The 72,089-nt window shown below is 40.5% G+C and overlaps 2 protein-coding genes across 5 annotated transcripts in view; both read right to left on the bottom strand.

The window, feature by feature from the left end:
• Window positions 1–10,069, bottom strand: part of LOC109996550 (choline transporter-like protein 5-A) — a 37,687-nt gene extending 27,618 nt beyond the window's left edge. Inside the window, exon 1 of one of the 2 annotated variants that reach the window (XM_065953727.1) lies at window positions 9,865–10,069. In XM_065953727.1, coding sequence (XP_065809799.1) covers window positions 9,865–9,952 — 88 coding nt within the window. In that variant the 5' untranslated portion in view covers window positions 9,953–10,069. The remainder of the gene's footprint in view (window positions 1–9,864) is intronic. The other variant, XM_065953728.1, reaches the window with a different exon arrangement.
• A 5,188-nt stretch (window positions 10,070–15,257) lies between these two features.
• On the bottom strand, window positions 15,258–49,281 carry LOC109996547 (epidermal retinol dehydrogenase 2). 3 transcript variants are annotated; one of them, XM_020650728.3, is made up of 7 exons: window positions 49,125–49,281; window positions 45,638–45,965; window positions 42,197–42,328; window positions 41,694–41,793; window positions 38,294–38,438; window positions 32,225–32,350; window positions 15,258–17,873 (listed from the first exon to the last, which is right to left on the bottom strand). In XM_020650728.3, the coding sequence occupies exons 2-7, from the start codon at window positions 45,956–45,958 to the stop codon at window positions 17,774–17,776; spliced, it is 924 nt and encodes a 307-aa protein (XP_020506384.1). In that variant the 5' UTR covers window positions 45,959–45,965; window positions 49,125–49,281; the 3' UTR covers window positions 15,258–17,773. The 3 variants fall into 3 exon arrangements, with proteins under 3 accessions (XP_020506384.1, XP_020506383.1, XP_065809798.1); XM_020650727.3 differs by lacking the exon at window positions 49,125–49,281 and adding an exon at window positions 48,971–49,118; XM_065953726.1 differs by lacking the exon at window positions 49,125–49,281 and adding an exon at window positions 47,930–47,948.
• Window positions 49,282–72,089: the final 22,808 nt, after the last annotated feature.

Below are 72,089 nucleotides of genomic sequence, written 5' to 3'. Positions count from 1 at the left end.
TGCATGTGTGTGTGTGTGTGTGTGTGGGGGGGGTCTCTTTTATAAGAAAAGAGGGTGATGAAACAGAAAGGAGAAGATGAGATGTAAATGTATTCAGATTGTGGAGCCAGAGAGGAAACAGGAAGGAGTGATGGACTGAGTAAATGGTAAATGGATTTGAGCTAGTATGAAACTGTTATAGTCTTTTGACTCCTTAAAGTGCTTTAACACTGCAGGTCATAGCTACATATTCACATGCTGATGGCAGAGGCTGCAATGTAAAGTCTAAATCAGACATGTTGCTGCAGCCCGACATGTTACTGAGCCACAGCTGCCCCTTCATATTCAGTTCCCAGCCAGTCCCTCTATGCAACCACAGATCAATATCCAGCTTGGAACAACCAAACTCATGCCCACAAAGTCTGCCCTGAACCTGGGTGTCATGATTGATGACCAGCTAACTTGTAAGGTTCAAGTAGCCTCGATCGCCTGGTCATGTCGATTTGCCCTGTACAACATCAGGAAGATCAGACCTTACCTGTCAGAACACGCTACACAGCTCCTAGTATAGGCTCTTGTGATATCACGCATCAATTATTGCAACTCTCTACTGGCAGGTCTTCCTACATGCACTATCAAACCTCTGCAAATTATACAAAATGCAGCAGCACGACTGGTCTTCAACCTTCCTAAAAGAGCACATGTCACTCCGCTGTTCATCTCCTTACACTGGCTCCCAGTTACTGCTCGCATCAAATTTAAAACTCTGCTGCTCGCTTTCAAAACAGCGACAAAAAAGTCTCCTCCTCACTTTAACTCTCTCATCCAGGTCTACACTCCCTCCTGCCCACTACGCTCTGCCAATGAAAGGCGTCTGATCCAACCTTCACAACAGGGTCCTAAGTCTCTGACTAGACTCTTCTCCTCTGTCGCCCCCCCGGTGGTGGAACGAACTTCCAAACTCCAATGATCTGCAGATCCCTCTTCACCTTAAGAAAAAGCAAAAGACCAGCTCTTTCATGAATACCACTAACTTAATGATGATTTTAGTCTACAGAGTCAGTTGACACAGCTGTTATCACAGAGATCACACTCTGAAGGTACTAGTGAATGTACTATGACAATGTACTTACTTAAAAAATGTCTTCACATGATTTACTTTGATCATGTATTCATAAATATATATATATTTTACCCCAGATGTTATATAATTGTTCATATTAAACTTTCACCTGTTTCTCTCATACATTAAACAAGTCCTCCACAGAATAATCAGACAGCAGACTGTGTGTGTGTGACATCTCTGAGGAGATCTTTGCCTTTCATTCAACTTCTTTGCATCACAGACAGACGCACACACACACAGACACACAGACACACACACACACACACACACACACACACACACACACACACACACACACACACACACACACACACACACACACACACACACACACACACAGCCTTAAACCCCATGTCAGATCAGTTATGTAACATAAACAGAAGCAGAAATCAGGAATTCAGACGTCTCTGCTGTCAAACACCAGAGGAGTTGAACCACTAGGCCTACACTTCATATGTATGTGTGTGTGTGTTTCTGTTTGTGTGTGTGTCAGTTCATCCTGACATCCGTTTCCAGTGAAACATCACACGACAGTAACCCTTTTCAGACTGCAATTCTGCTACGGCGCCATAACGAAGCCCCACTGCCACCATACAAGGAGAGCACACATTACACCTATTTTAAAATCTTTACACGGGCTGTCTGTGAGTTTTCGCTTTGATTTTTTAATTATTTTAATTGTCTATAAGACACTGCACAGCCTTGCACCGGACTACATCTCAGAGATGCTTTTAGTTACTGAAACAGGACGGCCCCTCCGATCCTCTGGCTTTTCTCTTTTGTTTGTTCAACAAAGTAAAATATAAGGGGGATCACTTCGTCCCACCATTGCAACTTTGCCTTGGAGGATGATGTCAACAAAAAACTGCCATTTTGTTTTTGCATTGCTCTAATTTAAGGAGGGAATAGATGAGGATTAAACAGGTAGAAACAGGTTTATCATGGAGTTCGTGGAGGGAAGTAGAGGAGTCTACAAGTCGATCACGGTGCTGTTTGACACACCGATTTATGAACGTGCCAAACAGATCTGTTGGCACATTCAATCCTTTAAAGTGAAGGCTGCAGTGGTGGCTGAACTGTTAAACCTTCACCAGAAGAAGCAGCTTCCATCTGAGCTTACTGTTGAAGACATGTCTGACCTGCTGCTGGAAGAGAGTAAAAAGTCCCTGAGGGTGCAGCTCTGGGAGTTTGAGATGGATGATTTTGGCGAAGAGGAGGTGAAGCCTCTTCTCAAGCTGGTGTGGGAGGTTAACACCAGCATGCAGAGGAGAGATGTCGGGTTTCGAGCAAAAAGACTGCTTGACTCTCCAGAGGACATTCCTCCCTCCTATAAACATCAGAAGATCCTCAGCCAGGCACACGAATACGCCAGGATCCTGGTGGAGCAGCAACAGGATCCCCCCCATCTCCAAACTGTTGAGCCCACAGGAGGTGGTGCTGGATTTGGTTCCAAGAGTCCTGCAGGGCCTCTGGGTGCCTAAAAAAACCACATCCAGCGACATGCCCTCCCAGAAGCTCTCTGAAATGGCTGTAAGCGTCACCAAAGCTGTTCTGGATGGAGTCTCCACCACCTTAATGTCTACCACGCACCATCAGGTCACCTATTCCCGATCAGAAAGAGAAGATATGGTCATCTGTATTGAGGGAAGGGTCAGGAAGATGTATCCTCCAGATACTCTGAGGAGGAAGTTGAACAGCTTTGAAGCAGAGGTGTTGAAAGGCATCACAAGTGTTGCAGTGGAACACATCTGTGTGCTATTTGAGCCTCAGACTCACTCTGACATACCTGCTGACGAACTTCCAGCCATCACTGCTGTCCAGGGGTCATTGAATAGAAGCCAGGCTACACAAAGCCCAGCTCTGCCTGTAACCCTGCTTTCTGTAGCTAATGTCACAGCTTCAGTCTTGGAGGGTAAGGTAATGGATGTGAAACCTCTCCAAGAACTAGACTCTGCAAACATTTCCCTTCCATCCTCTTTTTTGACTCCTTGGGATAAAACTGCTTTCCCTCTGAGCAATGCTGAACTTCCTGGCATCATCAGCATGGATGAACAATCACAACAGACAATGTCTTGTCCTGAACCAGAACCTGCAATGGTGCAACCTCAATCACTTCACGTTACCATGCCCCCTGAAGTATTTGTTAATGCTTCAGTCCTGGGTAGTGAGGTTGTTGATGAGCAGCCCAACCAAGAACCAGAACCAAATATTACTCTCTTCTCTGATTCTCTACCACTTCCTTCAGCCAAAGCAGATGAACCTTCTGCCTTCAGTCAGGCCTTTGAAGAAGAGCCTCGACTAGGCCAGGAATCAAACTCTGCTGAGACACTGTTGCCACTACCTCCCGATACCCTGACAGCTGAACCTCCAGTCATGATTTCAGTCCTGGGGTGTGAGGTTAATGATAAGCAGCCCAGCCAAGATCAAGAACCTGCTGTCGTGCAAGCTCCAGCGCTTATTGGAGATGATACTGATGAACTCTGCACAATTGCTGAGGCAAAACTACAAGATCCTTTACTAGGCAAGGATCCATACTGTGCTGCTGGGATGTGGTCGCAACTACCTCCTCCTGATACCCAACCAGATGAAACCCCAGTCAAGGTTTCAGTGCTGTGGGGTCAGGTTTGGAAAAAGCAGCCTATCCAAGAAGCCGCCAGTTTGCCTGCCCTGCCACCTATTGTAACCGATGCTGACGCTGACAAAACCTCTGCTGTCACCCAGACTACACAAGAAGAGCCTCCACCAGAGTCTGCTGAGGTACAAACTCAATCACGGCATATAACCCCACCAGATGAACCTCCAGTATATATGATGTCAGTCCTGGGGGGTGAGGTGATAAATAAGCAGCCCAGCAGAAGACCAGCTCTTACAATCTCTAATGATGTGGTGCAGGATGAGATCCCAGAGTCTGGAATTCAAAGCTGGTTCAGATGGTTTGGAAAAGCTTTCTACTGCTGCATCAAACCTGAAAAAGAAGACTGAGAATTCTTCTGTTTGACAGTTACTGTTGTTATATATCAATAAATGTCACAATAATCAATGTATCGTTCCATTGCAGTCAATTAGCATCAGCCGGTCTCATTTGAAGTTATCATGATGTTGCTTAGACAAAGTGTTAAGAGTAGATGATTATTATAGAACATTAATCGACAGCTAATGTCTAATGTCAGGTTTGGTAAAGTTACCTGTTATTTAATTTACAATAATTTTGTGTTATTTATATAATGTTTTGTAAAAAGAAATTGCATAATTTACATCTGATCCTTCACGTAAGACCACCTTTAAAAAAAACATGTGTCATACAAAATGCAGCTTTGTATAAGATGACACAGATACGCAGATATTTGGTCAGCAAATGTCAGGGACACACTTGCTGTAAATGAGGTTGAGCAGGTGGGAGAGCGTAGTTCATTTTGATATTTAAGGTGGCTTGATTGATTTACAAAGTCAACTCATGCAGTGAGCAACATGAAAGTAAACACTCCACCTTAAAATGTCTGGTAGCTGTCAAATAGCCGCCATAAACTGTAAGATAGTGGCACAGTGAATTTTCTCTAATCTATTCTAACAGTGGAGGTCAACACATGGGAACATGACTGCAACTTGAATGACTTTGTGGCTTATTTTAAGTCATTTTCTTCAGATACAACTCTCTTTCAGTCCTGGATTTCTCAATAATGGAGGTCGGCAGTCGATTATACGTCATGTCCACATTTGGTTTCTGTGCTTCTGTTAGTGTATGAGCAACTGCAATGTGCCCAAGCCCAAGGAAATCAAATGGATCTGTAATGTTGTGAAAGGTATAATAAACTTCAGGACACAAACATTAAATTCTAATGAATTTGAAATTTGAATAGTTTATCGACAACCACGGAAACAGCAGCCGGTGTTTTTTTGCCAATGGGAATGATCTCTGTATCATTCTCAGATTCAATCTCAGAGCCGGTGTCAGATGAAGTTTCGAGAGACCAGGAGACATCACTTTCTGTATCCGAACCTGCGCCTCCATCAGACTCTGCATCATCAAGGCTCTGGAGCCTCTGTGGCAGCAATCCTCCTCCTTCCTGACATTTAGTTCTATTCTGTTCTAAATCAGAATTTACTCTATTCTGCCTTTTCAATGTTGATTAATTCAAATGTATGTCTTCTATTCTTTCTATATGGTTTTAGGCGGGTAAGCTTTCTTTCCTCCTTGGCTCGAGCGTTATAAACAATAGTTGCTAGGCAACGGCAATGCGCACCTTCAAGAGCGGGGAAAAAGTAGCAAATACTGAAATGATACACTGGCTATAATGCATGCAGTCAATATGACCGCTATGGACTTTCAAGGTAAAAATACTCAAAACTCTTTTATGTTTTGTGTTTTTGATAAAATAACAATGCTAGAATAAAATATAGACACATTTAGAAAAAGTCATGGTCCTGTAGTTACATATGTTTTATTTTAAGTAAGTTATTACATTGCAAAATTAAAAAACAGTCAAAATGACTGCCTTGGTCGTTCTAGTGTTAAGGCGCACTGTAGCTAAGTCATCGTCACTCCCCGTAGTCACAGTGATGGAAAAGAACGACATCGCGGTGGCTTCAAATTTTTCATTTCACTTTTAAAACTTCCAGAAGGGTCAGATGACAAGTCCATATTGATATCCACCTCGTGGTATGTCACGATAGACTTCCTCCTCGCTGAGAACTGAAGCTATTACAGCCTGATTCACCGCTGCAGGCTGAAACTATCCACAGCAGCAATTCAAAATGGTTATAAATACTTTTAATTGAACAAAAAACAAGTACGAAATAAGGACTAGATTAAAAGTCTAAAATAATTAGACACTAAAGAAAACTTTTAAATTCACTCTCTATGCTTTGGTTAAATTCAGTAAATACTCTACTCTCTAAAAAGGTGTTGATCAAAACAGTTAGTGTACTGTCTCTAAAAGGACAGTGTGTGTGTGTGCGTGTGTGTGTGTGTGTGTGTGTGTGTGTGTGTGTGTGTGTGTGCGTGTGTGTGTGTGTGTGTGTGTGTGTGTGTGTGTGCCACGAGGTCAGCTGACGGCATTAGTGAGCAGTAATACGCTTTAATCTTAATCCTGCTGAGACGAGAATATCCTCAGTGTGCTCACACAAAGAACAGCACCTTCAGTCACACTGCTGTCTTCACAGTTTACACTTACAGTATAATCTACACCTTTATTCAGGTACAACGTTTACACCTGGAGGCTCCACCATGTCTCCATCTACAGCAGGAATCATGACATCACTCTAAACTGAACAATATTTTTTTTATTTTTTATTAATTACAACGAATGCAGGAGCTTTAAAAAAAATCAGCTTTTGTTGTTTCAGCTAAATAAAAAAAGTAGCGTAGCTCATGTTGGACACTAATGCCGAGGTCAGACAACCGATATGAGCTCGATTACAGCCTGATCCAGCAGCCGACCGAGAGTCAAGCATGTTTGATTTTCTGCCTTCTAGGATCTGTTCTGTTACGTCGGTGACGTTGATCAATAAGAGTTCTCTGCACACAGAAGTCAGGAGCGCAAACACAGAAAAAAAAAGAGTGATGTAGTTTGTCGTGCTCTGGCATCAACATTCCTGTCTGTATGATTTGTGGATGGACGACCACGGCAGAGTGAAAAAGGAAGAATGCTGATGAGAAATAGCCGATGAGCTTCAGCAACCTGGAGAGTAACTGCTGATAGCTTTAGCATCAATCTAATGGTTCCTTCATTCTAACATCAGCTGGCAGTTTATTAGGAACACCTAGCTAAAACAAATTATGTTTCATTCATCAGTCCTACAATCGTCATCACATCGGTCCTTAAGATTGGTCGGTTACCACCATCATGTGACTGCACACATTTCTGGCTCTGTGATCACCTTATCTGACATACTGACCATCTTTAACCCGAAAACAAGACTGTGTACTCTGACCTCGGCATAAGGCTGTCAAAATTGTATTAATTTGATTATTTTTGATGTCACGTCTTTTAAAACTATACAATCTCTGTTATACAATGCTCAACAGTATCAAAAAGTACCAAAACTTTTTATTAAACCTTCAGGTCTAAAGTCAAATTTTTAACCAATAGCGCGAGAGCTCTGTCTAAATTGCACAACAACACTGGCAAAGTTTCAGACGGAGTTAGTCTGCAATTTTTGGTAATTAAAAACAAAAAATTACAGGTAGCTATTTTTGTTGCTGTGGTATCAGGTATCTATAATATGAGATTTTTATTTGGATCAAATATAAGTTTCTATTCAGGTATGGTGGCCTTGTAAAAGGCTGTGCTTACGTTGACTCAGAGTGTTTATGACGCTTACTTTTCTGTTTTAATCTATGGTTTTAATACATACAAACATACGAGTCTGATTGGTTGCCTCGTTTCTATGGTGAACTATCAAGAGTTAACCGGATTTCACTCACCGATGGTCTGAGAATGCATGAAAACACTAAACCATGTATGCATGTGTGAGTACAATTTAAATTTTTTTAATACTTTTTTATTTTCATTTTTGGGAAATTCTGTGCCTTTAATGTAGAGATAGGACAGTGGATAGAGCCGGAAATCAGGGGCGCGCGCACTCACCACTGCGCCACCAGCGCCCTGAAACCACATCTTTTAAAACGATAAAATCTCTGTTACTTTGATCATCCATAGTAACAAAAAGTACCATAAAGAAAACATCTTTTCCATGAGACAGGTAGGAGAGGAATGAATCCATCAAACAGTGCAGCACACTCTCTTAACTGTTTAAAAACATTGACAACATTTCCGTCTTGAAACATTTCCAAAGTTTTTGTACAATTCAGACAGCGTGCAGGAGGATGTCTGCAATGTTTATGAAGTAAAAAAGATCAAGTATTGGGTGTCTGAGACTTCTAGTGTTTGGTACCATGCTATTACAACAGGTATTGATGTCATTGGATATCAAAGTTCTGGTGTCAAAATGGCAGTATCAAAATATTCTGGTGACGACAACCAGAGGGAACTGTAAAAAAACTTCAGAGGGAACTGTAAAAAAAACAAAAAACGTTTTTTACAACTTCAGATAAATTGTGTAATTATTGATCTTCATCATGAATGAATCTCTTGGATCTGACGCGGTCTGAACTCTCATCCTGACGTATTTCTTCTCCTTATTAACATCAGAGTGTAACCTAACAATCATGAAAATCACAGCTAAGAGGGAGAACCAGAACTTCAGTACGATTCTAGTAAATATCAAACGTTGTCAGTACCTGTTTGGTTACCATGGCAACAATCCTTGACACCTAGTATTGGGTAATTTCAAAAATTGCAGGCAAACTCCTGCACACTGTCTTGCACAAAAATGCTTTCTTGCCATTTTTGGTGGATTCCTTCTTCTCCTCCACACCTGACTCATAAAACAGATGTTTTTTTAAAAGCCTTGTTTCTCTTTGACATTATGTGAAACAAGGGGCACAACAACAAGAAACGAGAGAGTCAAAGTTACATCACAAAGTGAATGATGATTCTGTGGACGACAAGCTAAATGTTTGTAACAATACTACACCCTGTAACAATCGAACAAAACATAACACCGACATCACAACAATCAGAAACGACGACACATGCACACAATTGTACTGCTCAACACTTACATCAAACTGAGAATATCTAAAATACTAAAAATGTTCAGATAACTACTGCAGTGTTTCGTTTGTTTACTTAGTAAAATGTGATAAAAAAAAAAAAAACATCCTGTTCCTGTTACCAGTGACGTGTGTTTGATTACATTTATCAATGATAATCTCGCTCTGACTTCCATTCCCTTTATTTGAACATAAAGGAATATGAAGCAATTGAAGATGCACAGAAAATGACGTCACAATATTAAAAACAGCATAAACACTGGAGGAGCTTTGAAACTGCAGTTTTACCGTCTACATAAAAACTGGTGTCATTTTTGTAAAATCATATCATCCTTCCATCATCTTTATTCATTTGTGTCTTAAATTGAACTGCTTTAATTAATACTTAAACTGCCTTTGCACACATGCCTTTTGTTTCTTTGTTAGTCCTTTTTACTCTTGTTGATCTTTTGCATTTTGTCCGTGCTCTATAGTTCACATTTGTAGAAGAAGATGCTCTGTTTGTAATGACATTGTAATGTTGATGTGGATTATGTTATTTTCCTGCCTTTGCTTTGTCGGTCACCACACTTTGTAAATATCAGTTTGCTATATGACTAAAATCACTATTTATTATCATATATTGTATCTATCACAAACACTAAATGATTTGTCATTGAAGGAAACATCAGCTCTGCATGGTTTAGCTTGACCTGAAGTGTTTACAGCCATCCTGTCCTCAGGCTGCAGTGTCACAGTGAGGACACACCTGGTTCTTGTTGCGCTTTCTAGGAAATGTCTTTTTCAGATTTGTAGAAAAAAAAAGGTACAAAAGAACACAGGAAGTGCCAAGCAGCCCGGGTCTCCCCGACAGTTAATTACTGTCATGCACTATAACAGTCTGACGTTTCTGATTGGTCAATCAATAACAATAATGAGCTCATGCGCGTGATACTATCAACTGCATAAAGCCGAATTAATGATGCAGTAACCGTGATGATGTGGTCATTATACAGACATCAAACAGCTGGGAACAAAGTTTATATACGCGTGTGTGTGTGTGTGTGTGTGTGTGTGTGTGTGTGTGTGTGTGTGTGTGTGTGTGTGTGTGTGTGTGTGTGTGTGTGTCCGGTGGGGCTCGGGGTTCAGTCCCGGGGTTACTCACCGTAAACCGCAGCCGGAGGAACAGAGGAGCCGGAGGTCTCACTCTGCACGGCGGCGGAGCTGCTCGGTGAGTACCGGTGAGAGAGCATGGCGGAGGAGGAGAGTGAAGAGGAGGGAGAGGAAGAGCTACAGGAGGACAAAGAAAAGATGAATGAAGAGGAGGCACGGTGAGGGAGAGATTTACACTGCTCTCTCTCTCTCTCTCTCACACACACACTACGCTGCTGAAAGTAGAGCAACACGCGCGCTGTCTGTGTGACGTCACGTCAGGTGGTATTTTTTTAGAACAGACAACACCTGCACAGACTGCCTCCCTTATCAATGAGATATTGAATGTGAAGTAATCAGCTGTCTGTGGGCAAAGACAAAAAGTCTGAGAAAACCTTCACAACTTGTTTATTTGACACGTCATCAATTTAAGCAGAACAAAACACCTTTACAAACAACTTGTTTTTATTACGTAATGCCTGACAAACCATTTTATGAAAATATCCTCTATTGACCGATTCATTGATGAGGCTATGTCATGGTCGATCTTATTACAGTGATCTCTGCTGATGTTTTTAAAGTCACAGAATGGTAGAGCCTACTGTGATTATCACTCCTCGCTGTGAGGGCTTTACATGTCTGTGGATCAGCTCACTGTGAGCCTGATGACACTGCAGCACCGCCCCCTGCAGGCTGAGCACCTGTAACACACTCACTAAGTTAACACTCTTATCACAGCAGCACTCAAATCATGTAAGTAGGCTACGGTTGTTCTTAGGTTCAACAGTGATGACTAATCAACATAATGACTTGACATTAGATGAACACATGACGTTTCAAAGAAGCTGTGAGTGTTTTCACTCACTCAGCTGCGAGAGCTCTGGGATCTGTATTGAACAAAGTTAAACATTGAGATAATGAGTGTGTGTAATGAGCTTGTGTAGGTTCCTCTGGATCGTTGGTGTAGATGGCCCCTCCCCCCTCCTGACTCCAACTATTAATACAAGGGGTCTATTACCATTAATATAAATGTTGACCTGAATCTTAGAGATGCTTAACAACTGCTATAATTAACATTATCAGTCCTCCCCATTTCATAATCCCCAGCTGCTTATGTTAATATAATAAAATAATGAGTGTTGTATAATATAGTAACAAAAAGGTAAAAACTAGAGGATGGAGAATGGAGGGAGTTCAGGTAATATCCATCATTAAATGAATGTTTGTAGACGTGATGTAAACAGACAGCTACAGTATGTGCAGCACTGCATGGATTACACCTGTGGCTTTATTTCTGTTACCTTATGAATCATAAAGTTTCTGTAAACATATTACATTAGCTGAGGATCTAGCTCTGATAAAGTTTTTCATCTGGGTATAACTATACCAGGAGCTTCCCCTAGATGGCGTCATCAGTACAGACATTACGAACAATGACAGGCTCAGTTCTTGTAGTGGACACAGTTTTGAATCTAGAAACAAAAGTCTCATTTTTTGGGAAAAAAAATAACTTTTCACAATATTCCAATGATATGAGCTGCATCAGAAAAACAGAAAAAAAGATAAAGAAAAGTAAAAAAATATGAATTAGTTTGCATGTATGAGTTTAACATCAGTTACCATGGTGATCTAGGTATAGGTTAAAGGAGAACCAGCTTCATGGCAGAAAACTCAGACTTAAGCTCAACAGACTCTCTAACGTCTCTTCATGGCACACCCCCACAGGTGGTATGTTTTCTGTTTATGTAACAAAGTTATTTTCTTCAGTGCTTTGGCGGTTTGATCCACATCAGCCTTTGTAAGACTTCATCCACTAACATTCGGCTTTTAACTTTGCATAAAAAGCGAATGAAGACGTTAATATGATAATACAATTAAAACATTAAATGTGGCACTTTGAACTATCTTCTCGTTGTGGAGTAAAAAAAGGCGAGTTGCGCACCAACGCTGCAGCATGAATTATCTCTGTGTGAACATGCTGAACAAAAACAGAAAGGTTTCAGGTGATGCAGAGTATTTCAAGAGAGATGGACTCGATGTTTGATTTTGTCTTATTTGATCACAAGTTGCCGAGTTTGTATCAGAGGGACCGAACATCTGGCACACAGCTGCACTGCGCGCTCTCACCCTGATGGAGTTCAATGCTGTGCACACTTCTTACCAGCTTCAAATTCAATATAAACTGAATGTATTTAAAAAATGGTTTACTTTTCAGATCATCCAGGAGTTAAATGATTTCCTGCTCAGAAAGTTTGAGAGGGACATCGTTTATTACTGTGACGCATTTACCACCAGCTCTCATCAGACGGATAAAATATTGGAACTGAACATTTGATTCTTATCTGGACACATGCTGTCATCACACAGAGGTCCGCTGGTTGAGCGGAGAAGTAGCGCTCTACCTCTTCGAATTACGCACGGAGATTACCCGGATTCATGGCGCATGAAGGAAAACCGGTGACAGAGATGGATTGTAATAACGCGTCAGTGCTCAAACGCGAGTTTAAAGTCGTTTGAGTGTGTTCACTCAAGCTGGAAAAACAAACATTTATAACTCCAAAAGGAGCTGATCAGACTGCAGTGTAGCGCACTGTTGAAGGATACATCTCAGTGATGAACCAAACTGCGATATGCTGTGAATGACGTGAAAACCGGCTGCTCAGAAACCCTGACGTGGACAGGCTGGTTAACAAACACCAACAAGTATCAGATGTGGACCAGCAAGCGGGAATGGGAGTGTTCTCTTCTATAACTTTAACTTCTTAAGCAAAGTCTCTCTTTGGACCTGATGGATGTTGTTTAAAGAACATCCACCAGATGGCAGTGTCAGCTCACACACAGTCTGACTCTGCTGTGAAAAGTCTGTTGGTGTTAGAGTGAAGTTTAAACGGTGCGTGCGTGCGTGCGTGCGTGCGTGCGTGCGTGCGTGCGTGCGTGCGTGCGTGCGTGCGTGCGTGCGTGCGTGCGTGCGTGCGTGCGTGCGTGCGTGCGTGCGTGCGTGCGTCATGTCACTGTCTCTTTCACGATACAGATTCATCATAGAGCCACATGGAGAGCAAAATAATGACAGAGGACATGTATGTAAAATAACAGACATGTCCTCAGGTCTGCACAGAGCAACACTGGACTTCTTGAAGGGCACACTCGGATGTCTGTGACAAATTGTGTGAGATGCTCTTTCGTTATTCACCACTTGTCACTTAAATCTTCATTTAATATCAAATCATGTTATTCTTTACAGTTGTGTATTTTGCTATAATGTATTTTTGCTTGTGTAACATTGCAGCACTTACTATCCCGGGTTTGTTTGTGTTAGCATTAAGTTACAGGTCACATCAAAGTATAAATCAACTTAAAGCAAACACACAGTCTTGATTTAGTTCAGTCATTTTTATTTAGTTTCTGGAATTGCAATATATCATTGTTTCTCTGTTATCCATACTTTCTTTTGTTTGTTCTGTTGTCCAGGTCTCCATGTGGTCCCATGCAGTTAAAAGGGCTGGCCCAGCACTTCCTGGGTATTTATAGGGTTGATGATGTCATCACTGACATCACTGGGACAGACCATCTGAAAGGGTTTTGTTTTTTGAGAAATGTTTTCTGTCTTATCATTTCTTTCTTGTGTAAGTTACAGGTAAAATATAATTAAAGTATTTGAAGTTCATTTAGTTGAGTAAATGATCTGATGTTAAAGGTAAGGGTTTATTTGTATTTCTTTGCGGTAAGAGAAAAGTGAAACTCCTTTTGTGAGTTGAATGTGGCCATTTTGTTAATGGGACAGTCTATAAAACCAGAAGATTTTAGCGATGAGGACGTGCTGCCTTTAACGCAGTCCTTTGTCTGATTTAGGTATGTGTTAATTTACCTGATTTTTAATTGAACTTTTGTTGTTTTTATGAAGTTAACACATGTTGGGATTATCACTGTAAATAAATGCTCACATCTGGAGAAACATCATCTGCTCAGTTTGCCTTCCTATCACCTTCCAAGACACTTGTGTCAAACTACTTTACAATGTCAAACACCAGGAACAAGAAATAAAATCTTATAACTACTACAGGATAACTTTAGCCTGATTAAAGCAAAACCTTTAAAAAGAAAGGCCCAGACAGCTTCTATACTTCAGTAGTAGATCACTCAGAATGTACATAAATTACATTTTAAAAGCAGACTGCTGTTCCTGTTTTGATACCATTGTGACATCTTCAATCTTTATTTCAGTAAATTGCCTAAAACCCTGACGCTCCAGTTAGAGACATCAGCTATCATAAAGCTGGTCACCTGTCTCTCTGAACTCCTTCAGGCTCTGAGCGCACTCACAGAAAAAAGGATGTTCTTCTTCTAAAATGTTAAAAGGAAGATGAATTAAAAATATATATCAGAACATTTAGATAATAAGCCGCACAGATTGGATGGTGTATAAATCTGGACGTCCGCGTTTCCGACCTTTAGAAGTGACCTGTGCGATAGTGATGTGTCTTTCACGAACAAGCCGTCAGTCTGGACTTGGTAAAAGCCTGTACTGTACCTGGGATTACCTGATCCTTGGTAGGGAAAAAAGTGGATTTCCTAATTTGGATCGTTTTAACCAACCGGGTCCAGCAAATTAAAAGCAGACAGTCCTCTTGTGGAACACGTTCGACTTATGTTTCCTTATTAGAGTGAGGTTGAGTGGATGTGATGATTAGTATTAAGACATGAAATATACTGTGACTGTTTTTAAATCAAAGAAAAACTGAAAACAAACACTTAAAGGTCACAAAATACACTTTACCATGTTTTTCTAACACTAATATGTGTCCCTAGTCTGTCCAAAAAGTTTGTCCTCTCTGTCTTTTGCCTGCTCCACTTTTCAGAAAATGTGTTCAAACAGGGCGTTTGGAGATTTTCCCTTCATGACATCACAAAGGGCAGTAACCCCTCCCCCAGGTGGGTGACACTCCCACAGCTAGGGGTTTGTTCTGCCCTCTGAGTCTGCCTTCTCATCCTAAACAATAGGACATGGAGCGAGAAAAGCACCGAGTACACCCAAGCCCTTCCAGAGAGGGGGCGTGGTCAGACACAGCTAATTTGCATTTAAAGGTACAGACACAGAAACAGCCTGTTCTGAGCAGGGCTGAAATAGAGGAGTTTATAGACATGATCAAATACAGGATCAGAGTGGATTAAGAACAGGAAACTTCACAGACGTGCTCTGACACTTAAAACTGGTTCAAAAGGAGGAGAATATGTGACCTTTAAAAACATTTCACAAATCTTTTCACTAAGTCACCAGTGGTTCAGAGTGAACACAAATGTCAGCAGCATGAAGCAGCGAGCTGTAAGTATTGCTCTTTTTAATGAAAACATGATCACAGTAAATATTACACACTGAGAGTATAAATAAATAAAAACACAACACTCTGCTCATTTCTACAACTTTATGAGTGGACATGTTTGAGGCAACAGGTGAACACTCACGTACAAGCATAGGATAACAATCAGTTATGAATTATATAAGACATATTACAGATAATTAAAAAACTGCTACATATGTTCACAGGAACATGATGAGAATAGTTATTGAAATGACTCAGACTGGTACATGTTAGTAAATGTTTTAAGTGCTTAACAATTGTAATGTTAGGACCTTTAACATTTCAAATACAATGAATACATTCAGCTAAATATATAAACATCACTTCATTTAGATTTACTTCAGATACGGGTGGTCAACACTTTCAACATGTGAGATTTTTTTCAGATGTTTTTATATATTTCATGAAATATGTGTGCATTCTGTGACATGGTTATTGCAGTTAAGTGATTTTATTTTTGTGGATCTTCAGGGCCACCGTACAAACAGGTATCGATGTTGTTTAATTTTTACAAGAATCATATCGAAGTTTTAAACGTTGGTATTGTGACCACACTTCTTCAGAGTAGTTGTGAACTGACTTTTTAGCCACAGGAAACAAACATTGTTGTGTCTGCCTGATGAACATAATGAAATAGAACCTGTTATAAACCAGCTGCTCGACAAGGTAAGATTTAAAATTTAAACCCTTGAGTGTGCTTTACTGTCCCTGAGTGTGAGCGCTCGGCCCTGGCACTTAGTACTCAATGTGAAATAAAGTGAAATGTAAAACACTGGACCAGACTAACAACTGAGCTCTAAAAACTGTGCTTTAAAACTACACCTAAGTGATTATACTGGCTACATTGACAAAAGACATAATGCATCATAATACAGGAATATTCTTTTTTCTTTTTTTTTTACATATTACTGGGTATAAAAGTCATTTGTTTTGAAACAACAAACAGCTATTATGTTGCTCCAGTACTTGTACCTTTCAGCATCACCCTTTGCTGCTCTACTGTGATTGGTTTTGTTAATTTGTTGCTTTACTGTTTTAATTGGTTGATTCAAACATTATCTGTGCACATGAGATTAAAAAATCTAACTGAGCCAGGCAGAGTAGGAGCAGAAACTCCTCTCCTGTGAGTTACAACTCATGTTTTTTCCATTGTAGTCTGGTGTGTCTGTAGAGAGAAATATAACAGCTGTTTGTGGTTAAAAAAAAGGTCAGTTGGTGACAATTACAACAACTTTTAGAGATCACACTTTGATCCATAAAGGATTATGTTGCAGATATTACAGCCTCTGCATCTGCATCTGCAGGATGAACAGATCAACTTTTTTTTACATGTTTCTAATAGTCCTTAAGATACTAAAATATGTGAATATAAAACCTTGAAATGGCCTTTAATACCAGCACAATGTTGGTATGAAATTACAACTAAAGGCTCAAATATACTTGCTTTTAAACCAGGTGTACCGTTGGACAACCTGCTGCGTCGTGAACGTAAATGTTGTACAGCGTGTCTTACTGGAGGATTCCTCTAGAGGGAGTACCATATCAATCAGACGTCGTAAAACACTGAATGACAGATGAGCTTTCGCCAGCAATGGCACGCATGTTTGTTGCTATGCAACAGCAATGAGACATCATAGTGCGGGTAATTGCAGACTTGATCTATTTACTTTTCTTCAAAACTTTCGGCCATTGTTGTAGCACCTCTCTGGTGTGTCTGATGTTTGTTTCCGGTCTCATCGCCATACAATTCTAAGCTCCTCCTAGTGGTTAAATGCATATTGCATCTTGTGAATGCGTAGGGTTAATTTCTGAGGATGTGTACAACCAACGCTCCAAACCACCGCAAGCAAGGCTGAATGTGTGCATAGTTAAAAGCAAGTATACTTGGGCTTAAGCCTCACCATTATAACAATGTAGCATTTGGATTAACCGTTAAATGACGAATATACCATATTATATAAGTGAGTATAAGGAAAACATTACATTTGAGCTTTGTCTTTTGTTTTTCCGTACAGGTGAGTGGTTGACTCAGCTGTTTGTCTGGGACTGATGACACATCGTTACATCATCAGCGCTGGTCCTCAGAGAGCAGCAGTAGGCACTCAGGCTGTGAGAGTTTAAGAGGTCCTTATGAGCACTTTTTTTTATACATTTATGACACTACCACTAAAACATTAACAGTCCCATCATCCACAAGCAGGGGTCCTTCTACTGCCTCAGCATCTACATACACGGCAGCATAAACCGTATTTGTTTCTTCTTTTTGGAAAATGTTAAAAACAAGATAACATTTGAACTCAAGCTAAGATAATGCTTCTTTCCAACGTTATCAATTAGAATATTAATTTATAAAAACATGGATTTATATGTCAGATATGGAGACTGACTGGCATTCATTAGTTATTTAATTCAAGTATGACCCATTGAAATGTGGGGGACATCACGTCTGGAAATTGAATTCAGATTCTTTGCTACAACTTTGGTCCTACTCTGAGTTATTGGACTAATTCATTCTGGAGATTTAGAAATAAGACTCTGTACATGTGGTTTCTTTTCAGCCATCCTTCACTCCTGTTTTCCTCTGGAGTGTCCTTTGAACGTGTCCATGAGGCTGAAGGCTCCCAGGTACTGACCGAGCAGGATGCCCTGCTTCATGGGCAGGATGCTGAGGAGAGAGAATCAGATTGTTAAAACCAGAAGGATGCTTCATAAGACTTTTTGAAATGCACAAGTAGTGAAGAGATTGGCTTCAGTATTAAGTGTTTAAATTACAGTACAGAAAGACTCAAGGCTATCCAAACATGATACCACATGTTTTAAACCAAACCGTATCTGTAAATATAATCCCCAGTTGTATCAAAGCATACCGAAAATTTAAACAACTATATCTATTTCTGAAGATAAGCGCATATGAAAGGCATGAATCTAAACTGCACAAAAGCTTTAGCAACAAATTAATCTTAATTGCTAGCCGATGCTTTTGTGCCAATTTGACAGTGTACAGGCGTTTACTGCAATTTTTATCGATTGAAAACAAGAAGTTACCCAATACCTGGTGTCTAGGTCTTAGATCAGGATAGATGATAGATCACCCTGCTACAGTGCCACCCAAAGACCAATCTGCCCCAAATTGGTCATAGTCATTCAGATATCATATGTACACATGTCCACCAAATGTGGATCCATAGCACGTACTTATCAGAAATAAGGTGACATTTTTTGATGTGCAACAATGGCAAAGCCATCTGGGATATAAGAGTGACACCTGCATCAGTTTATTGTTACAGCGCCACTTTTTGGGGAAATTACCCCCAAATTCAACAGCAAACTTTCTTAGGCCTTTGATAAAAACATCCTGCAAGTGATGTGATGAACAGATGCTTAAAATAAATGTGGAGAGTCATATTCAAATTCTCAAAAGGACAGAAAAATATTATTTCCTTTCTAGCAAGAAGATGCTGCTACAGTGCCCCCTATTGGTCAAATAACACTACATTTTGCCTGATTATTCAAACATCATGGATCCACATGTTCACCAATTTTGGTTCCAATTGCATAAAGTGTTCAGGAGATGAAACATGTTGTAATATGAGCCCTGCACACAGCAATTGAGTTAACGTTGAGGTGAAGCTAACGAATACTCACAATATCATCCAAACTATGTCAGAACTGCTGAAATAGTCTGAGGTGATATTGACAAATCAGAGCTGGACACAAAACACAGAAAAATCTATCTAACTAGCAGTGAGACCTTTGGTTCAAAGAATACAGATAGAAAACGTAATGTTACTCTACTGTGGCAGCATCGGGCAAAAACTGCTCAACATCTCTAACCTACTCTCACTCGGGTCCTCAGCAACATCCCTGACAACGTCAGATCAACGATTCCACGGAAAATCAAAGGACAGACAAAGGTTTCTTTCTCTATGTAGATCTTTCGGTGGAAGAGCTTAACCTAGATTTCTTTAAATTTATTGGCATGTTCTGCAAAATCAAATTATGTTTTAATTGAAAAATGTCCTCTAACACCTCAGACTTCTTACATGCATACTTATGGCAGGATTATCTTGAAACTCAATTTGTAAAAGTATTGAGTTTAAAAACATACAATAAATGTGACATTGGGGCTTTGCACTGATACTGAGCTCTGAAACATAAATAGAGTGCCTTTAGTACAATGACCTAGAAGTGTTTAACTATTTATCTGTACAATAATGAGTAGTAGTGTAAGACTATAATATTTGACAGGTACAGTTGTAGTCGAGACTTTTTATCACTTTAGGTTCTTGAAAATAATCTAAAATAAACTGACAAGCACGGAAAGACACAACTTGATGAAACAATTTAACAGCAGAATTTTTTGTTGTTGTTTCTGTTCTTCCAACAGTTCCCATCTGCCACACTGAGCTCCAGCAGTGAAAACAGTGTCGGCTCTCTGTCTTCTAACTGTGAAACCTGATAACATTATTTTTACAAGAACATCAGGCAAACAGTGTGACCCCCCCCAACCCCCTTGCCCCCCACCACATATAATCATCTAAGGTTATTAGAAGATCCACGGAGTAGAAGCTCTGATCAGAGCAGAAAACTGCAGAAAAACTTCTGTTTCACAACTTCATAGAAAACCTGTAGAATCAAAAACTGCAGATCCTCTAGAGTCCACTAGAGGGTGTTTCCTGAAGTTAGTCAATCCCAATAGAGCCTCATGTTAAAATGTCCAACCTTATAGAAGAATTAACGCCTATCACAAAAAAAAAACGTTTCCATCTCTATAGCTCATTTATCTATTCATGACAACTGTACGGGCTGTTTATAACATTTAGCTTTCAGAACTCAATAAAACTCGGACAGGCAAGTGTGTAGTTTGTTTCCCAGACATACGGAAGGTCTTTAATCTGATAAATAACTCTTTAGATACCTTCACAACAAGAAACACAGTCACTGACTTTGTAACTAGCTAACACATTAGCCACGGGCACAGTCTGTATAGCTTTGATTATTAGCACTTGGTAACCCCTCCCTCCTCTCCAGCTCCACCCCCTGATCCAAATAAGGTTTGCGCTGTCTCAAGAAAACCAACAGGCAGCCTGAATGCTGAATACAAGGTTTCAAAGATAAAGTAAAAAAAAACAATGGGCAATGTCAACATGGCTGAATTCATAATTTAGTGTAAAAAATGATGATATGGGAAATATGACTAGATGTATCATTTAAGCTTATATTAACCAAGCTCAAAGAAGTAGAAAAAAAAAACGACTGACTCTATGACAATCCAGCGTTAAACTGCTGTAGTGTAACTTTAACACAAACATCTCATGATTTTTTGTTTAGCATCATAAATATCTCCAAATGAAGTGACTATGTGTGTGTGTGTGTGTGTGTGTGTGTGTGTGTGTGTGTGTGTGTGTGTGTGTGTGTGTGAACGTAAACGGGCTTTGTGAAGCAGAAGGATGCGTTCAGCACGTGTCAGCGGCACGGGGGTGACACAATCGCATGATGAACAAAGACTGTTCAAAGATCGAGCAGAGACAAAGCCGATAATACAGCTCATTATTAAAAGACACAGTACAATAGCTTTTATGTAAAATGAACGGAGGTGACAGGCGAGGCTCGAGCTGCATTTATGAGAGCAAAAGCTTTCTGACAGAGAATTATCGTTGTGTTCTCAGACCAACACAACACTTTCTTATCACGCACTGTCAGAGGATATAACACAGAGGCTTTCAGGCAACAGAACAGAGAACACCAAAGAACCAAAACGCCATTAGTCTGAAGATCGCATCATGTCCAGTGGAGTGATTTTGGGACTCCTTTACAGAGGACATATTATCCCCCTTTTCTACTTTTTCTGTGGTCTAAATGAAACATCTGTGCTGTGCTTTGGTCAAAATATAACATGAATCAAGCACCAGAGGAGGTTTGTGACCCTGTATAAACCAGCTCTCTCAGAACGCTCCGTTTTGATGTGTGTGTCTTTAAATACAACGAGTCCCCCCTGAGTTTTTCTGGTATACATCACTCCTTCGGTAAAGACAATAAAAATGGCAGCCCTGCGCAAAAGTTTTATTCTAGGCTGGGGGTGGAGTCCATGGGTGGAGATATCAGGGGAGGGGAGGGGATTTCTTTTTACCAAAATCCCACTGTGACATCACAAGGAGAGCAAATTTGAAACAGAGCATTTTTCTCTGTGTTGTAAGACTTATACAGACCACAAACAAAGGACTGGATGGGTTTATTTCACATTTTGTGGGTCGGTAGACACTCAGGTTACCCAAATATATATATTCAAAAACACTGCTTAAGTAGATATTTCACAATATGTCCCCTTTAAGTTACTCCTTAGGTGTTGTTAGATATTGGACAAGGGACTTGTCATTTAGTCCAGAACTGAAAACAGATTTACCACAACATAATAATGCACAGTCCGGTATTCTGATGTATGCTAAGTTAACACTAAAGCTAGGCTGAAATACAAAGTACAACATGATTACAATATTCGGGACTAAAAGTTGTCAATGAATTTGTGCAATGTTTAGATTTATGTTATTCAAATAAAGAATGAAGAGGAGGGGCCCCGGGACCGACCCCTGAGGCACACCTTTGGTTACAGTGATATAACTAGAAGTGCAGCCCTCGCTTATTTGTACACAAGCTGCAACTTCCAGTGTTGAAAAATTAAGCCAATATATGATACAAAACACTGCAGTTCTTTGATTGTCCACTAGAGGCTGGCTGCAAAAGCCCTTGAAGTCAAATACACAGCCCATATTAAAAAAAAATTACAGCAGAAATTATTACAACCTTCCTTCCATAGGTCATTTCGTAATTTGTACAAACTGTATGGGGCGTGGGGTATATTTTTAATTATCTTGAGGCTAAGACATTTGCATAATTAGGGGCGTGACTCAGTTGACTGAAAGGTGAACGTATTGGAGCTGTTTGCCAAGAGGCTTAAGCCCTGACTCAGCACCACATTTTGTCTGTTTCTAGATTGATCTAAAGTTCGATAGTCAGCTTTTCCAATACGGCGACCGCCATGGTTGGGCTTTATAACTCCTCATCAGAATGACATTACTGAGACTACGTCCATGTTTTATACAGCATTGTGCAAGGTTAAAAACTCTACATGAAAACCTACACAAGGCAATAATGTTCACACTCTGGTGGCCTGACCCTAACCCTTCACACCAAGTTTTTCTTGTATATGTGTGTCTATAAAATAAAAATTTAAACTTTATAAAATTATGTTTACTGAGAAACAAAGTTCTTTTGAGGAAGATCAGGTATTCAGTCTGATGGTAGATATCTTTTAAATCCGCTGTGATGTAGTTCAAAATGATCATACTTTTTACAAACAATGTCATGAAAATGTTGGGTTGGTTATGAGTACAGAGGGGAAATAAAATAAAGATTTGGATAATTAAAGTGGAAACAAAAAGGAGCAAAGAGCAGGAGTGGTGAGGAGAGAGGAAAATGATGGGTGATGAGAAGAGATGAGTAAGGAGAAAGCACAGACAAAAAATAATACAATCAGTGATCATCTCCGTCATGGAGCTGCTGGAGACGTATGGCAGAGGGGTGGAAATCAGGAGGTATTTGTTCACCGTGATGAAGAAAATGTCCATCTGATGAGTCTCCATGAAGAAGTGCTCCCATACACCATGTCTAACACCTGCACACTGAGGAGGACGAGGACAGATGAGCTGATTGTGTAGTGACAGTGAAGGCTAATGAGACAGCCAGATACTGAACAAAGACCAGGTTTCATATATGATATATAATTATTCTGTCTGAGAGACAAATGATGATGTGAGTCCAACTAGGGTTGTCACCATACCAGAAGCTTAACTTAGATATGAGTCTAGGAAAAAGCGAATGATATCGACACCTGTTAGATACCAAAGCAAGAAAAATAGATGTCCTAGAGACCCAATATTGGGTAAGCTATTGATCTTTATTCATACAATGTCAGACAAACTCTTGCATAATGTCTTAATTGAACAAAAACATTGCTTATGACTCACCCACACTGGCAGATTTTAGTCTAAACAAATGTTGAAAATGGGAAAGGAGTCCACACATGACGACAAAACATGAGATTAAACAGTTTTGTTCCTATTGTTTGTGGAGAGCAATGATATGACCCAAACAGCACACCAACAGATTCATTCAACTGACTCTAAAGATGGGAAATATGAGTAAATCTCTCACCATCAAACAAGACTTTAGAGTAAACTAACATGGAGGATGATTGGCAGGAGGAATTGGTGATAGTCCAGGGAAACCAGGGAGAGAGAGAGCGGGGAACGACATGCAGGAAGGGAGCCACAGGTGGGATTTGATCCAGGGCCACCATATGGAGGACTACAGCCTCCATACATTGGGCGCGCACACTAACCACTGCAGCACCAGCACCCCAGTCTTTGGACTTTTAACTGAAAATGTAGGTAGATAACGGTTTAATGATGGAGACTTGGAAATGGTGTGAAGATGGGCTGTACATGTAACAGCTGCAGTTGTTGTATTCTATTTCAGCCCTGTTCAGAACAGGCTGTTTCTGTGTCTGTAGCTTTAAATGCAAATGAGCTGTGTCTGACCACGCCCCTCTCAGGAAGGGCTTGGGTGTCTCAGGCTGTCTTGCACCATGCCATATTGTTTTACGGTGGAAAGGCAGAACCAGGGGACAGAACAAACACCTAGCTGTGGGAGTGCCACTCACCTGGGGGAGGGGTCACTGCCCTTTGTGATGTCACAAAGAGAATCTCCAAATGGCCTGTTTGAGCACACATTTTCTGAAAAATGGAGCAGGCAAAAGATAGAGGATGGACTTATCTCATAATTCAGGGGGTTTGTAGACAGACTAGAGGCACATATTAGTGTTAGAAAAAGATGGTGAAGTGTATTCTGCACAATATGTGACCTTTAAATAAATTGTCCTCAATTTGACTTTCTTCTGAGTATTTTTTGTGACTTTAGAGTAGCCTGTTAAAATTGAATGAATATACATTTTTGTTTAAGTGACGAGGAAAGTAATCCACTGGAAACGTCCCAAGATCAGTGAGGTATAACTCCTGTTTTTCTCGATGTAGTGTGGTGTGTTTGTAGAGAGAGATGTAACAGCTGTTTGTGTTTAAAAGACATCTTCTTGTTAACAAAAGGCCCATCTCTGAAGGCAGACATTACAGCGTGTTTCACTGCTGCAGGATGAACTCATCTACTGGAGACATTCAGGAACTTTTTCTACCTTTGAGTCATTTTTATTAAAAATATATTAAAACTTGACCCAGTGATTATTCAAGGATGGAACAGTAAAATCTCCATCGAGTGAAATAATAAATCCACACACACTCATTTTGTAGGTTAATTCTCCGAGAGATTTTATTCCTAATTCAAACATAATATATTCACAGCAGATTAAATCACTCCTCAGTGTCTGGTGTGTGGTTCTTGAAAGGATCGTTTCCACACTTCACACTTCACAAGTTAGACACCTGCTCAGATGTACTGGTGTCTCGTACCTTCACAGTGTGTGTATAAAACTCAGTGTGTGTGTGTGTGTGACTGACTTTGGTTTCTACTGAACCTCATAAACTCTCACAGAGACAGAATAGATGTCTGACTTCCATCTTACATCTTGTCTCAGTTAGGTGTGTGATGGTTGTTTGTTATCCATCTCTGCTTTCATTGATTCATTCATCAGATATCGATCACTGTGTGCAAACATGCAGGTATGCAGAAGGTTTATACTTTTCTTTCTATTGCTGTGATAAATAAGGTAAAAATAAATGAACACTAACAGAGTCTTCAGGCTCTGTGATATGCTTTACAGTAACTGGACGGCTTCACTCAGTAGTGTTATTATAAATGTAACGTTACAATTCCAAAAACTTCCATAAACATATTCCTAAAGCTGAGGATGTAAGCTGCACAGGTAAATAATTTATGAGAAAACAAGACACTTTACAGACGATTTTAAACCGTAACTCTGGACACAACATGTTACCAACAAGTTTATGAGCTGAGAGTCAGTTGCCAATGGTGATGTCGCCAGGTTAAAAGCTTTGTGAATCACGTTGACCTCACCTCATCTCACTTCCTGTTACACCACTTTGACCTAAAGGCTCCTGTGTGTGTTATAAAATACATCGCCTTTAAAGCAAATGTATGTGTGATGTTATCCAAAGAGACACATTGAAGAATGAACTCACACAGTGCAGAGTGTTTGGTCTGTTATCGTCATATAATCACTTTTTAAACTCGCTCTCTGTGGACCATGACTCGTGGTTTCTGTACAGAAATGTTGACAACTTGTTTGAACAATTTAGACAGTTGAGGTAAAAATGGATACAGCATAGTAGTGCAATACTGAGCATGTGCGTGCATCACCACTTGACACTGGTGAATAAATCTTGTAACATCGGTGCATATCTGCAACAAATTTAACCGATACTGATAGTCACTGAATAGGATCTCCTGTGCTTCATCCCAGGGCTCCTTATAATATCTGTCGCTGTTAATTATATTTCTGATCCATTCTAACTGAGTGGGTTTTCTATTATTTCCCTCTCTGTGTAACTCCTCTCTTTGAACCTCCGTGTGACTCGCGCTTGAATCTTGAAATGAATCAGCGTGGACCTGAGCTCTGAGTGTGTGTGTAACGTAACACGGTAAACACATGGAGTGTGTTCACAGCATAAATATAGTGTGTGGAAATGTTTTAAAAGGGAGGAGAGAGGAGAAAAAAGGTGCGAGAGTCCTGACATCCCTCAGTGACTCACTGATGGAGTCACATTCAGAGTCTGTTTCTGCTTTTATCGCTGCCCACACACACACACACACACACACACACACACACACACACACACACACACACACACACACACACACACACACACACACACACACACACACACACACACACACACACACACACACACACACACACACACACACACACACACACACACACACACACACACACACACAGCAGCAGCTTGCCCACTGCACAGAGTAGGGCTGTCACAATACCTGAATGTAAATAATGGCCAATAAAAGATCAAACAATATGTCACTATGGTAACAAAAGGGTCGGATATTTTCCTTTGATAGAATTTCTTGAAATACGACAGAAACATTTGACCGGAATAGAATGATGGATGTGCTCGTTAAGTAGACTAAACGGCTAAACGTCATCACCCTCGCTACGCCACACCAGAATTACTAGTCAGTTAAAATGATTTTTATTTTTGGCCTTTAACAGTCAAATGTTGTGCTCAAACCACAAAGCAGCTTTACGTCACTAGACAGGGCTGTAGCCACAGACTGACTGTACCTCCAGGTAATGGGTCTGCTCTACAACCCAGATGTAAACAAGCACAGTTAACATATAGCATCTCATAGGGTCGTTTGCTAAAGCGAGCTTAATTACATCTAGCTTTAGAGCCATTTGTTCATAAACAGTGAAGATGTTTGATCTCTGTGTCTTCCTCACTTTCAGCTCTGTTTGGTTTTATCAGCTCTGAGCTACTGAATATCACAGAACCAAATCCATCAGAACAGCAGAGTTAGACTCACCTTTCTGCTCCTTACTTTATATTTCAAGATATAATATGTAGAATTTTACATTCAAATATCTAAATTAATTAAAAATGGACTAAATCTATGTTGTATTTTGTTGTTGAATACTTAAATTACCTCAAATATTTCCAACAGTTATCAAATCTGTAATTTTATAGGAAAAAGGTAGAAGTGAGTGCTGCACTGGGTCAAAGAAAATGTAGAGGGGGGCGCTGGTGGTTAGTGCCCCATGTATGGAGGCTGTGGTCTTCCAAGCGGGCGGCCCAGGTTCAAATCCAGCCTGTGGCTCCTTTCCCGCATGTCATTCCCTACTCTCTCTCTCCCTGATTTCGGACTCTATCCACTGTCCTATCTCTCCATCTAAGGCACAACAAGCCAAAAAATAAATCTTAAAAAAAAAAAAAAAATGTAGAGGGATCAGGTCCTCTTCAAGAAGAGGAGACAGAAGTCAAAAAGCTTTTATAAAAAAAAGTGTGACTGCCTTTACACACTTCAAACTTTGTTTGTTTGTCATCAGGAAAGTCAACTTCTTTTTATCAGCTTTCTGTAAATTTATAGACACGGGACGTGTATTGTCGCGACAGCAACAATGATGAGCCGCCATGACAGACACAAAATGTGTATCGTTGCCAAGGAAACACCTGATGGTACGTCAAAGACTGCTGCATAAGGAAGCATGAGCAGCTACTGAAAGCTGCCGTACTCTTTATGCATGAGCTGCTTTGATAAAAACGTTATGTAAATTATACTTGAAAACATCGTCTTCACTGCGGTCAACATGGAGTTTTTTTTCATCATCGAGGAGAGAAGCAGCAGAGAGACTCACTCCCATGATTCCCCGCCAGCCTCAACATCATCTTTTGTTGTTTTGATTGAGAGCCAGATTTTACATACTGTGTGTTTAATATAATCTAATTAATAACCATTGTCACTCCTAATCCATCCATATTCAGTGTTTCAGCAGAGGTCAGGAGATTTGATAAAAGTAGAAAATGTGACCTAAAAAAGAAAGCCGATGCAGGTTTAGATTAACCAGAGGGCAAAGGAAGTCTGTGGTTTTATAAAGTAATAGAGGTAAATCAGTATTGTTATTGATTGTGTGTTTGTAGAGAGTGATGTAACAGCTGTTTGTAGTTCAGATAAATCCTCTTTGTTAGGTGAGGGGGTTAGCTTGTTGTCAGACTATTTGAATAACAATGAGATGTCGAAGCCTGATTCAGTGCTGAAGGATGAAAACCCTGAATAATTCAAAACCTTTTCTTTATGGATCAAATATTCACTCAGTCCAACAACAAGCTAACTGCTGCTCTGAGCAACAACTTTATCATAAACACACCACCATTAAAAAATACACTATCTTTAATACACACTTTTAAAAGACAAACTAGGAATGATATTCAGGTACATTTGAGGTCTTGACTCATCTGACAGAGGAAAAGTAGCATGAGGTGACTTTCACATGAAGGTAAAACCTGCACAGGCTTCAGCAGAGCTCTGCAGAGTCATGGTGAGCTTCAGACCAATCACCAATAAACAACAATAAACAACAATCATCCCCCAACACCAGCAAACACTACCCAACACCAATCACCACACAAAACAAAACACCAATTCACCAACCAACACCAAACACCAACTTACACCACTAAACTCCTATCATCCCCCAACACCACCAATCACTCCAACACCACCAATCACTACCCAACACCTCCAATCACTACCCAACACCACCAATCACTCCAACACCACCAATCACTCCAACACCACCAATCACTACCCAACACCACCAATCACTCCAACACCACCAATCACTCCAACACCACCAATCACTACCCAACACCACCAATCACTCCAACACCACCAATCACTACCCAACACCACCAATCACTCCAACACCACCAATCACTCCAACACCACCAATCACTCCAACACCACCAATCACTACCCAACACCACCAATCACTCCAACACCACCAATCACTACCCAACACCACCAATCACTCCAACACCACCAATCACTACCCAACACCACCAATCACTACCCAACACCACCAATCACTACCCAACACCACCAATCACTCCAACACCACCAATCACTACCCAACACCAATCACCACACAAAACCAGCCAAAACAAAACACCAATTCACCAACCAGCACCAAACACCAACTAACACCACTAAACTCCTATCATCCCCCAACACCACCAATCACTACCCAACACCACCAATCACTCCCCAACACCACCAATCACTCCAACACCACCAATCACTACCCAACACCACCAATCACTACCCAACACCACCAATCACTCCAACACCACCAATCACTACCCAACACCACCAATCACTACCCAACACCACCAATCACTACCCAACACCACCAATCACTACCCAACACCACCAATCACTCCAACACCACCAATCACTACCCAACACCACCAATCACTACCCAACACCACCAATCACTCCCCAACACCACCAATCACTCCAACACCACCAATCACTACCCAACACCACCAATCACTCCAACACCACCAATCACTCCAACACCACCAATCACTACCCAACACCACCAATCACTCCAACACCACCAATCACTACCCAACACCACCAATCACTCCAACACCACCAATCACTACCCAACACCACCAATCACTACCCAACACCAAACCTTTTCGGAATATGTGACTGTAACACCGTGAAGAACATCCCCATACAGTGCAAACAAACCAGAAATTTTTCTCAGTTTGAAGTTAAATAATCTGCCTCCGTCAGTTTCTCTGTGTCATGGTGACTTCACATAGTGTGAGTTTAGTTTCTGTTTTGTGCTCCGAATGAAAATCAGTGAATCAACAGAGAGCAGTAAGACCACACTCAGTTTGTTAACATGCACAGTTCTGTTTGCACACAGCATGGCCTGAGGAACAGATATATTTGGTTAAGTAGGAATATCAGGTGGGCAGATATGTGATCGAGGCCAGAGAGACGCTCTCTGTCCTGCTGCTGCTGCTGCGAGCGCATGCACCCACTGGACATCTGCACATGCAGCGGCGCTCCATCAGTGTGAGGGAGAGTGACTCTGAGGCAGAGGCAAACATCATGTAGGAAGTTCAAGTGGGCGCCGGTGTGAGCCCTGAACATTTTGAATTCAATTAGAAATATAAACCAACTGCCAGATTGTCCATTTCCGTGCTTCTCTCCAGCCAGTCTCTCTCTCAATCGCTAACAATTCACTTACTACACACTTCACCACTTACGTTACAAGAGGAGAGGAGGAGTGATGTCACAGCACTGTCCTCGGGGAAAACCCGAACGAAACTCAGTCTCTTCTGATCGTTATGTACGGTAACATGTTTCTGTATAATTTAGACAGTGTGCATGAGTTTTATATAGAACAGGACATCACACACCCACTGAACACTCACCTCGCCCCACTTCCCTCAGGACGGAGGTACAGAGCAATGAGGTGCAGAAAGGCTCGCCTCGGGAGGAGCCTGATCCCTGCGGTTATAGCGGCTCTGAACAAAAGGCCTCGCTGAACAGGCCAGAGGGGGAACTCTTGACTTTTTGTCTATCTCCGTTTGTGTTATACTCTGTTTTCTGTGTATGACTGTTCTTTGGTTGGACTTATCCGTTTGGACAGTAACGGTGCTGTGAAAAAGAATTTCCCCATGGGGACAATAAAGTCTAAAGTCTTTTCATAATTCCTCTCTTACACAGCTAATCTATTAAGTCTAATGAAGTAGATGTTGTTGTGTTTAAGGTTTGGTACTTTGTGATTCTATCGATCACTAAAATAAAAGATTGTATGGCATTAAAAGGCTTTGTATAAAAAGTATAAAAAGATTGACAACCTCAGGTCAAAGACTACGGAGTAATACATGTTGCTAACAAACAGAAGCTAATGAACGAGGGATGCAACGGTTATAGTTAAGGATGGACTGATACACACAGGAGGTATAGAATTGATTGTAACCTGTTAACTGTCACAGACAGACCTTGCCCCCTGCATTTCCTGTTCATCAGAGGCCTCTGTATGAACTTCTGTTATCATACTGAAACTTCCCTTTCACAAGAAAACCTCTGTTTGACCTCCTGCCTTTCTTTGAAATGAGACACAAACACTGTCTAGAATGTGTTTAGCATTGAACTCTTCAATCTGCCCAACAACAGAGGTAACTTTAAACTTGACTGCAGATTCTTCTTACTGTGCATCCTGGAGCCATTCTTCCTTCTCTTTGCAAACTGAATTAAAACCCAACAAAAGACAAATTCGTCAACTCGAGATCTTTTATTCAAACTAACTCTCGTTGCAGAAATTTCCCAACATGCCATCATGAACACAGATGGAGTCTGCCTGTTGTTGATGTACATGATGAATGTCAGAGGGTCAGTGTGAGAATGACCACAGCTCCTCTCTGACCTCTGTCTACGTCATCATTCATTTAATGGACGTGTGTGTCTCAATGGCTGCTCCTGCTAGTGCATATCGTGAGGGAGCGAGCATGCAGCGTACACTATAGCTTCAATATTTGACATAATGCAGAGATTTTAAATCGATTCATAACTTCCAAAAATCACTTCTGGCTAATCAGTCACTTCCTGCTAAGTGCCAATGCTAGCTCTTTAACTCAGTAGAATGCCAAATAGAGCAGAAAGAAATTCAGCCAGTCTCACAGATGACTGGAGTAAATCCTGAAGTATGCACTCATTCAAAAATAAACTTTCAATCCATGAATGCAGAATCGTTCTGAATCACAAATAGGTTCTCAATCGAATCGTGACCCCCCAAGGATCTTCTTAATTTCGGACCCTGCCATACATGCTGATATATCAACACTTTACGACCGTAATCTGCGTTTAAAGTTTGAGCGAAACATTCATAAAAAGGCTAAAAGACTGGACTATCTTCCTACCGGTACAGCAGATCTCCATGGCAACTACACACACTACTTACACACTGCTGTCTCTGCACATGGATTTATTTGCAGTTCATTTATTTATTAATGATAATAATAACAATAATAATAATACATTCGTTTTATATAGCGCTTTTCTAAAAACTCAAAGATTTGACACACTGACACGTCTCCATCGATCTTGGAACTGTGGGAGTCTGTTTGTAGATCGACTAATATCCGTCACACCACTACCAGTTAAGTATGGAGGGGATTGAACAGTCACTAATAGTGTATGAAAGAAAGATGTTTTACTATGAAATATCGCCCAATTTCTTTCCAGATTTTCACTATTCTTTGATGTCAGTTTAACAGCCTGTGAGCTGCCATCCTTATCTTATCAGAGTGTGTGATTACAGTGAATTAAAAAAAGAGAGAAGATTTAAGCTCGTATGTAGTGAGCGACAAAGAGTGTGAGCTGTTTGAAATGTGTATCACCACATCAGTGCAGTGTTAGGGTAAAGAGAAGCTGAACACTCACTTCTTGAGGGCTGTGATCAGGTACATGCTCCTGGGCATCAGCAGGAACACCTGGTCTGTGAGCACGGCGTGGATGATCTTCTTGGCGACATACTTTGGATCCAGGATGGGCAGCAGAGTCGGCCACCTGATGAAGATGAGGAAGAGGATTACGAAAAGGAAAAACACAACATCTCTCAGCTCTAAAATATTTACCAACCAAGCGGTAACCTCCACTGTTGAAAAATAAAACCAATGTGTCCTGCAGTTCATCAAGTGTCCACTTGAGGGCAGGCCGCAGAAGCAACAGGAGTCACATACTCATTTGGTTCGTTTTAGTTGACTTGGGACGTTTCTTGGTGGGGAGTTGGTGTGATTTCCCCGGCCAATGACATCACACAGGTGAACTTGGAATTCAGCTATTGGATGTGATTCAAACTGGCATATATGACGGATGCAGACGTAGCGACAAAGAAGCGATAATATAATCATAGTATGGTGAAACGCAGCTCGTTCCATACAGGGGGGAACCTTAGGGGTGATGAGCCTAGAAAGAAGGGCGCAGTTTGAATGTTGTGCTTACAATGAAAAATGCCACTGACTCCACCTTTTAAGTTTTCTTAATACACACAGTTGCAAAATAAAAAAAAGGTATGTCCTACTCTTTATGTCAACTTACTGAATTCTTGTTGTGAAAAATAGAAAAAAATGTGTACAACCTGAAGGGGGAAATCCGATTCTGAAACAAAAACCCTAATCATGCTAGAGGCAGCACAGACTGACCAAAGACTAGTTATCTGAGACAAATAAAAAGACGTAATATATCTGAAGTCATGAAATGACCTCGGGGCGGTGCTGTGATATCCTGTTTACAAGAGTGGGATGGACATTTTCCTTCAGCTACATTTAACCTTATTAAATCCCATCAGGTCATCTTTGGGTCCAAATGGACGTTTGAGCTCATTGAAGATATTGGTGAGGTGTTTCTGAGATGTGGCCTTTACAGGAACAGGACAGACAACCTGAAAACACGAGGCCTCGGGCTGAACTGTCCCTGACGCGCAAACTTAACGATTACAGAGGTGAAAAATGTGTCCGTGTTGGTCTGTCACATTTGTGCTGTAAGAGAAGTTGTTGAAAACAGCCCCCTCTCCACTCATCAGAGGGAAGTTTCTTTTTTTTCTTTTTCTACATATTCATCCCCCTGACAGGAGCGCCGCCCCCTCAGGTGTTCACTCTGACTGTGCGATCAGACTTTGCTTTTAAACGAGATAAAGTTCTGTTATCTGTCATTTTCAGCCTGTTTAGCTCAAGGTAGTGATGATGACGGTGACATCACACATTTCCCATCGTAACCCCGCCCACCTGCAGCCTGAGCAGAGATCTATCGAACCGAAGTAAGGCCTTGTGCCCACCTGGCATTTTTTCCAGGCAGAAAAGCGCCGACTGTGCGCTCGGGATCGCTTGGATGAATCGTTGGCTCACTGAGAAGAACAGCGGCGCACGTCCGTCCTGTCTCTATGACGACGGTCTGTTGACAATGGCCGCTTTATGATGGACACTCCTCCGTTACTTTTTACTGAATGTTTGATATTTGAGATCCTTTATTTCGCGATAAGACACAGAGCAAAGAGGATGTGGTTACAAAACACAATCTGTAGGCGGCAACACTACGGGGAATATCTTACATTTGGAAAAGAGCGCCGATAACGTCAACAGTGCCTTTCTGAAAAGTTGGACGATTTTTTTACTTGAGCGCTCGCAGCGGACGTTCAAAAAGATGGATCGCTCGGAAAAAAGACGCCAGCATCGCGCTTTTTACTCAAAGCAGCCGCCTGCTGCTGCGAACGCTCTCTCCTCGTTAAGTCAATTGAAAAAGACGCTGGCGCTCAGACTAAAAAAAATGCTAGGTGGACACGGGGCCTAGCTGATGACTTCCTTTACCAAAGAAGAAGAAGAAACTTGGTTAATTTGATAAACTGATTTAATTCTACATAACAGCACTGTAGTTATGTAAGAACCAATATTTCCCACCTTCAGATTATCTTTGACCGCAGGAAATAAACGTCTGAAAACGGGCCGAGGTTCAGTGAGACAGAATTCACACGTCTGTAAAAAAACACTTGAATTAAGCCCCTCAGTTTGAATCAGGCCACAGCGTGTATGACGTGTTGGTTTAAAAGGACCTCAGGTAGAGATGTGAGGAGCAGGAAGAGACAGGACAGGTGTGTGTGTGTGTGTGCGTGCTGACGAACACTGTGTGTCCGCAGGGTTTGAGGGGGGAAGGGGGGGAAAGGGGCTCTGGATGGATTAACACAAGGAGACAAAAATAAAGACCTTTAAAATAAGACACCTTTAAATCTGGACCCCAGGATGTCCAGAGAGGAACACGGAAGGAAACCTTTAGTCCATCAGTTTTCTGTCAGTAGCTCTGATTACATGTTCAACAATTCTCACTCTAAATTACTATGATTTGATATTCCAACATCGAACATAATCTCTATTTACAGATGTGGCGTCACAGGGGTCTGGATTTTCAGAATCTGAAATGTTCTGGGTAACGTTTGCTGTATATTTGTAGCCCGAGCTGTATTGGCCAATCGCGTACCTGCATGGCCTTATTGTATGCAGGAAAAACACGCTTATCCACGCTACTGACACACAACACGGCAATACACGGTATTAAGAACTAGGGTATTTAAACTTTTGATCAGGGTAATTTGGGTAGTTTCTGTTGTTATTATGAGTTAAAAAGAGCAAACGCAATTGTTTGATAATAAATGGCTTCACCCAACCACTAACCATGAGTGAAAAAAAAAACATTTTTGTACTATCATTCATATTCTCTGAAAAATGACCAAAACAATCACAAATTCTGCCAGGGTATGTAAACTTATGAGCACAACTGTATCTGCATAAAGGGACAGATAACAATCTGTTCTAAATAAAACAAAATTACATTTGAGCCACAGATCTGCTCGATGTGTCACAAAGCCAATCAGCGTTTAGATTTCCTGACTTCCTTGAACGCATCAGAAAAGATCGATCTTAACTCTAAAGTGTTTTTTTTCTGCTGTTAGGGACACTCACACTACTTTCTACAAATCAGTGTCATGATGGTGTTATTTCATCAATCTTAATCCTTTCATTCTGTAAATCACAAGAACATCTCGTTCTGTTTGGGCTCGTGTTGCTGACGTGAGCCAGAGTGAAGCCGCTGTATAAACTTTACTGTTGACCTGAGGCTCAACAGATAACGGGTGTTACTCCAGGATGTACAAAGACATGATGCCGTTTACCTTGCAGACTTAAACGCTGCACAAACAACGGAAGTTGTTGAACGCTAACTGCTGTCTTCACTTTTTGTGAATGTGCATCTGTTCACAGAGGCGCGCGTCATCTTTCAGTGGGTGATAGATGATGATTCAACATGTTCAACATCATGATGCAGATTTTGTCAGGTCTGTCCTCCTGACTTTTAAGATGCCTGTTGATTGGAGGTCAGACCTGCATTTAAAGTAGTCAGGAAATCTAAATGCTGATTGGCTTTCCTGACACGGCGTCAAGCAGCTTTGTGGCTCAAGTTTTAATTTGTGATGTATTACTCATGTCGACATCTGTCTATAGAAACATGAATCATCATCAGAATACTGTCAACAAGAGCCAGTATGTCATAGGCGCGAATAACCATTGTTTCACCTCCATGCACCAAAGCTTGCTGATACGTGATTGGTCAATACAGCTCGGACTACAAGCGTGCTAAGAGCAGAAAACAAAACATGCTGAAAATCGAGACCCATGTGAACAGAACCTACAGGTCCTTGTAGAACAGATGTGACAAAGCTCATAATAAACTATTTTTTTTAAATTCCATCTGTCTTAAAGAGCGCTATATCTCTGAATCTCAAAGTGATATTAACACAGACACTAAAGTGATTTTAAAGGACTTGAAGCCCGACACATCTGGCTGTGGATGTTGTGTTCAATTAGTTGTTGTTTTTTTGTGGTGACTTTGACAAACATTTGATGATTAAACTTGTTTCATGTTTAATAATGAATTAAAAGTATTTTATATTATATCAGTATGTATGGTTGCTCTTTTTTTGATGCCCGTCTGTGTCCAGGACTCTCTGGTTAAACTCAGGTCAACTTTCAAATAATAAACACAGTCACTCTTGAATCAGTTATAAATTACAAATCTGCAGCTGTAACCACGGCCCCGAGGTTAGGGTCCAGCAGCTGTTTGATAACACATCTGGTTAATGAGCCAGGTAAACGTTTACCTACAGTAGAATGAGTCCCTCCTCAAACATGTTGATTATAATTAAAACACCTGACAGAGCTGCATCACGTCTGCACATCGCCAGCACAGACTCCATACAGTGATCCTGTGTCAGAGTCAATGTGTTTGGAGGAGGTGGAGAATGAGCTGCTTTATATCTGTTGTTCTTATCTTCAGCTCTGGTTAATGTGATGTCTACTCTGCCTGCAGGCTAAACATTTCTCTTTCTGTTATCACGATGAGTCAAAGACAGAGGTTACAGACGATCAGAGGATCAGCAGCATCCTCATCTACAGGTGGAGACGAGAAAACACGGAGCAGCTGTCAGTCATGATGAGTGACAGGATCTCCATGGGAGGGTTAAAGGCTGACAGAGTTCTGTGATAAGACATTTGAGACGTTCATTACCTGTGTGCTGATATCAGGCTGACACTCTGCTACAGAGTGGAAAGACAGGGAAAATACTGTTTACAATAAATAAAAAGACTGGAGAGGCAGGAGTTCAACATCGAGAAAATGCGATCATCTCAATAACAGTGAGCAGACGTTACCTTCAGGACACAACATCCAGACTACACAGAGCGAGCAGCTCTCTTTAATCCCTGTAGCTCCTCCCACGAGACCTCTTTTATTATCAAACTTTACTAAAGCATATTTTGTTAGCACTTAGAGCTTTCTAAGCTACCACATTCACACACGTAATAATGGCTGTAAATCACCAGTTTCATCACGATATCATATCGATTCTTTAGACGACAAAACGATATTTGACAATAACTCAAAGTCTGTCACGACATGATTTCGTTTTGATTTGATTCAGGAGCCTGCGACCGATTTCACACAATATTATGTACCAGTAAAACAACAATCAGTTACATTTCACGTCAAGAAAAAAAGAGCAACTTTGATGTTGTGGCAATGTGATTGCTGACTTAAAATAGCTTAGTGTCCAATTTTTTTATTTGTTTTCTCAATTATACTTTCCACTGTTTGTAATTATTATTTATTTTCTGTCTCTTTTATGTTCACCTTTGTCTTATGTTCTATTATTGGAATAAACAAATCAAATCAAGAAACGATTCAGACATTTAAAGGTCACATATTATGCAAAATACACTTCACCATGTCTTACTAACACTAATCTGTGTCCCTAGTCTGTCTACAAACCACCTAATTATGAGAAAAGTCCATCTTCTCCATCTGTTGCCTGCTCCACTTTTCAGATAATGTAACCCCTCCCCCAGGTGGGTGACACTCCCACAGCTAGGTGTTTGTTATGTTCTCTGAGTCTGCCTTCTCACCGTAAACAATAGAGGCATGGAGCGATAAGGGCCGAGCCACATCCCCTTCCAGAGAGGGGGCGTGGTCAGACACAGCTCATTAACATTTAAAGGTACAGACACATAAACAGCCTTTTCTGAGCAGGGCTGAAATAGAGGAGTTTATAGGCATGATCAAATACAGGATCAGAGTGGATTTAGAACAAGAAACTTCACACACATGTTTCAGGGAGCTCTGAGACTTATTTAAACATGTTACAAATAAAGACAATATGTGACCTTTAAATTTAAAACAAGCCTGCCAACCGTACCTGAAAACCATGCTGTCTTTCTGTAAATGTATTTCTCAACTGGCTGAAGAGGACAGTGGAATGTAAAAGACTAAGAAATTATATGACTAAATCATTTTGGGCCGTTCCTTTGGAGAGGCGGGAGGTCACTACGGGGTCAGTGGGCCGCCACTCCAAAGAATGGTAGGGGAAACACTGCCTAATAACAAAAGAAAGCAGAATAACAGAAAGAAACCTACTTGGTCTGACATCCGTCAAACATCCCCGTGTTGATGAAGTACGGACAAACGATGGTCGTCTTCACGCCGTCTTTCCCCAACGCCAACATCTCCAGACCCACCGACTCAGCGAAACCCACGGCTGCAAACTTACTGGCACAGTAATCTGCAGAGAGAGAGAAACATCAGGTTCACTGGTCATCACTGAATCTGGAGGAGGCGCAGACGACAGGTGGTTACCTGAAGTCTCACTCCGACAGGAAACATCGTGTTTAATCTCACCCTCATACCAACACCCTGATCTTAAACCCTGACTTATGATTAGAGTCCTTTCAAAACCAGAACTTCAAACTTCTAATTAAACTCAAACTACATCAATACCCGTTTGTTACCATGGCAACAGAAATATAAGTCCAAGGCAAAAATATGTGGTAATTTATTGATTTTAATTAGCAAAATGTAAAGTTAAACTCCTGCAAACGATCAACATTCTACATAAACATGTAGAAGGTCTCAGCTTCCCCTTCTCCCGTTCGACACGGTTTAGCGGAGGGTCTTGCGAGCCACCTTACTTTTTCGAAACTGGTAACGTTTTTTTGGTACTGAAACATTGACGAGTCTGTTTTGGTTAGAAAATATGACTTAAGATCTGTAGTTTCTTTAAAAGCTTCACTACTTTTTGAGACTGTCGATTAAAATAACAGATTGTATCGCTTTTAAAACACGTTATTGAACACGTTATTGAGTTTTGAACACTTCGCTAACCTTAGTTTGGACTTTATGATGTTTGGGCTCTGATTTAATAATGCTCTGTGATGGAGCGGCAGTCCTGTGTGCATCATGATAAGACGTGTGACTTCTAAATGTTGAAGATCCAGTTTAATGTTGGCTGTCATGTTTAAAGACTTTAAATGATCGTTTTTATAAACACTGTCTGACTGTAGTGGGTGTGTCACTCAAGCAGAGATTAAATTCTCCTTAATCTTATCAAACTGTCATGTTCCTCAGATCTCATGTTCACTTGTTGAACTTTGAACCATAATTATCTGTTGAATTAGTTCATATGTGCTGTATGATGGTGTGTTGACTTTAACACTTAAAGAATCATTCATTTACAGACTGATTAAGAGCTCAGGTCGTCAGGTGTACTCTTTGATTATCAGAAAATACACGGCTGCTTTCTCTTGACAACATTACTAACCTGGAGCGTACCAGCAGCGCTACAAGGCTCTGCTCAGTTTCAAATAAGCACAGAGTCTTTTTTATATCAAAGCCTGCTGCAAGCTCATGACAAGCTGAAAAGAGTCAACCCACTCAGACAGGAAGTCAGACAAGGGAACGCACAGAGCGTCCGGTCAATTTCAAAATAAAACACATACATACAGACTTCCCATTTTATATGCCATCACTTAAAGAACATTACGTCACAAAAGGCACCAAAAAAATAAAAGTGACTTTGTTATCTTTATTCCCGCGTGATCTTGTAGTTCTCCTGTGATCTTGTGAGATCAGCTGCTCATGGCTGCATCCAGAAACAGACCCAGTGTGGCGTTAAGGCTCCAGCGTAGTATGGCGGGAAACCGTGGGGCTGGTGACCACCCTCCACACTTCTTCTACTGAGTTTATTTGGTTTATTTCAAAACTACATGATCGACTGAAGGTTCACTTTCTATGAATCTTCTCTCCGCATTGACAGCTTTCTCTGACATGTGTAATGAGTTAATAGAACTACTCCTTAGTGAAGTTAAACATCTTCCATGAGGAGTCAGATGTTTGGTCAACAACAGGAAGTCAACAGAGGAGGGGGTCTATTTGTTGTTTTTATCACCTTGGTGGTGGTCAGGTCATAAACCTATCAGGGGTTATAAGTGATATTATTATTATTATTACAGCTGTTGGGATGTGTACTGATCAGAATACAGATGTTATAGGAGCCACATCCTGGTATAATAATACTGTGAGCAGACAGGTGATAAGGTGTGTGATAGATGTAGGTGAGAGGTGAATCAGAGAGCGCGAACAGAGCTGACAGTGAACTCTGACTTTAATCTGTAAAAACAAAGTTCATTCAGATTATCTGACAGCACACACTCACTGATAAGAAGGCATGTAGTACGGGTTAAATCAAGTGTGTATCGTCATACATGATAATGACTGGGTGTGTCACATGTAGAGCTGCAGCTTCGTATCAGCACTGAGCTCACACTAAGCCCCTCCCCCTCCTGTTAGAGAGCATGTCCTGTCCAGATATAAACATTTAATCCATATCAGCTAGGAGCTTCTTTTTAATGCAGCTTTATACATGTGTCTCAGTGAAAGGCGGCTGCTGGCAGCTTCAGCACCGTCAGGTGTGAAGGCGTTTCTTAACGGGTTGATGTTAAATTCAATTGGCTCAAAGAGCTGTGACGCAACACCCCTAACCATTGGTTCACTGGCTGGCTTTGTTGTTTTCATCCTCTCTGTCGCTCTTCTTCGACTTCTCTGGTGATTTTCTATTCTTCTGTAAAAGTGGATTTCTGTCCAAAGATTGGCCAGTAGGGGTTTTGATCTCTCAATATCTCACGATTTGATTGGTTTACGTTTCATGGGGTGACAATTTAATTCTCATTTTCTATATTAGAAAGGGGCTGTTTATTTCAGGATCTACTCCAGTCAGCTGTGCACTTTATTATTTCAGTGTGAAATAAATATTTGACCCCAAAAAGATTGATGAAACCACTAATATTTGTAATGTTTTTATCAGCTGATTTCAATAAAGTCAATGAACAGAGGAAATCCTAATACAGAGATAACTTTTATTTATGCTCATCTTGTAAAATACTTTCAAATAAAAAACATTTTTTGGCTAAACAAAGCTAATTAAGTATTAATGGGAAACATGCCATTGGAAAGATGTCATAATTTAAAGCCTTATTGTTGAGCACGCTGTAGGAGAGCACGTTTCTGGCTGCAGATTGTCAAAGTGATGCTGTGTGCGTCGGTCAGCGGTTGTTTTTTAAATCTCCCTAAAGTACTTCCCTTTATTTTTGCAGACCTTCATATTAACAAGTCTTGTTCAAACTTCATGTTACCCTGGACATTAAAGAATCCACAGTGTGCTAACGATCGTCTTCAATGAAAACGGGGCTGAATGTCTTTCTGCTCCACAGACAGTACAGGCAGTGTGTTCATATGTGACACACACAGGAACTGGTATATATGGTATACTGTACGTTCAGTATCTGTAGGTTCTTTGGCTCTTTTTGATACTTTTGATCATTAAAATAACAGATTGAATCGATTTAAAACATGGGGTATTGGAAAACATCAAACAGTCCTGTGAAGATCGACTTATTGTAAAGATAAATCTAAAGAAGATATATTCAGGAGTAAAACCCACACACACACACACACACACACACACACACACACACACACACACCTGCCAGTCCGTTGACTCCGATCAGTCCTGCTGAACTGGCGATACTGACCAGATGACCGTGGTTGTTGGCGATCATGGCGGGAAGGAAAGCTTTGTACATCTGAGAGAGACAAATGAAGATTAAATGATGTGAACCTGAACGTTTTAATTTCATATAACCATTCGATTTCTAAATTATCCTGATCAGAGTCGTTTTCAAACATGCACTCCTAAAATATGATTTTTTAAATTATAGAATTCTCTGCCCCTGTAATCTTCCTGAGACCCCCCCCATCAAACGAAACCAGAAGGCTCAATACTATTCTGAGTAATTATGATGATGGGAAAAAAAACGTTTTATTTATCCTTTATGTCTTCATATTAAAAAAAAAAAAAAAAACATGGCTTCCTTTGTCATCCATTTTCGTTTTGAAAGCACCCCTTCATCCCAGTTTTGACCTCCAGTCGGTGAGTTCTGGTTGTGTGTATATCGTGTATTTTTACATATTAAGCGTGTGACTGACCCAGAAGTGAGCCATGGTGTTAACCTCCACCGTCTTCTCGATCAGAGAGTCCGGCGCGTCCATGAACTTCTTCCCGGTCACGATGCCGGCGTTGTTCACCAGGATGCCGACGTCCCCGACCTCTCTCTTCACCTGCACACGGCAAACACACACAACACACACGTCTCAGGTTTCATACCATTTAAAATATTATAAAAATCATCTTCATGTTCATCTCGTATGTTTCTGGTCTTTGTGTTGTTGAGCTAAATGTTCCAAATGTAAGTGACACAGAGAGATGTAGCTGTTGTTTATGTTGTGTGTTAATGTTGTTGTGTGTTGTTGTTGTTGTGTTATTTGCATCACAAAGCAGGACTCCTAGCAGCGACTAGTGATGCCTCATTGTTTCACTAAATGAAACTAAGTGGAATGAGCAGCGGTCAGCTATTTTAATGAACATTTTTAGTTGTGGCTCTGACTCATGGCTGTATGTCTCAAATTATTTCAGTGGTGTTTGTTATACTCGTGATGTATGATGTGATGTGCTGTCGATAATGTCTGTTGTGTGTATGAATTGACAAGGCTGTAAATGAGTTTCCCCACTGAGGATTAATTAAAGTTTCTTAATCTAATCTAATCAAAACAGAAAGAGGTTGAAAGGAACTTCAGGAGTTGATCTGAAAGATTATGTTTCAAACATTATTTTGGTATTTAATGGATTCATTTATTGTAATAATAGTTTATTTCTAACGTGCAGCCCTAAAGATAAAGTGTAATAACTTTACAAAAAGAGGAACAATAAAAGTTTGATCTGTTAAATTGTCACGGCTGTGGGGTTAACCGGCTTTTGAAACAAGGAGCTGTAGATGTTGTTGTTGCAGTTGTGGTCGGGATTAGTAATGACTGTTTACACAACATGCATCCTCCCTGCCTCAGAGGCACACACACACATACACACACACACACACACACACTACCTGTTCCTGGATACACCCTTGTTTACATTAACATGGAGGTGGACACGAGTCCTTCACGAGGAGATAAACGTTCAGAGCCATAAGAAGGAGGTCACATTGAGGATCGTTGTTTGAAGGTCTACTCGCTTGTAAGGGCTTAGAAACAAACCAATCAGATTGGTTTATATCACCATCATGCTAAGCTACATCCACTTCTTAAACACAGTCTGTAGTTTTAATCAGGGTTGGGATGCAGCCAACTTTTCAGATGACAAAAGGGAATCAAAAGTGCTTCACATTTGACTGTACTCGTCTGTGTGGCAGGTAGGTTGAGCACAAAAACACCCACCAGGGACAGCAGGTAGCAAATTCTTTCCAACCCTGACTCACAGTGACATCACAGGTTTTCAGACGTGTGGGTTACGAGGACTTCATTCATCAGAAGTCTGGATCTTCAAAAGATCAGCAGATCAGCTCACAGCCTCTGAAGCTCCACAGAGACACAGATTTTAACCATGGAGCCGATTTATTCTCTGATTTTAATTCACTTATTTAATTGTTTCAGACAGGAAGTAGCCCAGTGTTTGTTTCTAGTATAGTGACAATAAAAAGGTGTTTATAATCAAACTTTAATATCCGTCTGTCCCGATTCTAAACTTGTGTGTCTGACTAACGAGTCAGGTGTGTGACAGTGAGCAGGACACACCCCTCTCAGGTCAAATCAGCTGTGTGCTCGGCCCGCTTCAATAAAGACGTTTTAAAGTCGTATCCATCCCCGGTAATAAAGCTGCCGCGTCGTGTTTGAATAATGAATGAAACTGAAGAGGATGTGGTGAGAGCTGAGAGATGTTCCAGGTCAATAATCTCATTCAATATTCAACAGACGACTTTTATGATCAGAGACGGAGGAAACTTGGAGATGATATTATAAGGCATCTCACAGTCCTTTCTTTGGTATTTTACTTAATGAGAAATTTAATCTGAAACATTTAATACTTTCTTTATTTTTAATAAAAACAGTACAGTCACTGAGATTCATCACCGCCTCGTCTTTATTTACAATCTGCAGTTATTTGATTTATGGTGATGTTGTTGCAGTAAAAACAAAACCCTGCTCCTCTGCTCTTCAGAAAGTTGATCTGCTTTCTCCTCCTTCCAATCCAACTTGGAGTTTTTCATCACGAGTAATTCTTCAACTCCTTAATTTATTATTTGATTCTCCACTGACTGGTCAGTGTTATACTGTTTACATTATATCATATTCATCACATTAAATTCCTTCCTATATTAAAGCTCAGGTTCAGGACTTCACCGTCACACCTGCACGTCTTCAGGATCCGCTAACAGATTCATTTAAATTAAATTCTGCTGCCAGGCGGCTCTAATGGGAGTGATTCTCTCTGCTACTCCACGCTGACCCCCGATTAAAAAACGAACTCTGAGTTGACCAAGTCAAGGCAAACGGGTGAAACAGATATTGTGAATAGAATAAGTTTACGGATGATCTATCCAAGTATAATTGACATGATGTTTTTATCACAGCAGCACATACAGAAACAGTACGGCAGCTTTCAGTAGCAGCTCCTGCTTCCTTAGGTCCTGTGTCCACCAAGCATTTTTTTCCAGGCAGAAAAGTGAGAGTGTCTGCATGAAGCGTTTGTGCTCTGAAAAGAAAAAGCGCTGCACATCCATCCTGTCTCTATGACAACAGTTTGTTGACAACGGCCGCTATATGACCGACACGGCTTTGTTATTTATGACTGCATGTTTTATATTTGAGATCTTTTTTTTCCAGCACACACAGAGCAAAGAGGATGTGGGTATAAGACACGATCTGTAGGAGGCTAAAATACAGGGAATATTATACATTTTGAAAAGAGCGCCCGTGACGTCAATGGCGCTTTTCTAAAAAGTTTAAAGATTTTCAACTTGACTGCTCGGAGCAGCCGCACAAAAACGGTGCGGCTGTAGAGCGCTTGTAAAAAAAAAGGCGCTGGGCGCTGCGCTTTTCATCCAGGCGGCTGCTTTCTGCTGCAAACGCTCTCTACCCATTGAAAACAACTGGAAAAAGACGCTGGCGCTGAGAGAAAAACGCTAGGTGGACACGGGGACTTCTGCAGCAGTCTTTGATGTAACATCCGTCTCTATGGCAACGATAAAAATGTCCTGACGGGACGCCACTGGCTTTGATAACTGTTGGAAATGTAATGTAAGTACATAATCATTATTTTTTTATTAATCTATATATTTTAGATTAAAATTCTTCTAACATTCTATTGTACCTTTAAGTATCTGCATCAGACCAATATGTATCTCTGCATTGTGTCAGTCTGTTACAATGAAGCTTTAATTACACACTATTCTCTGCTTAATTCTTTCAAACAGATCAAAGAGAACCACGTTAAGATTGTTTTAACTATTTTGAAATGATCATAATGTTGTCAGTATCTCCTGCAGCTCATGATGTCCGTCCCTTTATGAAATGATTGCGGCGCTGTTAGCTCACCTGGTCGGCCACCCTGTACACCTCGGTCTTGTCGCTGCAGTCACACACGTAATAATGGACCCTGCTGGCTCCGCTCTCTTTAGCCAGCCGGGCCGTCTCCTTCATGCCGTCCTGGTTGATGTCCCAGAGCACCAGCACCGTCCCCAACGCAGCAAACTCCTGAGCCATGAGCCGCCCGATCCCGCTGCCCGAACCCGTGATCAGCACCACCTCCCCTGTCACGTTCTTCTTCTTCATGGGCAAAAAGAAGTAGATGAAGGACTCGATGTTGTACCAGAGAGACAGCAGGAGGACCTGGAGGGTTTCCAGGATGAAGTTCATGATGGATCTATGAAGAAAGGAAAGAAAACAGCGGATTAATGACACCTTTTCAAGTCCCACTAGTACATAAGATGCAGTCTGATTTTGGAGGTTTCCAAGGAGACAAAAAAAAAAAATTCTATTGTGTTCCAGCTGTGTCTTTCTTTTAGTACCAGCTGTTTTCTCTTCGTGGAGTTTGCACTCCTACTGCCTACAGTACGGTAGTTGAGCTCTCAGCCTACAGGGAACGTTGTAAAGTACCGACAGCCCGCGAGTCTCACTGTCCATCTCCGCTGTTCAATATAGAGTCTATCAATCAAAAGAGCACTCCACACGTTCCATTACTCCATTTACTGAAAAATATACCACCGTTATCTGTAAATGAATGAGTATGACCTCATGATGAGGAAAAGATGTGAAAAAGTTGCGCTGCAAGCCTGGTCTCTGTCTCTATGTACGGGGATGAGTTTTCAGTTTCTTCAGGCCGCGTGGAGTGCTGTAGAGGATGCAGCAAACTTTAAAATGGAAAAAAAAAAAAGGGTACTAAAATTGTTTCCTATAGTTTGGATTTTATGGTACTTTTAGATAACACGTGTTATAAAGCAATCACAACAACAATCTCTTATCATTATTATTTTACGATCTCAGAAAATACAAAAGTTTTGTCTAAACTGTTAACAAGGCCTGACATATGTTTGGTGATCTTGATGGATAGAAAACTAATGCAAATCATTAAATATCTCAAATGCAACTTATTTTAAGTATCGATTCATTTTTCTTTGAGTTGATGTATTCTGCTTTTTAAGAATCAGGTTGAAATGTTTAAATAGGGCTGTCAAATGAGTGCAATATTTGAATCACGATTAAACGCTGAAGATCAATAGTAATCGCTGTTTGAAATTCCATTAATTGGCATTTCAAAAGAGTATTTTCATGCTTTTATTTTGTATTGTAATGTGTTCAGCAAAGGGCACCTTACTTCCTGTTTGGACTAAAACCTGCTTTTATTTTTTTTAAAAAGGAACTTTTGGTAGAACGAGGGTTACAACGTCAACTTAACCACGGATAAAAGGAACTTGTTATGGATTGATGAGTAAATGTAAACAGCTGAAGAGGAGGATACAAAAAAAGGGAAATGTTTGATGTCACATGATGGATTTTACTGGTGACTCGTCAACTGGGCTTTTTATGCATTTATTTGAGAGACAGGATAGTGGATAGAGTTGGAAATCAGGAAGGGAGAGAGAGAGAGAGAGAGAGAGACAGAGACAGAGACAGAGAGAGAGAGAGACAGAGACAGAGACAGAGACAGAGAGACAGAGACAGAGAGAGAGAGAGAGAGAGAGACAGACAGAGACAGAGACAGAGACAGAGAGAGAGAGAGAGAGAGAGAGAGAGAGAGAGAGACAGAGAGAGAGAGAGACAGAGACAGAGACAGAGAGAGAGAGAGAGAGAGAGAGAGAGAGAGAGAGGGGAATGACACGCAGGAAAGGAGCCACAGGTCAGATATGCAGTCGGGCTGCTGGTCTGAAGTAATATGCCTCCACAAACGGGGCACACAAACTAACCACTTGGTTACAGACGCCCCCCATAGGTCTTTCTTCATGACTGTGGCTATAGGGAGTCTCTGTGGTGGTTTAGCTACAGTGCGCCTAAAGGGACAAACTAGCACATGGTCAATGCGATTTAAAAAAATGAATACAGTCATTTGGTTAACGCTAACAGCTCTAGTTTAAAATTGACTTGAGCTTGTAAAGTGTTTTTTTTTTTTAGTCTTCTGACTACTCAAAGCACTTTTACACCTCAGGTCACACCTACACATTCAAACCTACACATTCACACACTGATGTTAGAGGCTGCTATGTAAAGTGACCATCAGAAGTAACTCATTTCATTCATACTCATTCACACACCACTGACACAGCAGCAGGAGTAAATTGGATTAAGTGCCCAAGCACACATCGACATGTGTCTAAGGATGAAATCTCAGACCTTTTGGTTGAGAGACGACCGAGCCAATGCCGCGCCTAAAACAAAGTCAAACTATCAGCAAAAAGAGGACAGAAATGACTTCAGGAAAGAAGAGTTCATTGTTAAAATGTAAAGTTAAAGATTTGGAATAAGACTGGAGACCAAATTAATACAGAATCTCTAAACAGACATACATGTACTTTTAATTTACCTCCATTTTACTGTGATAATGAGTACATTTCTTTTTCCAAATTTCTCAATTTATTTATCTCCTCATTAAAGTATTTTTTTTGCGTAATAGCAAGCTTATTTTGGGCCTTTAAAAGAAGAAGTGAACCTGTTATCACGAGAAAAACAAGCCCTTTTATCTCGAGAAAATAAGATATGTAAGTGGAGCTCAGGAGAAAACAACTGAAATGTACTTACAATCACAGGAAAAAGGAGTAAAATAAAATATATAGATGTATGTCTGCTTCGAGCTTAGAAAATGAAACAGCAAATTCAAAACTATAATGAAATTTTCAAATTATTTTCTTTATGTCTTCTGTGATCTTTTCAGCATGATATTTTTTTATGTTTTTCTGCAAATATATGACATTAAAATAAAAATCAGTCCACTAATTCTGATTAGTATTTCAAAGATTAAAAGCTCAAATAAAGCTTAATAAAGTCCAGAAAACTATTGAGTTTTAATTAACTTTACACCTGCAGGGTAGAAATGAAGATGATCCTTTTGTGTAAAGTAAACCACTGCTCTGTGTATGGACGTGAATAAAGTTTGTTAAATCTTCACAGATTGATGACTGATGATCACAGATGATCACAGATGATCACAGATATACAGAAACATATGGAAACACTCAGTGACTCCACTCTAACACATGTTTCTCTTTATGTTTGTTTATACGTGTTTACTTTGTTCAGAAACAACCTCCAACGTATTTACATATTCACAGTCAACACTTACACTAAAACTACACAAAAATACACGCAAGCCGTAAATAACCAACACACACATAATAATAATTGTTCAGTTTCATCATTTAATATCTTAAAACTCACCGAGTAGCGGAGCTGACTTTTCGGATGACCGTGAATCTAACAGCGAGTCAGTGTATCAGCTCTGACCGAGACCTTTGCTCTGTACCCGGGCTGTCGTTACGACACCACGGCCTGATAAAACTACACAAGATAACAAAGTGAGCTGTTGCCGTACCGTGCTGTTGGGTTATCCGCTGGACGGTGACTGTTTCCCGGGCGGCAGAGTTCGTGCAGCCTCGGGCGGAGAAAAGAAGCAGGATGTCACACCAAACCACAAAACTCCGAGCAAAGCGCTGCCCAACAACGTCACCTGACAGCGAATCATCCAACCACTGCCCAAAGAGGCTTCTGTGCAACGTGGTGCTTTCTGGGAAATGTAGTGTATGCACATTTCACCTTTTTAATGACATGTAAATAGATTTTACAACTAAGGCAGATGAAAAGGGCCACGTACACTCGATTTTATATGAAGGGATTCAATTAAGAAGGCATGATTTATCTCTTTTCATTAGGCATATTCACAAATTACAAGAGGTGGAACGAGTAAAAGAAAATTAAAGTTACTCTGAATACATTTTATGTAAGTGGAATTAAATCACTTCTCTAATTATCTATTCAAGTAAAAGTAAAATGTATTTTGTTTAAGATGAACTTGAACTGAGCAGTGTTTGCCATACCTGAGTGGAAGTGGACGGTTTGTAAAGTAAAATATGATTTCTCCTTCCTGTGCAGTGCACAAAGGATGCATTTACTTGGACTGAGTATCCTGGCTATGAGCATTATCTCAGTTTTTATATTTTTCAGGATATATTCAAATCCCCGTATACGTGATATAAATACTACTTATTACTGCATCATATTCAGTTTTTTACAACAACGTTTAAATCAGAGAAAATGAGAACACTGTTGCTTATTTCAGGCTTGGCACTTTTGAATACTGAACTCATGTTGCAGATATGGCGTATCCACCTCATTTTCAGCAGAGGGAGAAGAGAGTGACAGCAAATATTAATGATGTCCTCATGCAGGACAAGGGAGCAATGGGTGAAAATATGCAGATGTAATGGTACGGTAGATGCCATGCAGTGCAGTTTGGGCAGATGGTTGTTCATCATGAGCCTGGTATTGCCCAAGATTTCTGCCTCTGAAAGGAAGTTTTTTCTTGCCACTGTAACTTTGCTAAATGTTGCTTAGTGCTAATGATGGATTAACATAACAATGAGTAAGGTCTTTTACCTGCTTTTTGTAAAGTGTCTTGAGAAACCATTTGTTATGAATTGGTGCTTTACAAATAAATTGATTGATAGAGGTAGCGCCTGTGCAGAGTCAGAAACCAGGGTATGGCATATACATGCCACAATATCCCTTTTTCAGGTTCTCAAGGTATCAAAATCAGAGCATATGGTTCTGAAATCTGGATAAGATGTTGCATGCACAAACACAAAAACAGGATACTTAAAAAACCCAATAAAACTGGGATACTCAAGTCCATGTGAACACACTCAATGGTGAGACCATACAGCTAAAGATTGTAGGTGCTTGGATGGTCGTGTATAAACAGTGGTTCTCAACTGGTTTAGTCCCAGGACCCACCACCAAGTCAGTGAAAAATCAAAAATTCAATTTCTGACATTTTTCAGCCAACAGATTTATGTTGTGAAAATCGTACAGTTTGGACCTTATACTGTACAAAAAGTTCCTTATGGATTTTTTGACAACATTTTCCTCCAGGCACACATCCGCATTCCACCGAAAATGGCCCCGTAACCAACTTAGGGTCCTGACCCACAAGTTGAAAGCCACTGGTATAGATGTTTTTCTTTAGTTTTCAAATAAGATATTCTGTGGGTTTGTTTGTTCATGCCATGATCCAGAAACCAGTTCAAATATTGTTTTTCACCAAAAAACCTGATGAACTTTTTTGCACTTTTAGTTTTATTACTCATTAATGGATGCTTTTTTACAATGTAGTATTTAATGTAATTACTCAAAATAGTATAAACACACAAAACAGCTAAATCAACATAAGTTAATATTGACTTTCCACCCCTGCAAACAACACACTCAAAAACAAAGTTCAAGACTTTTTTAAACAATTATTTCATTAGAAAAAACCTGCAAGTCTTTTCTCTGATGAAGGCTTCGTGTTGTATTTTGATGAAACGAGTGAAGAGGAATAATTCATTATTATTTGAAAAGTAAAAAAAAAAAAGACATAATGACATCTAGACTTTATTGTGTTTTATTTTATTTTATTTATTTATGTTTTAAATGTTACTGTAAAACACTTTCTAAGGTATGTATGTAAAAATACTTTTCATAATAATAAGCACAATAAATAGATCGGGGGGGCTGGAGCCGTCAGCCAATCACACAGCACACACAACACTTTAGCTGTGTCACATTCCATCGGCCGCGGCCTTCATTGACTGCATTTTAAAGGGGTCATATTCTGCTTTTTCTGGTTTCATATGCCCTTTAGTGTGTTTTCAATGTGTCCTGTGCATGTTTAGGCACATCTATGTGCAAAAATTCAAAGTCCGCGGAAACGCAGCTTCTCCCACTCCCCCTGTTAGCTGTAGCATTAGCTGCATGTAACGCTCGGTTCTAGCCCCCCTTGAAAAAGATTTGCCAGTGTGATGTCTTGTCAGTGTGATATCACTGATCTAAGCCCATTGGCTCGTTGTGGCAAGCCCATTAACTTCTGTAGCACACCCATGATATGCTGTAGCCTGCGGTAGCACAGTAGTGCTAAGGTGCTAATGTTTTTGCTCCGCTCGGAGCAAAAGTGGCTGCATTCCCAATATGGTAAAAGGGGCGTGACATTTCCGAGAACCGTGCTGAGTGACTGACCAATTACGACAGGCCGACCAATCAGGTCAGACGTGGGCACTTCAGAGCCTTAGAGAGAGAGTCAGAAGTTAGCCGGTGCATGGAGCGGCAGTTCATGAAAACAGACTCTTTTTTTCAAACTTTAGCTATTGTGAACATACTTTAGTAGGTACATAGATTAAATACACAAACCCCAAAAAGGGCATAATATGGGCTCTTTAAGACTGAATGCGTCACGGCGTGACAAGAGCTGTCCCATTTCGACGGCTCCTTCAAATGCGGCTGAGAAATGCAGCCTTGTTTCCCCCGATTTGGAGGATTCAACATCTGGATCCTTTGCAGCCCACCCTTCCCAAGATTTATTGCACACCAGGGAGATTTAACAGTGGCATCCCCAATCCCAACCTCCGCAGCAGATCTAACTCTCACTTTTAAATGAAAGTATTGGGTTTCATTCGAATAGCTAACGTTACGATGTTTAAAAAGGAAGACGACTTAAAAGAACATTTGTTGATTCCTGCTGATGTTGTGGGAGCCGTAACGTTAAGGATCTAAGCGTTAGGTTAAATAACGGTTAGCAGCTCGACCTAACGATGGTTAAGTTAACTTTACTTTGTTTTTCTTCAGTTGAGTTAACAAACTTTGCTACGTTTGTCGTGAATCCTGTTTGTTTTTCAGTTTAATATTACTCCAGTAGCCTAACGGTTTCAAACGTTTGGATTGAATGTTTGTTAGAGTGAAGCATAATTTAACGTCACATTGCGCAAACATTTTCGTTTTATTTTAGGGAGCAAGAAGCATACTGCTCAATTCACCCAGCTGTGGGGGAAGAACGATCATCTGTTCACAGGAGGCACACAGCTAGCTTTGCTTGGAGGTAACATGAAAACAACAGGCTATATTATGGCCATTTGACCATCGTGTACTTAAGGCTATAATTAATCCTCATCCTATGTAAAGCCCACAATAATAAGACACCCAGTAAATTGTGTCACATGGATGCAAACTGTTGACTTTTCTTTTTTTTTCCAATCCAAATAAATGGTTTTTAAGGAGTGGGTGTCATTTGCAACCCTGTGTTAATGTGATTTCCCTTTTCTGTTGTTTTCTCTGTAATAACAACTATTTTGGAGAAGACGGGCCTGACTGTTAGTGTCTCATCTTTACAGGCCAAAAATAAATGGGACAACCTAAAAAGTCTAATCTGTGCATTCAGATTGAATTTATATCTACTCATACAAATTAATAAACTGACTTTTGCTAACATTTGTGTTTGCTGCTGTTGTTGTTGATGTTGTTGTGTACTGTCATGATTGATTTCCTCTGCTTTAGGACTACAAGTGTCCCGGGTCAGGAGAGGGCTTGAGAGGGAAACCCACTGCTGCAACATGGTCGTGGTTTGTCCTCATGGATGAGGTGTTGGGACAGAGGCATTCCACCACACAGTCCTGAGGACTCACCAGGGCCACGCAGGAGGAGAGGTCAGGGAGAGAAGGAGAAAGAGAGAGGGACTATGATGATGAGCTGATGGACCTAATTAAGGAGGACATGAGGTTCCAGAGAGAGGCAGCAGAGAAGAGGGCACAGAAGAGCAAGGCACAAGATGGACAAGACATTCTCCCTGCTGGAGCGATTCATTGAAAAATAATGCAAATAAAAAAATCAAAATTATATATAAATTGTTTTTTGTTTTGTTATGTCTGCTATGTTTAATGTTATTTCATGTTTTCAATCAAACGTTTCATTTTTAGATGTTTTTTTAGAGTTCTTGGATGTAGTGTTTGCTTCTGCAAGAAGACATGTGAGGTGTTTTGAATTTCGTTTTTTTTTGGACTTTGTGTGCAGAATCTGAAAAACAGAACAGTATAGTTTCAGGAAGTGTTTCTGCGTTACAAAAAAAAAAACGGTACTAAATGAAGTGCTAAGTTAATAATATCAGAGCTTGTTGAGTAGCCGAAAAGCTCACCAAAGATGTATCCCTCCATTAGTCTTCATCCTCATTCTGTACCTGCCACGGAAGTCTATACAGTGGATACTCAGACCACATAGGGGTTTCAGAGGGTCTGCTATGATCCTGTGAGCTACATTCAGTTTGCTCTGTCAGTCCCTGAGAAATACTGCACACGTTTTCCTCTTTTACCTTGCTCCCTACTTTAGTTCTTGATTTGTGCAGCCAAGCCAATCACTAAAAAAAAACTCAGGATAGTTTTTGTTCCATGTCAGTTTCATCATTATTTAATCATTTATTCAACCCATCAATGCCCCGTACCCCCACCCTGAGTGGTGTTTTGGTTTCTTCACATTTGCTCATATATATAGTACATACAACAGATTATATCTCTCTCTCTATGTGCTGTCAAACCACTGTCTCCTTTAGAGCATTCATTATTAAGATGAAATCTATCCGTCCATTATCTCCACCACTAACAGACCTAAGTAGACCCAGCTGACGATCTGAGGGAGGAAAACACAACAGGAAACAACCTGCAGCCAATCACAGAGCTGCAAACATCTACATGCCAACACAGGGCCTAATTCTTCAAAAGGTTGAATCAGCTGTTCTGTCCATATGTGCTGGCTGCCACATGTAAAAAACAAAAAATGCTACCGTAGCGCAAATAGATAGCAGAGACTATCTGTGTCCTGTATCAAATAATGCTCAAAGGCAATCTCAGAGTCTGTGGAGCCAGTTTTCATACTCTATTCAACAACTTCTATAGATTTTAGAGGGACAATTTCTCAATAGACAAGGAGCCAGGAGAGGATACTGGTGCTGTGGAAAACATCCTGCTTGGTCCCAAAGAAGACGACACCATCTGATCTCAAGGACTATCGACCAGTGGCTCTCACATCTCATGTGATGAAAGTGTTGGAGAGGCTCGTCTTGACCCACCTCAGGCCGCAGGTGAAACCATCCCTTGACCCTCTACAATTTGCCTACTAGCCACACCTGGGAGTAGACGATGTCATCATCTACCTGCTGCAGCGTGCTCGCTCACATCTGGAGGGGAAACGGCTGCACTGTGAGAATCACCTTTTTTGATTTCTCCAGTGCATTCAACACCATCCAGCCACGACTGCTGGAAGAGAAGCTGCAGCTGATGGGGGTGGACTCGTCCATCATCTCCTGGATTACTGACTACCTGACAGACAGACCACAGTTTGTCCGACTTGGCAGTGTTCAGTCTGGAATGGTGGAGAGTAGTACAGGAGCTCCACAGGGGACTGTGCTGTCTCCTTTCCTTTTCACCTTGTACACCTCTGACTTCAAATACAACTCCAGGTCATGCCACTTGCAGAAGTTTTCTGATGACTCTGCGGTGGTGGGGTGTATAAATGATGGGCAAGAGGGGGAGTACAGAGAGCTGGTGGATAACTTTGTGGAGTGGACAGGAAGAAATCACCTGATTCTGAACTTGGATAAGACCAGGGAGATGGTGATCGACTTCAGAAGGAAGAGGACAGAGCCACCACCGCTGTGCATCCTGGGAGAGGATGTGTCTGTGGTGGAGGAGTACAAGTACCTGGGTGTCAACATAGACAACAAACTGAACTGGAAGGCCAACACTCAGGCTGTGTACAAGAAGGGGATGAGCCGACTTTACTTTCTGAGGATGCTCAGATCCTTCAACGTGTGCAGCAAGATGTTGGAGATCTTCTATCAGTCTGTTGTGGCCAGTGCACTGTTCTCTGCTGTGGTCTGCTGGGGGAGCAGCATTGGAGCTGGTGAGACTAAGAGACTGGACAAGCTCATTAAGAAGGCCTGCTCTGTGATGGCTGTCTACTTGCCGTTATATTGTATATAATATGTCTACACTCATACACTTATGTCAATACTGTCCATTTATAACTCTGTTTTTGCACATTTACATTTAATCTTCCATATTTAATCTTCCTATTTAAGACTAGTAATGCTTAGTTAAATCCTGGATGTATATATTCACATTCTCAGTTTTGATATTTTTAGTACTTATTTACTTTGTATTTAATATTATATTATGTTTAGATTTGCTAACATTGTGTTTTTTTACTCATATTGTGTGTTTGGATAACCTGCTGCTGTAACACCACAATTTCCCAGTTTGGGATCAATAAAGTAATTCTCTTCTATTCTAACTCCTATCAAATATCAGTTCCTGTACTGCTCAGGACTTCTTAATGTCACTTTGGGATGAGTAGCAGTTATCTGAAAATAAAGCCTGTAATCCCCCTCCAGCTCCCCTCTGTCACAACAGCAGGTTTAACTTTGATTAAAATACAGATTCTCATTTTGCAGAATTAAATACTGAAGAAAAACGTTTAATGACATCATGCACACAGAAATTTGATATGACACCCCCTGGTTATAGGTCTAATTAGTCGTGACTGTCTTGCTGTTATACCTGAGAGGTCGACACACTTTATGGGTTTTGACTTGAATACACCAAACGACGAGGGATGGAGACGTCCTCACATTAACCAGAACATAGTCTTCTGTCCTCAGACTTCATGTGAGCTCTGCAGAAAGTTGATAAGAAAACTTTCTAGATATAAACACGACCCGTTCAGATTGAATATTTAATAAAAAGTAGTCTCAGAGTCAGATGTTATCATCCTGATTCAGACCTGAGCAGAGATATGAACTGATATTCAGTTTTAATGACGATAATTAATCTTTAGCTCAACCTGCAGATGGTCTGCAGAGAGAGCAGCTGATTGATTTATGACACTCATCAGATCGTATCAACTGTGTGTGTGTGTGTGTGTGTGTGTGTGTGTGTGTGTGTGTGTGTGTGTGTGTGTGTGTGTGTGTGTATGTGTTGAAGAGACAGAGGAAAAGTGTGAATTATCTAAGTTTTTTTTCTTACGGTGATAAGAAGATATAGATGTCTTTTGGAATATTTCAGTATAAAATCACCGCTGACTAAATGTCAACTAATTTTCTTTTCTGGTGGGAGAAAATGAACTGCCTTTCTGTTTGTGGCTCACTGTTGGGTTTTTATTAATTATTACTAGGGCTGTAGTTGAGACTAATTAAGGTCTGAAATGAATGCATTTCTTAAAAATTGTGATTAATCACATGCTAGTTCTAAGCAACTTATTTTTAACTGCTGGCATAATAAAGAAATATGATGCCATCAAGTATTGTTGTGTCCATGGTAATTAATTTATATTATATGTTAAGAATTTTACATTACAATTTAGACAGATATCATACTGAGCCTAGTGCAACTGGACTGTTGTCATAGCAGTGTAGTCTGTAAGTCCTATGTTCTCCTTTTATAACATGCAGTTTATATTTGTGACCGCAAGAACACTTATTTTAACTAAAATAACTGTCAGCCCATTTTTTAAGGTAGAACAAAAAAATTTAACAAATTACGTCTTTATTTTTAACTTTTTTAAAAACTCTATAAAAAAAAAAAAAAAAAAACTTAAATAAAACTATTTACAAAAAATTGGGAAACCTAGTTCCCTGAAAAGATTGACACTCCAATTAATTCACTAATTACTTCCAAATTTAGCTCCAAAGTCATGGGCTTCAAAGATTATGATTTTATTTTCCACTTACCAGGTATTCTAATTTTTATTCACCACTTTTAGTTTCTCCTCCATTGCGCTTGGAGGTGTCGATCTGCAGTGTCGATCTATCTGACCTCTTCAGCCCTTTAACGCTGATTTAGTGAAATAAAAAGTGTGAGTGACATTCTGGCTTCAATTCACCATCTCACCATTTGTGTCACCGTTTTCCCCTGCCTCCAAAAATATACACATGCCATACCAGTGTGCACATTTTACTGTCAGGTTTTGTTTTCAGAAGTCAGAAATGTTGCATGGGAAGTGGCGTACGCCAGCTTTACCCAGAACTTCCACTAGATACATGTGCATCGCATGTCCTCGGTTACGGCTCTTGTGCTTCTTTCTCCGCCAACTCCCATTACTGCAGTGACAACGTCTGTGACTGCCTGTTTACTGTGACAGCAGCTTTCATAGTTAGATTATAGACGTTAGCTGCTGATGACAGTACCTCAATCAGGAGATCTTAAAACTGTTTATTTTACAACAACCAACCTGATTACATATCGTCTTCTGCCAGCGCTGCACCGTGTTCCCACTGACTGTACACTGAGTGGATGGTGGAGCACAGCGAGACTTCTCTGGAGTCCATCCGAAAAGAAGGTCCCCGTCCCTGATCCACTGGATACTTCCTCGTGGGGATCTTATGGTGAGTGCATCTTCTTGGGTGGTGGGGACAACTCTTCCTTGCCTGTATAAGAAGAAGATGAATACTTAATTGTCATTTCATAGTATTTGCATACACTGAAAAGAAATGTATTCTCTGCATTTGACCCATCCTATATATGATACACATCACTAGGAGCAGTCCCATAAGCTCCAAATCTCTGCTGGCTCAGGTGTCGGTAGAGGAGGGAACTGGGGTAAAAGTTGTCTGTGTAGACAATATACCCAGAGCCCAGGTAGTCTTTGTCTGTCAGTCCTGTTGCAACATCAAAAGAAAACCCCTTCTCTGATGCTGTCTTGGACTTTCCCATGTAGAGCTTGAAGTCGTTCATGCCAGCAAGTGCAAGTATTTCACTGACGTCCAGTTTCTGTACCTTGAGTAGGTGAAAAGACACATTTTTTACTGATATGCAAAACTTAGTTGACTTTGTTCGAAACACTAGGTAAGTGTGGTTTGTGCCACCCATGTAGTTTTCTCTTTCCATATTTTCTAGAGTTAGTTAGGTTTGTTTTTGGATTTCTTTTTAAGAGATTAGAGACTGGTTAGGTCTGGTTCTGTTTTGTTGAGTTTATTTGTTTGGCACATCCACTTTGTCCAATCCTCACCCCCAGCTTGTTCATCAAATTCAGTTTTCTTTTGTTGTTATAAAATAAACCTTTTCATATTGATAACAACAACTCTTTGGCTTAGTCGGTTCTTTGGTTGTCATTTACTTCTCTGCTGTTACCAGGGACGTAAAATGGGGGTTCGTCTAGGATACTTTCTTCCCTGAGCTAAGACAATCAAAATTGACAAGTCATTGTAGTTGTAGTTTTTGGTGAGAAAATGTCTTTTGATTTGCAAGACTTTATTGATGATCCTTGTATTAAGAAGATTGACTTATGTCGTAAAGATTACTTATTGTGTGTTGCAGCACACTTTCAATTTTTTGTGCAAAAGTATGGTTGAAAAAAAAAATTAAAGACACTTGCGGTAGAGCAGCTCATTGAGTTAAAGGTTCTTAGTGTCCCTGTTTATGCTGATTGTCATCTTGAAGATGTTCTTTCTTCTGCATCATGTGCTTAGGTGACATGGATGAACAGGCTACACCTTTGAGGTGAAGTAAACAAGAGGCCCCTCCTGCAACTTTGCCTCGTTTTGAGCCTTTCTCTTTAGAGACTTCTGGGTCCAGTACTGATGCTAAGCTAAAGGTTTGTCCGCTTTCAAATAGAGGCTCAGGAAAAGCAAAAGGTGCGTAAAGCTGACAATGAACTTAAATTACAAATTTGTAAACTAGAGTTGGAGGCTGAAAAGGAAGTGAAGTTGGACGTATTTCAATTATGGTGTAAGAAATGGGGGTCAATCAATCCCCTGGTGAGAAGTTTATGGGACCACATTCACCACCTAGGGGGAGTCGTGAGTGTACATATTGTCATAGGAAGGAGCATGTCAAAGCTGAATGTTTTTCTTTGAAATGAACAAATCAGTCAGTTAATTCATCACAGCCAAAAGGCAATGGCCTTATCAAGAGTTTGTCCAGTCCCAGTACTGAAATGTCACACATCGACAATGAACCAGACTACACCCCCTCCTGGATAAACTTTTGATCACATAACATTTCAAAACATATTATGAGAATCAATATCTTTATTTACAGTTCAGACATCAAGCTCAGTACTGCAGAGGGAACCGCCATGTTCCAGTTCTGGCCATGTATTTTGATGGCCAAAGTGACCTCCGTCTCTCCAGACCCACGATACTCCATCTTATCGACATCCTGCGCTCACCATCCTGACCACGGCTTGGGGATTTGATCTGGAGATTCTTGTTTTGCGCCAGCTCTTACCGCGCGGTTTCACGAGCCTTTGGCGTTCCACGCTCCACTGTCCATGACATTGTTCACAGGGTTTCCAAGAAAGTCATCGGGCTAAAGAACAGGGTCATCTAATTGCCACCCCAAGATGACCTTGCAAGAATTGGTGTAGGCTTTAAAAAACCTGGATGGATTTGCGGCTTTCACTCGTGTTGTTGGCAGCATCGATAGCTGCCGCATAAGAATTAAGTAATGATGTTCAGTGTTATTTTAATAGAACCTTGTTTTATTCCGTGCAGATGCAGGCTGTGTGGGATCACCAGTGTCAATTTTTAGATATTTTTATTAGGTACTCAGGGTCAGTACATGACTCGAGGGTTTTAAAAAATAGCCCTCTTTATGTACAGGACCTGTTCCCACCTGAAGGCGACTGTATTTTGGGTGATGGGGGATATCAGCCTGTGAGAGGTGCAGTGGCAGCCCGATTCAACCGGCAACCATTCAAAGGCCTGTTCAGGTAATCGAGCGGGCCTTTGGTATCATGAAGGCTAGACAGCGTTCAGTCTTTTTCAGGGCCCTTGAAGTCAGCCCTGTGTTCTCTGTGGAGGTGGTGGCTTCTTGCGCCATTCTCCTCAATTTCTGCCTCAGGGACGGCGACACTATCGAGCCAGTGGAAGACACACTGGGACCAGACGATGGAGACGGCCAGCTTCAGCCTGACTCGCAGTGTGGGGAGCAGCTGCGTGGACACCTGGCTGCTGCACTTTCAGCCCCGAATGAAAATCAGCCAGCTATATGACTATAATTAAGAAAGAAATACCACAATATCTTTGTCATAATTCATGTAAATAGTTCAATAAGTGTTAATAGTTGTAAATATGTAGTTCTTAGTAGTTGTCAGTTATTTATAAAATCTTCTTCCTTCTTTGTTAAAATTAGCCATCTAGATATTGTAGAAGTTTAGAATCAGTTCTTTCAAGTTTTCTTTAGACATCAAATAACTTTTTTTTTTTTTTATCTGTTAGGAATTTTAGTTGTGTAAACGAGATGATTGTTAGCAGAGACCCAAACCAGGCTGTGATGTTGATTGTAAAAATGTATTCAATTAAACATTTCTTTTAATGTGTAGATTTTTTTTAATTGGATTTTCACATTTTCTCTACGATCTTTTTTATTAACCCTCAAGAATGTCACCACCACGCCTCTGCCTCTTTGCCGCTGGCCCTGCCTCCTCTGACCCTCTCCCTGGCTCTCTCTGAGGCATGGAGATCTTAAGGATGGCCTCCCACCTATTGCCTCATCCATGAGGGAGAACCACTTCCATGTCCCAGCAGTGGCCTCCCCTGATTCAGTGCCACTCCTTGTGGGTGGCTTTTTGAGCTCCTGCACACAATCACATACATATCAACTATTAGCTATGCACAATTATAAATGTTAAACTCAATTTCAGATGCCAAATACAGCTTAGTAAGATACTAAAGGAGAACATGAAGTGCCATTCTTAATCTATACTTTACTTATCCAGGGCTACAGTTAAATACAACAAATACAAACTTTGTAGGTCTTCTTGAGATTCTCCCATTTTTTGGCTGCCTGGGCAGGACTGAGTCGTTCAGCCAGACCCATGTCTTTCAGCAAAGCTCTTCAAAATGTAAAAAAAACATACAAATATATTAGGTGTGAATACACCCTTAGTGTATGCTCTCTTAGACATCACATTCAAGTTTTAGGTAAAGTAGGATAGGGTACCATGTCCCTGACTTTAGCATCATCTTTAGGATAAATACAAAGTCCTCGGCTCAGTTGGTAGCCTCAACCAGAAGGTCGAGGGTTCGATCCCCAGCTCCTGCAGTAACATGCCCGATGTGTCCTTGGGCAAGACAATTAACCCCGAATTGTTCCTGCTGATTCAAAGTTGCTGCATCTCATTTTTATCATAGACCCTTAAGAAAGATTTTAAGTTGATCTGTTGGTGTCAGGAACACTTTGGTTCAATCTTTCTGACACGCTGTCACGATCCAGTACTGACACAAACCTTTGTGACATTTTATATGGTTCTCTATCATTTTTATTCTAACTCAATGCACCTGATAGTAAAATACACACACACACTTACAAAACAGTGCCGTGTCTGTCTGCAGGTTATGTTTTTGTTCACTCTAATTTAAGCTTAATGTGATTTTGTTCCATCAAAATTTAATGATTCTCTATTTCACAGCTGAACGACAAATGAACATCGAGAGAGAGAGAACAATGTATAATTAAACTGAATCGCTTTTCATCTTCTACACAAAATTCCAACACATTTCACGTCACATTAGTTTTATTGTTGATAACAACCTGTTGTGAAGATACGTATGAATGTGTGAAGAACACAAAGTCACTTCATGGTTTAGTTATTTTCACTGTGAAAGCTTCTCTTTGTGGATCTGTTAATGTGTGTTTTTGTTACCTGTCTGTTTGCAAAGCAGCCGTCTCACAGCTGCTCATGTTAGTGATGTTCACTTTATGAAACAGAGACTGAAACACTGCAGAGGAGAAACTTGACTCACTTTGTCAACCATGGAGCTTTTAACCACCGACTGTAAACAACGTAGTCTCAGTGACGTCGCTCATTGGTTTCTGAAGAGGTGTAATACACACCGTCGATAGCGGTGGCCATATTAGAATTGTTGACTTCAATTCTGGCTAACCTTGAAGCAGACAAAGAGGCTGAGTCGAGGCTGGATGAATCTTGGTTGCTGTAGCACGCCCATTTAGCGAGCCCATTCCAAACAATGAAAAAAAACAACAGAGCCAACAGGTCAGTAACAGGATTTAGCCACGCCCTTTAATGTGCCAAACAATGCAGAAGTATCTAAATATAATCAAACATAAAACAATCAAAACAGATGAGATTTAAAAAAATAATAACCCTGTGGCACATTTTACAGATAAAGTAAAGAATTATAGAGACTGAAACTGTTTTCAACCAGGCTGTAAACATGTTTCTTTCTTCTGTTAAAATGGACGTTTCAGTATGGGTGTTAATGGGGATTCAGTGTCATTTGCAGCCAGCCTCAAGGGGACAGTCAAGGAACTGCAGCTTCATTCATTAAGACAGAGGTTGCTGCTTTGACTGAACTCTTTACAGATGAAAGACGATGCCGGTGTCACTGTCCTCGGCAACAATGAAGAAGCGAGTTTGACTGGTGCGTTATTCAACTCTTTCTAGCACTGTGAAAGTCAAGAGGCCAAAAATGCCAGAAGTAGGAAGTAGAAGTTAATTCAGAGAATGAGACATAGAGAGGAGACTCTCTGAAAAGTACTGAAGAGGAAACAGAAGAGGTTCAGAAATCTGTTTCCAGTTGGTTTAACTGTAAACGTCTGAAACTTTTCAGATGTCTCAAAACCCTCTTGACTTGTTCATGAAAAGTTTTACAGTTTAAAGTTGTGTCTCGCAGGGCGATGATGTAAAAGTGATGGTAGAAATAAAATACTTTAAACACTGTAATAAAGTTGTCTTTATTAGAAAAGAAAGATTAGATGGAAGCAAACAAACTGATCTGGTTCACATTCAAACTGATAAAGGTGATTCAATAACAGATGAAGGCGTGACAGAGAGGATGATATATGCATCGAGACACTGAGACGCTCTAATGAAAGATTTCATTAAAGATGATATTTTTGATTTGATTAAAGTTCAGGAAAGAAAACTTGCTTCATTAAAACTCGGCAGTGCTGCTTGGATTGAAACGACTCCTCAATCAAAGACAACAAGTGACCAGAGGAGGTGGGCAGAGAGACTGTGAGTGTGTCTGTATACTTCACAGCTATCAAACGTAACCGTAGTCTGGCACTAACTATGTGCTGTTAGCTAGCAGGATCACAAACTCCACATGGTGAAAACAGATGAAGAGCTGCACGTTGTGGAACTCATCACACAGGAAGACGGTTACAACCTTTTTTCACTCTTAGAGACCCCAAAATACAGACATTGATATAAATCCCAGTGAGCCTTATTTTCAGGATTTTAGGGGAAGTCATTTTGAAGGTGAGTGCAGAACTCAAACACTCCCCCTCCCTCAGCCCTCCATCTTCTCCAGCCTGAGGCAGCCTAGAGGTCAGTTATGCAGAGGCGCTGCTTGTCAACAGGCGAGGCAGGCAACTGCTTGGGGCCCCAGACCATTAGGGGGGCCCTGAGGACTCACAAACTTGGAAATTTGGAAACTTGGAAACCAAAGCAGTGGTAAAAAATGTGCAAACTTTTACAGTGATGGTAGGAAACCTCCCTAATGGATTCCCATCTGATAGAACTCACTCTCTTTTCCCTGCTGACATTGGTTGGAGGGCCCTCCAATTGATTTTTGCCTAGGGTCCCAACATACTCTAGAATCGCCACTGGGGGGGGAGGGGTCGTAGAAAAAGAGTATTTCCTAAAATATCTGGCATGAAGGATAGTGAGGGCGCACTGAGACTATAGGCCAAGTTGCCCCGTACGATAGGCCCCCCTCCAGAGGCCCCACCTGGCCTGCACTAATATTGCTCCATGCCAATCTTGGACTGAGCGTGGTTAATTGTTGTAAATACGTTATTCCTTATTAAAACTTGACCTCTGCATCATACTAACAATGTGAACGGTCCAGGAGCACTTAAAAGTTTTAAAGAGTTTTTGTATCCACTCAGTTTCCTGTAAGCTCAGTTTTCACACGCATTGTTTTAATACTCAGTATGTGTGAAACAGGAGAATGTGCAGTCAGGCACCAGAGTGAGGATGTGATCATCGTGCTGTTCACTGGACCGTCAGTGAAATTAAAAGCCAAACTAATAAGAACAGACACCTGCAGGAACACAGACAGCTGTGATTCTCTCTCTAATGTATCATGTGCATGTTTTTCTATTCAATCACATCAAGTCATTAAATCCCTTCTTGGTGTCCGGGGCTGAGACGATGTTCACTCAGCCTGTTAGATGTCTTATGTGCAAATTGCTGTACTTAAGCGCTGAATTCCTCGATCCACACTCTTAGACTGAGCATGGAGACGAGATGAAAGGCTCAATAAAAGGAATCAGATCAAAGTAGAGAGCACACAGAGAGAGAGAGAGAGAGAGAGGTGATTCAGCCTCTAATGCTCTGTTTTCTCTGCACAGTGACCCAGGAGAAGAAACACTAGTTAAATAGGACAACACTTTTTAACGTGATGATGTCTGAACACCTTGAAGTGCCATCGACCTGTCTTAAAAAACAGGATCTGAAAAGACGTTTTGTGTTTAAAGAGTGGTGAAGCTCATCCGGGCTAGGTGATGAGAGACTCAGGTCCTGTTTACACAACAACGATTTCAGCCAAATACGGTAACCCTTTTTTTGAGTTTTGGCTGTTCATTTCAAAACAGCATTTAGGGTGCCTGAAAACACAGAGTTTAGAAAACAAGTCCCGGGGTGCAAAACTTTAAAAAACGACAGCGTCTCTGGCCTTTTTAGTTGTTTTTTTTGCAATGTGTGGGCACGGCGGTTGTTATCACAACTTTGTCGTCTGAACGCAGAACTTTTTTGAAATGCAAACGAAAAACAATTCAAGATGCACAGAGGTGTTGTTTTTTTAACACTGTGCCTACAGGAAGAAGTTGCTGTCAGTGTGGTGGCTTAGCTATGGTGCGCCCAAAGGGAGAAAATAGCATTTAAAAGACGGATGCATTGATTTCGGACATTAATCACGATTAACAGTTTAATTTTTTTACTTTTCACTTTACTTTCTAATATTTCCCGCAAAAAAGTGTTAACTGCCATTTGTGCTTCCTCCGCTTGCCATCATAGCTTTGCTTGTCAACCATTCGATTTGAATGACTATATTTAAAAAAATAAAACAATATAACAATTGTTAACATCAATAAATAAACATCACTCTGGTTGTTTCGTTTATTTATTTATTTATTTGTTAGGGACAGTGCATATTAATGAACAGCTGTAACAATTACAGCTGTAAAAATGCCAGATTATAGCAGAAGTGCTAGTTTCCATCTGTTGTCCCGAGGCAGGTAAGAGAAAGACAAATTACAAATACAAAGGCACAAGTGACACAAGACAATAATAGAGGTTAAAGGTTAAAAGTGGTCACAGACTTGGTTTTCTTTTATCCACTGTTTGAGGTGTGTTTTGAAGGTTGCATATGTTTGTGAGTCTCTTATTGTGAGTGGGAGAATATTCCAATATTTAGTTCCTTTGACTGACAGAGCAGTTTGTCTGAATGTAGTGCGTCTGTATGGGACCTCACAGTCTCCTCGGGCCCCGGTGCCGATCCCACTGGCAGACTTCAGCTTTATAAAGTCCTTCAAAGGAGGAGGAGCAAGTCCGTGCACATTTTTAGATATAAAACATGCATTTTTAAAATGAACAAAATTATGGAAATGTAGTAAATTATTGTTTATCTAAAACAGTGCAATGGTGAAACGAAAATGGCTTTTTGTCAAAGATTTTTATGGCCTTTTTAAAAATAGGTTGTTGTCATGATTTGGTTTCTTATTTTCAGAGTTTAGGTTTTCTTGTTGTTTTTAGTTCTCATTCTTGTCTGATGGCGTTGTTTCCCTTGTGTGTTTTCTAGGTTAATGTTTCATGTGTTATTTTTGTAACTTCATATCCTCGTGTATCTCTGTGTTCTAGTGTGTTTTGTTAGATTCTTGAGTTCTGTGTGTCTTTAGTGTTTCATGATTTAGTTTGTCCTCAGTGTTTCTTGTATTCCTGCCTCTGTGTGTTTCCTAGTGTGATTGCCCTGATTGTCCTCACCTTTGTCTTGTTAGTCTCACCTGTGTCTGGTTACCCTATGTCTATTTAGTCTCTGTGTATCTTTCCTGCCGTGTCAGTTCATTGTATGTTGTAAGTTGCCAGTGTTGTTTGTTGTATGTTGGAGTGTCAGTGGGTGCATCCGAATTGTCCCTCCTATCTCCTTTCACTATCCACTTTACCTTAACACCGCGAAAACGTCATGAGGTCAAGGAAAGATGTTAGGAGAATTCATAAAGTTCTTAGGGAAAGGCGATCTCGTTGCTCTGACAATCCCACCACATTTTTCCACTAGGCGACGTCATTAAATGCGACGGGCCGGCGGAGGTTAATGACGTGGGTCCGCAGTGTTGAAACTACAATGTTCCGAAAATGGACTAAAAAAACTCATCTAAAAAACTCTTTCTGTGCCTTTTTACCGGTGAAATAATCCTAATTTTCAAAAGGTTGGGATTGAAATAAAAGAAATATAGACTACCAGGCTACAATTAAGAAAAGTGAAACTATCAGCTTCCGGTTCACTCAGAAATCATTTAACATAAATATGAAATGAATTGTTACATGTGTGCAAGACAAGAATGTACAACTGAAGAAATGCACAAAACATTCTGAATTGAATGAAATATGTTGAATAAAAGATCATCTGATAAAAATGTCTCTTATCTTTTTATCTCTTACATCATCTGTGTCACTTTACGATCACCGTTAACGGTCGGATGCGCAAGTTGCTTGAAATGTTGCGGCCGCAAGGAATTGTGGGGCGTCAAATCTCATCTCCTTTCGTAAAGGATGGTCCAGTGTATCCTATGCTAAAGGAGGTTATAAAGGAAGCATTGACCCACCTTTCCTTAACTTTTAGAGAATTCAAATGGCTCTTATCATGGCCGCCACTTAACTGCTTCCGGGGTTAAGGTGAAGTGGATAGTGAAAGGAGATAGGAGGGACAATTCGGATGCACCCTATGTTTCCTAGTGTTTCTCAGTGCTTGTCAATTTTTGGATTTTCTCAGTTTGGACATTTTTGATAGAAAGTTTTAGTTTTTTCTGTGTAATTGGTACAATTAATGATTCTTTATACAAATTTAAAAAATGTGTGTTGAGTCCAGACACATCTTTGGATTTTGAACGTTTGAGGGAGTTAATAATATTCATCACATCTACTTCAGATATTTCCGTTATCTTAAAAGCCGCATGATTTGGATTAGGAAGGTTATATATACAGTTAGGGGGGGTAAACTGTTGTGTTATCTCGTTAACCGAATTCATAAAATATTTGTTCATTTCAGTGGCTATAGTTGAGGGACTTTGCACAGGTACGTTGTTAAGTTTTATTTCAAAATGATCAGTGCCATTTTTAGGTTGCCTACCAATTAATTTCTTAATATTTTGCCATATAACTTTGTTATTTCCTTTTGCATCTTCAATAATGGTCATGAAGAAATTTGCCTTTGCCCACCGCATTGTGCTTATTACTTTATTTCTAACTGAGGTAAATCTCTGTCTGTCTGTGGTCAGACCTGATTTTATTGATTTTTTAAGCAACATATCTTTGGCTTTCATTAGTTTTCTGACTTCTTCATCTATCCAGGGCAGTGGATTCATTTTATTTTTTCTTTGTTTTCCCTTTCTCAGAAATGGAGACATTATTTCATTTAGTTTTAAACCAAATATATCACAACCATTTTCTATATTTTTACTCATGAGAGTTTCACTCCAGTCACTCTCTTTGAGAGCTGTGTCCAGACTTGGAATTTGGTTTTGTGGAATGAACTCATGACAACTTCTAGTTGTGTATGAGTTGGGAAATCTTGTTTTTGAGAGTTTTCGGAAGAACAAAATTATATTATGATCTGAGATTATTGTTAGTAGATTGTAGGTTTTTTTAATTCTTTCAGCATTTGTAAATAATAAGTCTATTCTGGTTGAGGAACGAACAGTTATTCTGGTGGGTTTATCTATTATTTATTTTTATCTGTTGAAGATTAAATTGGTCAGTAATTTGCTTGAGATTTTTTCTATCCTTCTTATCATCCCAGTTAATATTCAAGTCACCCATGATAATCAGCTCTTTGTCTAAGTTACAATAGTCCAGAAGAAGTTTCAGTTGATCATAAAAATCTATCTTTGCAGATGGCTTCCGGTAAATACAAATGACAGTAAATGACATTTCAGATGAAAGAGAAATAGTCACACCAATACATTCAAGTCCAACTTCACTAGGCCATTCAATTTGCTCACATTGTAAGGTGTTTTTAATGTATAAGAGAGCCCTGCCAGTTGTGGGTGTAGCCCTGCTAGCTGTGGTTGTAGCCCGGCTGGCTGTGGTTGTAGCGCTGCTGGCTGAGGTTGTAGCCCAATTAGCTGTGGTTGTAGCCCTGCTAACTGTGGATGTACTTGCACTTTCTGCTTATTTGCACTTCTAGTGAGATGCCAAACCTCATTTCGTTACTCTATACTTGTATATGTGTAATGACAATAAAGTTGAATCTCATCTCATCTCATCTCATGTAGCCCAATTAGCTGTGGTGGTAGCCCTGCTAACTGTGGATGTAGCCCAATTAGCTGTGGTAGTAGCCCAGTTAGCTGTGGTTGTAGCCCGGCTGGCTGTGGTTGTAGCCCAATTAGATGTACAACTCCCAAGAAAAGTTTAGATTTGTTCAACTGTTCATGTTTACCTGAGGGTGGCCTTGCACGTCCATAGTCCAGTAGTCTTGTGAAGAGAAGGTGTTGACTCTTCTTGGCTGGGTAGAGGACTTGGTCACCATTTTTATTAATTTTTGGTGTAAGTGTTAAGAGTAGAGAACATGCATAAACAGTAAAGATAAATGCAGATGGCAAAAGCCAATGTCTTTTGATGTTTTTAGTTGGCTTTTGGAGCATACACACAGAGCCTGCCAAACTGTGTGACTCCACGGTGGCCATCTTGGGAAAAAACATGGTTTCACTCTGGTTGTCTTTTTTTTCTTTTACATCCCACTGCCCAGGGGTGTAACCTTGGGAGGACGTTGCTGTGAGCTGTCTTTAGAGATGTCAGGCCATATTAAACATTCAGATGTAATAATGTACAGAGGAGGCTTATGGGGTAATCTGCCATTTGTTGCCCCGGGACCTCCTTTAGTGAATCCGTCCATGTTTTGAAATGATGAACTCCAGTCTGAAAACCAGTTTGATCCTAATCCAGTTAAACAAACCAGTGATCTATGAGGGACAAAGACAGTGAGACGGGCCGTGTGTTCAGTGAGGGTTGGTGTTTACAGCACAGGTTTCCATCAGTAAAATTACATTTTATGTCCCAGACATTTAACAGCTACTAACAGACCACAGATTCAGAAAGTTCCCTCACTTTCAGACTTCCGTATGAATTAAGTTTCACTTTCTTTCTGTCTCACCTTCATCTGCCATAAGGTGTGCGGGTCTTTTGACACTCCCTGCCGTGGTTAGATTCACAAATGCGTTATTTTCAGCAGGGAAATGTCTGTAGCCAATCAGATGTTTCCTTCCTATTCAGCCAATCACAGTAGCGTAGATTCAAGGGTATGATTAAATATGATCACTAAGCGTTACATCTGCGCAGACCGCGATTAACCTAGCTTTCTAATTCAAGTCCTCTTTATTCTGACGAGTACAAATAGTCTCTGTGATTGTCGTACTATAGATGGAAAGTTGCTTATCATTGTGGGTATATTGACTGCATGTGGTTGTATCAATAGATTGTCTCAAACAGAGGGTGGTGAGCAGAGTCATACGTGTATTTAAAGTGTTTTGTTATTATTAGATCTGCTTTTGTGGGGCTTGGTGCTCTTTTCTCGTTTGTGTGTCTGTCTTTGTGCTGCAGGTGAATGGGGAGATGCAGACGGTGTGTGCCGGCCTCTGATTTGAAGGAAGCTGGTGCTGCGTGCGTGCGTGCGCCGCATTGGAGGACACCTGAGGGCGCCCAATTTTTTTTCCAGCAGTGTAAAGTAGTTTGACACAAGTGATTGGAAGGTGATAGGAAGGCAAACTGAGCAGATGACGTTTTTTCCAAAGGTGAGCATTTATTTACAGAGATAATCTCAACACGTAAACTAATGCATACCTAAATCAGATTAAGGACCGTGTTAAAGGCAGCATGTCCTCACCTCTTTTCCCCCGCAGGAACAAATATCTCTTGATTTCCTGACAAACAAACCCGGGATAGTAAGTGCTGCAATGTTACACAAGCAAAAATACATAACTGTAAAGAATAAACTGATTTGATATTAAATTAAGATTTAAGTGACAAGTGGTGAATAACAAAAGAGCATCTCACCCACTTTGTTACAAGCAGCTGCAGAAAAAAACTCTGTGTGTTGAGATGGGGTTTATGTCGTGCAGTCCTGAGTTTGTAGGGTAGAGCAGCCTTTTCTTTTGATTCATCTTTTCTCCTGTTTTTCTGTTATGGAGTTAGGCAAGACACCTGTATTTTCATTTCATTGGAGAAGGAAAGAGAAAGTTTTTACTGCCCAACTGGTGTGGTTAAATTTGACACAAACATGTACCTTTCCCCTAGACTTGAAACATCATAATACCGACTTGCTAGGTGGAACCAGTTTGAACCACCCATCTGCAACATAGCCAGCTCGGTGTTGGGCTTGCAGCCTACTGTTTCGATCTCCAAAGTGTACAAGCCAATATTTTCTCTGGTTTGGCTTAATGCTAGGTCACTCTTTCATTATCGCTTCTTGGCTTCATGTGTCACGTCCTCTTCTGTCTCTTAGCATCAGTCATCAAACAGTAGACGGGCTAACTGGCAGCTTTTTAGCTTTAGATAAGCCCGCTGCCAAAGTTCCATAGTGCTGAAAACAGGGGACCAAGGCACTCTGTAGACATAGCAGAGACGCCGTTCCCCCTGTTCAAAGGTATTGTGTTATTAGATCGACTTTATGGTAGAAAAGTTACATATTGTTGCCTTAATTATTGGTAAGAAATGTTGTGTGCTTCCCTTTCTTTATTTCTCTTTGTGAAACTTGTTTGAATAGAGACTGATTTCTTTCCCCCCTATTCAATTTTCCTCGGTCCTTCCCTCTCAGCACGACTTATCAGAAACTTCAAGACCTCATTATAATTTTAATTAGATTATATTACAGTCGTGACTGGGTGAGAATGGAAAAGTCTTACAGCTCATTAACACAGTGCATACAATGCTGAATGAGGCCAAGTGCCATGAACTCTTCAAAGTTGTATAAAACATCATCAATTCAAGAAGCAGATTCAGTCAATTACATCCATTTTTCAGCTAATTTGATCATTTTTTATTACAGATATATCACAGTGAGTCTACAGTCCTTTAGAGTTCTCATTTGTTTATGTATTTAGTTTATTTAACAATGACTTTCATAACACAAGGATCCCTTATCAGGTTCACAAAGGAAGCGATATGATCACAGGGGTGGAGTCTGTGTTTTGGAGGGGGCTCTCACTCTTTCAATATCCACGTAAACAATCTTCGTTTCATTACCTTGACTAATCTCCTGCACAGTCCAGAATCCAATTTTTTTTTTTTTTTAATCACGCTGCGA

This window comes from Labrus bergylta, chromosome 4, assembly GCF_963930695.1.
Source record: "Labrus bergylta chromosome 4, fLabBer1.1, whole genome shotgun sequence".
Lineage (NCBI taxonomy): Eukaryota > Metazoa > Chordata > Actinopteri > Labriformes > Labridae > Labrus > Labrus bergylta.
This window is presented reverse-complemented; position numbering and strand designations above follow the sequence as displayed.

Bases quoted from the DNA above. Each gene is read 5' to 3' on its own strand.
- LOC109996547 (XM_020650728.3), bottom strand. From the start codon at position 45,958: ATGAACTTCATCCTGGAAACCCTCCAGGTCCTCCTGCTGTCTCTCTGG. The intron at 32,351-38,293 runs GTAGGTTTCTTT...CATCTTCATCAG, and splicing joins TTTGACGGATGTCAGACCAA to GTGGCCGACTCTGCTGCCCA. The intron at 17,874-32,224 runs GTGAGTGTTCAG...CTCTCTCCTCAG, and splicing joins CTGATCACAGCCCTCAAGAA to CATCCTGCCCATGAAGCAGG.